At 34.2% G+C, this 72,089-nt stretch overlaps 1 pseudogene; it reads right to left on the bottom strand.

The window, feature by feature from the left end:
* Positions 1–40,182: 40,182 nt before the first annotated feature.
* LOC149543827 (transportin-1 pseudogene) lies at positions 40,183–53,392 on the bottom strand (annotated as a pseudogene).
* Positions 53,393–72,089: the final 18,697 nt, after the last annotated feature.

The following is a 72,089-nucleotide window of genomic DNA, read 5'->3' as shown; positions in this document are numbered from 1 at the left end:
TTTATATCCAAAATTGTTGTAATTTTGTGAATCTTTTTGAAAGAAATGTCTTTCATATGATATTTTTGTGAAAAATATTATGAGATAATCTTAATAATAGCTATGTTATTTATTTTGAGTAAGTGTTGTACTTAAATCATGGGAATATGCATCTTGTGAGGCTTACAACTAAGTGCCTAGATGACATTAAATTGATTGTCTTTGAGTTGTCTATATAGATGCATATTAGGTATGAGATAAGTATGCTTTTTGTGAGACCAACAACTGAGAGCTTAGATGTCATCATGTTGATTATCTTTGGGTTTTTTGTGTAAATGCATACTAGGTATTTTAATAACTAAGAGCTTAGATGAAAAATGTTAATCATCTTTGGGTTATTCAAAATATCGGTCATCCTTTACCTTTGATTATCAAAATGTATTTATTCTTCTTGACTAAGAGGGAGTGTTAAAGTTTTAGTCAATTCTAATGTATTTATCCTTTATATATGTGTGTTTATTATATGAGATAATTTAGTATAATAATAATATATAACTATGGTTATATATATTATTATTATTTATTATGATTATATAATAATAGTATTATAAATATGTTAGATTGTGGTGATTGATCAGGAAAGTATTGTATATACTTCATAAAAAAAAATTGGTACTATTCGCCATTCGTAGATTCACCACTAAAGTTATGTCTAATTTATGGCCGACATGTTATAACCCTAAAGAGGTTTAATACTTGTCTAAAAGGGTTTAGGGTTGGGTATTTTTCATTATGTTGTGATGCAAAATTGCTTCTTGCGGCGGTATTGAGCTGTAAGGGATTACGGATTGTAATCAAGTTGTAATCACTAGATTGTAATAATATTGGACTTGTTGTTTGGTGGACGTAGCCCAGGGATTGGGTGAACCACGTTAAATCTTGGTGCCTTGTGTTTATTTCTATGTGATCTATTATTTTCTGTTATTGGTTATATTTGCATGTAGTTTTTATTTCTGTCTGTGGTTTATCCTAACAAAATATGTTATAATATTAATTATATAAAGTAACAAATAGACATGTCCCTTATGGGGACATGTCTATTCATGACTTAAGGTTGTTAATACAAGGATAGATGCATTTGGAAAATACATACCAAAAACAATGGTAGTGTTATAACATTTGTAGTGGTCTAAGGAATTCAATAGAATGTAAGCAATTCAGGCTCAATCTGGACAAGAAACCAATTCTAGACCCCTTTGGAAAAATCACACTCAAAAAACAAGTGGGACATGGTTTGAGGCAAGGAGTAGAAGGAACGAGTGAAGGGATTGTCATCAATATTATAAAGTGAGAGTTTATGTAATAAGGCTTGCCATATAAAAAATTATATCTTGGGTTCTACATTACGGTGCCAAATAGCTGATAGATGCTTGGTCCAGCTTTTAGGCTCTAACTTGCAATTCTATTTGGTGTTGAGGTAGTCAAAAACATAATTATTGCTAGAAAGAAAATTGTAAAGGTATTTGACCCTAGTGGTATAGAGCTTTGAGCCATCAGGCCAACTAAGGAGAGGAAGTATATCTACGTAATTACCCCATTCATGGGTGATTCTGGCCTTAGCCAGGCCTCTCTCACAACAATATAGGTTCTCTTTTGGGATTAGGGGAGCTTAAATCTAGAAGAAAAATTCTCCCAAGTGGAAAAGTTCTCAACTACTATGAGGTCACTGAAGGAATGAATATTATTTATGTCCCAAGATTTGGTTGAACAACCCTATGACAAAGAAAGAGGCTTTCCTTTTCTTTCTAGGTTCCACTAGGGAGATTTCTCCCCACACAATTTTCCCTATTTATGTGATTCCAGCCCCTGCCACCCCATTGTCTCACTTTGTCCCAAGCTTTCCAGATGGCCTGAAACACTACCGACCCTTCCACCTTTATCTTCCATCTACCTCAGAGAAAATTATGAATGTGAAATCCTTTCAAAGACTTTCCATTGTGTGGTACTCCTCTTGCAATGTTGTATCTAGTTAGCACCTTCCACGGTTCATTCCCCTTTGTGGCTCTAGTAATCCATTTGGCAGCGAGAGAAATTCCTTGCAGTCTTAGGTCTTTTAGCCACATCCCTCCCACTTCTTTCCTCATGGTACACCAACTCCATTTTATTGCATGTCTTTTCTTATTACCTTTTCCATCTTACCATAATAAATTTTTTATTCTGAATGTAGTTGATTTGACTTTGATTAAAGAGTCATGTAGAGGAATAGTATATAATATATGTAGAGATTATTCCTAAGCATACTTGAACTATGTCTATTAATGATAGGTAATTATTATTCCATCTATTAAGTTTATTCAAAATCTTCTCCTTAATCCACTCCCACATTAAGTTCAGATTGGGTGAGTCTAAGAAGGGTATCCCCAAGTACCCGACTATATGATTAGGTCCCCCCATGAGAATCCAAATTTTCTATACCATGAGGGTGGTTGATCTCCCCATCCCAACATAATGGATTTGGAAATAGATAATTTGCTTCCTGAGACTCTACATAATATATCCAATTTGGATGCAAGATTGTTGATATTATCCTCTAATTGTTCTATTAAGAGAGCGGTGTAATCTACGAACTAGACATTATTGATTTCCTCTCTATTAGGCAGCATAACACCTCTAACTTTCAGAGAAATAATGCTATCTCTAAGAATATAATGTAGGTTTTCTGTTGCAATGACAAATAGTGAGGGAGCCAAAGGGCATCTGTGTCTTATAGATCTTGAAGATAGAATGAATTTTATCTCATTTCATTGAATTCTACAGTAGCATGTGCTTCTACCATAAGCACGAGTACCATTTTGACAAATTTCTTAGGGAAGCCCATCCCTTCCATCATCAATTCTATGAACTTCCATTCTATTATATCATATACTTTCTCATAGTCAATTAGGAACATTCCTTCTTGTTGCCCAGAATCCTTGGCCCACTCCACAGTTTTCCAACAAATAATTAAGTTTTCTAGAATATACCTACCTTTAACAAACCTAGCTTGTGTGTGGTTAATAACATATGGTAGGATGTCTTTAAGTTGAAGAGCCAATATTTTTGCAAGAATATTGTATGAGATATTGAGGAGAGTGATAGGTCTCCAATTTTTAATCAGGGTCTTATCACCATCCTTGGGGATGAGTTTAATCAGTCTTAAGTTAATAGAAGCTCCTAGTGAGCCTCGTTCGAAGCCTTCTTGATGCAACATAGTAAGTCTTGCCAATTCCAATCAAGGTGGATCTTGTAGAATTCCATTGGTATCACATCTAGCCCCAGGGCTTTATTATTGCTCATTTAAGTAATAGCTTGAATGATATCTTCTTTGCAAATGGCAGCATTATGTTCTCTTTTATCCTCCTCTTCTATTCTATCAGGAATTAAACTCTTGATCCTGATCCTTTCACTTTCCATATTTAGATCCTACAATTCTGATTTGAACAAGTTTATATAAAATTGAGAAAAAACCTTCACAATATCCTTGAGACTAGTGATAAGGTTGACACCCTCTCTAAGAGTGTCAATTATGTCTCTAGCTTCTTTATTTTTAAGAATTTGAAATAAATACTTAGAATATTATCTTGTTGACTTTCTATCATGTTGAAGTCTCCAACTATTATCCACGGATATTGTGGAGTATAGACATCCATTTCTAGAGGGAGACTCTTCTCATATGATCATTAGGTGCATTTATCAAGCACACTCCAAATTTATTCCCTTGATTGTCTAGTGTAACCCATACAACTCTATTTCAGGGTGATGATCCCAAATCTACTACAGGGTTCTTCCACTTAGGAATGGTTAGTATTTCAATTCCTCCTCTACATCTATCATGGTTGGTATAAAGAGATTTGGCCTCCTTCCAAATAAATTTAAGGGCAATATCAAGCTAGAAGCCACTTGCCTTGATTTCTTGAAGCATTAAGAAGTCAATGTCCTTATGAGCTCTAAGCAACCTTTTTATGATATATTTTTTGTCTAGGATTTCCAATCCCCTCACATTCCATGAGATGTATTTGGCCATTATAATTGGGGTTGAGGGGTTGGTTTGCCTTTAAGAGACCTAAATTTTTTTAGTTAGGCAGATCATCTTTTAAAACCCTGGATTGATTAGCAAGGGTGGTGGATAAAGATGGTCTACCTCTTTTTCTCTTGGTAACGTGTTCCCCCTCCTTATGTATCCTAAGTACTTCCATTACTTTTTCCTTACTCTTATTCCTATGTTTCCATCCTTGCTTTTTTGCATTGAATACAAAACTCTCAAATTTCACTTCCACGTTAATGTTAGAAGCCTCAATTATGCCTTCATTGGATTCATTCATTTATTGATCATCATTTCCATCCTCACTTGGAATTCTAATCTCATATTCCAGTTTCTTCTAGTTCTTTCCATTGGTTAGAGTTGCATTAAGGTCTGAACCAACCAGGATTGAAACCAGGTCAAAACCATTTAGTTTTTCATTTTCTTCATAAGAATCCATGATTGTGACAAGCCCATCACTCATGAGTGATTCTTTAGGCTGCCTTTTTTTTTGAGGTCTTTTGACCCAAGTGTTGAATCTGTAGGATCATCTCCTTTGAGAAGTGCTTCTAATTCTTCAATTAGCAATAGGACTGGGTAACAATTAGACTCTTTCCTAAATTTATGTCCAAAATGCTTCTTAATTCTCCAATGCAATCTATTGGGCATTCATAGTTATGTGCTTAGGTTTCTCTTGGTCCAATCCTATGGATTCCAGAGATGGGGTGGGCATCATTGGATTGAAGGGCTCCTAGATAAAGACCAAAGGGTCTTTCTCAACTAGGGATTTTAAGGCCACTTGAAGGGAATCAAGTTCCATATAAAGGTCTTCCGAGACCTTGTGCATCTCAATACTAAATGCAAGAATTTCCTTGGTAGGCTTCTTCATGTCTTTAATCACATATGTATCCTTTACCTTCTTAGTTTTAGTGTTACCAAAACTAGAAGAGGATTTAGACTTTTGCACAATAGGATAATTTTGTATGACTTGTCTATCTTTTCTACAAAGGAAGCAAGAGTTAATGCTGCCTAAGAATGAAAGTGGACACATTTTTTCCACCTTGGATAATGAAGAAGATATATTTGCATAGGTCCTTGCTAGGGTCTATGGAAATCAATACCCTTGCATCTGTGTGTGCAAGAAGGGTGGAGGAATTATCGATTTTGAGGACTTTGCCAATGGGGTCTAGCACCTAAGGAATAAGATTCCACATAATCAGGGGGACATTGCCTACCGTAATCCAACGCAATGAGGAAAGAGACATAATCTCTTCATTTATAGCCTTTGGAGACCAGGGAATGGCTTGGCAAGTGGATTTGTCGATCCTCTAGAATTGTTTATCTACTACACTCTTTTGAGATTTAGGATCCTTAAAGAAAATCAAGAAAAGGCCACTTTGAATAATCCTACAAAAGAAAATTTTGTACCCTATTTTTTTCGACCATTGATTATGTAACCAATCATTTAAGTATGATTTGGTTGGGAGTTTCGTAATGTCTTGGGTTGCTAGAAAAATGATAGTGTTCCTGAGTCTGACCATTTCACTTTCTATTGCTTTGTTGATCTAAGAATTAGGAATAAGGACATAAGAAAGAGAGGAAGAATCCTTACCTAAATCTCTTCCTCTATGACTTTCACCATCTCCTTGCCCCACTCGTACAAATTTCACTGTCTAGGATGACTAGTTCATTCTGCAATGCCTGAGCGATAGTTGTGCAAATTAATTTTGTTGGTTTGGTAACGGTACTTCCTAAGAAATACCTGATGATGAGGTGTTCATCTCTCACACCAACCTTGCAATGCATTAAATTCTCTAGGGTGGTAGATGCTTGTCGTCCTACCACCTTTTGTGGCCTACAACGTTAATATTCTATGTTATTTTATATTCTATACATATAATCATCTCTCACACAATTTTTTTGCAATTCAAACCTTTAGAGATAGTTCTTTCCCCATGGATTTTGATGAGATCAAATAAATAATTAATATTATACATTAATTTTAAAATTATTATTATTAAGCACTATTATAGATTACCCTTTCATAGGAAGCACTAGAGCCCTATAATTTATAATTAATATTATAAAGTAGTTTTTGAATTTTAATTATTATTGACTATTAATATATATTACTAGTATAAGAGTAAAAAATGAGAAAAAATGATAGTTATACATTATTATTTATAAATTTGGTATGTTCACTGATTTATTCCCCAAAAAATCAAGATTTTTTGGTCAACTTTCAAAATAAATGTGCAATTCATCAAGTGATTAATTGGCACTTAGTGATAATTAAACAACTTTTTTTGTGGGGAAACTAGCAAAAAATTTAAAACCAACATTGACTAGAAAACTTGCAACATGACATGATTGTCTATGAGATCGACAAGAGACACTAAGATGCAACTAGGAAAGTTGGGTCAAAAGTTTTACAAAGCCAAGAGTGTTACAAAGTCTAGAAGTAACATGGGAGATAGACAATTACAAACAGATTTTTTCTCTTTCTACATTGAATAATAGTGTATGGCTTTATTGATACTATTTCTTTTATAACATTGATTGATTTATTATGCCGAGAGGCGTTCTATACAATCATAGCACGGGAATATGCCAAGATTCTTTGTCAATAAAAAAGAACTGGGAGCGGTTACAAACTTCCAAATTAAATATTAAAAAAGAATTTCCCAAATAATAGCTGGCCGAAATAATAGGAAGCCAAATGGAGGCCGAAATAATAGGCCTGAAATAATAGGGCCCGAAAAAGTAGGGCTCGAAAAAGTAGGACCCAAAAAAATAGGGGCGAAATAATTTCAATATGATTTTTTTTTGTTAAATATAATTTTGCATGCACATTCATGCTTTTTTTTGCGAGGAGTGGAGAATTTGAAACAAATTCATGGAATGTGAAGAGACGTCTGTTGGGGGATATGAGAAGCCTCTTAGAAGTTATAAAACCAAGGCTCCTCATTTCATTTTCATTTTATGTTTTTGCAGGAAGGAAGAGGTGGAGGTTATTGGAGGATTAGATTGGAGTTTTTGAATAGGAGTAGATTGAAGTTTTGGAGTAACATTTTTGCAGGTGAGATTTCTATTTTTTATTTACATTTTCATTCAGATTTAGATGTAGATGTAAATTGAAATTCAAAATTAGTTATAATATTATACTTTGATTTAGATTTCAATTTTAATTAATTTCATTTAGATTTAGAATTCTATTCATAACTATTTAGGCTTGCATTTAATAGTTTAGTCTTGCATGTTTGATTTAGATTTAGATTTGTATTCAAAATCTATTTGATTTATATATTTTATAATACTTTCCATTGTTAATGGTGCTTGATGGGAGTGTTTTAGGGGTGTCTTATTTTCTATTTCTGAAATATTTTGGTCCAATATGTACTTTCCTAACCAGATCTATCCATTTTCTTTTGATTCATGCATGGAGCTTCTTGATGCTATTAGCGCATTGCTGGGACTGAATGGGAATGGATTAAAGGTAAACGACTGACTCTGGATCTAGATATGCATTTGGAATTGGCTTTGTTGTGGCTCCAATTTATAGGTTCCTTCCTGCTAGCTATTCTTTTGGTAGTTTAATCTGGTTAAGTGTTGATTGAGAGGTTCTGGCTCATTCCCATCGGTTTGTAATTTTGTCACGATGTCTAGCGTGTGGCATTATGATGGGATTCTTCATTGGAAAATGGTGTGAATAATTATGTCAATGTTGAACGACTTGTCCAATGTGATAATTGCTCTGGATATAGAGTGTGGTCATGGTGATTTTCTTAGCAATACAATTGAAAAAAAAGGGAAATCTGGTATTAACACAATGTTATAGGAAATCTCTGAGCAAAAATGCTTATAAATACATTCAAATTTCTTTTGTAACTCATAATATGAATCTCACTTTTTCTTGTGCTCCTTTAGTCTAAGAAAGATAACAGATTGGAGGAACAAAATTGCTTCTGTAACGGCAGTTGCAGGTGCAATTATTTTAGCAATTTTGGGCATTCTAACTGTTCCTGTGATGGGTACTTATGTTTTAGTTCTTAGATTATGTGATTTGGTTGTATTTAGAGTCTTTTTAATAATGTTTGAAAGTACTATTAAATATAATAATAAAGATTAATTTAATGTTAAATATAACATGCTACAACACTTATCAAAAATATCAAAAACACAATTGCTACAGCAAAATGAGAATGGAGAAAAAAAATCAATTTTTGTATTAATTCGTCTGCTTAAAATAGATTACAATTGCCATATTTTATATTGAGAAATGCCTCATATGGACTTTCACATGCTTATTTAACTACACTACAATCAAGACTAACTTTGTATTTAATCTAATTTTATCGAATGAGACTGGCCCAAGATTCCTATGTAACTGCTGTTATAACAAACATAGACAGATGTAGAACTTGTGATTAATAATTTATAACTACTTGATTCTCCCTATTTCATGCGTAAATTCATGATTCTAAAAACTCAAAGTTCAAACTGCATGTTACATTCTCTTCCTTATTCAGTGAATTGGTGCATGACTATTAGATTAAACAGTGCATGGAAGAGACAAAACACTAAAAGAAATTACTCTTTTCTTATTATTATTGTTGCTGCTATTTTTAATTTTTTTATAATTATTGTTAGTCTTGATGTTGTTTTTAATTTTATTATTACAAATATTGATTATTAATATCTCTGGGTTCATCTAGAGAATAGTACTAAATCTAGAAAAACTTAGTAATAACAGTTTGAGATAACTGCAGAAAGTTTTTATTTTCACAAATATTCTCATTCTTTTGTAAATCTGCTATTATTTTGGTAATGAATTGTAAAGTAGAAAGGAAAAACTTTCTGTAAATCTTTTTTGGTTACTGTTTCGCTTGCAATTTTCATTTTATATGAAAGTTTATTATTTTTTCAAATCTTAAAAATAAATATTTTTATATATGTAATTTTATTTTATTATTAAAATAATAAGATTTTTGAGGTTGTAAAATATTGAAGTTTAGAAATTATTTTAGATTTTACAAATAAATTTTAACATAATATTTATATTAAAGAAAGAAAAGATTATAAAATTGTTACTTAAATCAAATATAAAAATTATAAAATTTTACCTAAATTTATTAATTGTATAAAAAACTATTAAAGATAATTAAGTTCTATTAAATGTACTTGATTTTATATTATAGAAATATAAACAAAAATTATAAATTGGGACAAACTTTAGAAATGAAGTCAAATTTAAAGAGAGACAAATAACATGAGGTGATGTGTGTGTGTGTGTGTGTGTGTGAGAGAGAGAGAGAGAGGGAGACAATGAACATGAGGCGACATGATATAGAGAAAGAGTGAGATAAATAACATGATGCAATGTGTGTGTGTGTGTGTGTGTGTGTGTGTGTGTGTGTGTGTGTGTGTGAGAGAGAGAGAGAGAGAGGATAACCTTAGAGGGGGTAGAAGGAAAAGGGGAGAGGGGGAGAGATGAGCCATGGAGAGAAAAAGCATAAGAAGGGTCCAAAATAGATGGAGATGGAGATGGTGGAGAGAGAGAGAGAGAGAGAGAGAGAGAGAGAGAGAGAGAGAGAGAGAGAGAGAGAGAGAGAGAGAGAGAGAGAGAGAGAGAGAGAAGGGGAAGAGGGTGAGAGAAATGAGGTATACATACATAGAGCATTTTAGAGATATATAAACATGAAGATTGTGTGTGTGTGTGTGTGTGTGTGTGTGTGTGTGTGTGTGTGTGTGTGTGTGTGTGTGTGTGTGTGTGTGTGAGAGAGAGAGAGAGAGAGAGAGAGATCATATGAGGTGATGTGGTAGAGAGAAAGAGTGAGACAAGGGGGAGAGAGTGAGAGACATGAAGTAGACATAGATAGATGTAGTGAAAAATAAGGAGGGAGAAAGAGTGGGGCGAGGAGGGGGGGGGCGGGGGGCGGGGGGGGGAGAGAGGGAGAGAGAGAGATGATTAGAGGGGGCAGGAGATGTAGATATATAGAAGGGGAGTAGGGAGAGATGAGCTAAATAAGAAAAAGCATATATAAGGCCCAAAAGAGATGTAGACAATGATGGGGAGAGGAAGAGAACAATGTAGGGGGAGTGGGGAGAGTATACATTATTGGGGGGGTAATTATAGAATGGGACATGTGAGAGAGAGTGTGATTACAATTAACCTTAACCCTAACCCTAACTCTAAATTATAATTATAATTTAGAGTAATATTATTTATTAATTATAATTTTATCAGCTATAATATGATTAGTAACCCAAAAATTATCTTAACAACAATAATAACACAAACCCTAACTCTAACTCTAACTAGAGAATTCTAATTTTAACCCTAACCCTAACTCTATCTCTAACTTTAATTCTCCCCCTAACCCTAACCTTAACCCTTTATAATCCTAAATCTAATGCTAATTCTAACCGTAACCCTAGTTCTAATCCTAATCCTAGCCCTAACTCTTACCCTAACCCTAAATCTAATCAAGTAACTTTAACCTTAACCCTAATCTAACCCTGATCACAACTCTATCTCTAACTTTAACTCTAACTCTAACTTGAACCCTAACTCTAACTCTAATTCTAACTCTAACTCTTATATGAACACTAACACTAACACTACCTCTAATTTTAACTCTAACTCTAATTGTAATCCTAACCCTAATGGTAATCCTAACCATAACCCTAACACTAACCCTAACCCTAACCCTAATGCTAACCCTAACTATAACCCTAACACTAACTGTAACCCTAACTCTAACACTAATTCTAATCCTAACCTTAATTCTAACCCTAAATATAACCCTAACTCTAACTCTAACTCTAACTCCAACCCTTATTCGAACTCTAATTCTAACTCTATCTCTAACCCTAACCCTAACTCTTATTCTAACCCTAACACTAACCCTAACTATATTTGTAACCCTAATTCTAACCCTCACCCTAATTCTTACCCTTACCCTAACCCTAATTCTATCTCTAATCCTAACTATATTTCTAACCCTAATTCTAACCCTAACCCTAATCCCAACTCTAACTCTAATTTTAAACCTAACCCTAATGCTAACTCTAACTCTAACCCTAACTGTAACTCTAACCCTAACAAGAACCCTAATTCTAATTCAAACCCTATCCCTTACCCTAATTTTCATCCTAATGCTAACCCTAACTTTAACTCTAACCCTAACCCTAACCTTAACACTAAACCTAACCTTAATTCTAACCTTAACCCTAACCTTAACTCTAACACTAACCCTAACCCTAACTGTAACACTAACCTTGACCATAAATATTAATTTGTCCCTAACTCTAACCCTAAATCTAACTCTACCATAATTGGACTCTAACCATAACCCTAACCCTAACTTTAATCTTGGCTCAAAACTTTTCCCTAATCATAACTCTAGAACCTTAACCCTTACTCAAGCCCTAACCCTAACCCTAATGCTAACCCTGGACCTACTATAACCCTAACCATAACCATAAGTCTAACCCTAACCTTAACCATGAGCATAACTCTAACCCTAAACTTAGCCATAAACATAACTCTATCCCTAACTCTAACCCTAAATCTAACTCTACCATAACTAGACTCTAACCCTAACCCTAACCCTAACCCTAACTTTAATCCTAAATAAAACCCTAACCCTAATCCTCAACCTAACCTTAACCCTGACTCAAACCCTAACCCTATCCCTACAATAACCCTAACTCAAGTCCTATAATAACCTTAACCCTAACCCTAACCTTAACCATGAGCATAACTATAACCCTAAATCTAACACAACCATAATTGAACTCTAACCCTAACCCTAACCCTTACTTTAATCTTGACTCAAACCCTAACCTTCACTCTAACCTTAACCTTGACTCAAACCTTAACCCTACCCTTACTATAACACTAACCCTAACCATAACCATAACTCTAACCCTAACCTTAACTATGACCATAACTCTAACCCTAACCTTAACCATAAACATAACTCTAATCCAAACCTTAACCATAACCATAACTCTAACCCTAACCTTAACCATAAACATAACTCTAACCCAAACCTTAACCATAACTCTAACAATAACCATAACCGTAACTCTAACCCTAACCTTAACCATAACTCAAACCCTAACCCTAACTCTAGCCCTAACCCTAATGCTAACCCTAACCCTTATTCTATCCCTAAGGTTAACATTAATTGTAATGGTAACTTTGTCCCTAACCATATATCTATGTTTGACTATAACATTTTACATTACAATATGCCAAAAAGAAAATTACTTTTTTTAAACCATAATCTACCTCTAACTCTAACCCTAAATATAACCCTAACTGTAAATCTAACTCTACCATAATTAGACCCTAATCCTTAGTTTAACCTTCACTAAAATCGTAACCTAACCCTAACTCTAACCTTAACCCTAACTCAAAACTCTAACTCTAACCTTAACCCTTACTTTAATCTAGATGAAAACCATAGCCCTAACCCTAACCTTAACCCCAACTCAAACCCTTACCCTAACCTTAACCCTGATGTAACTCTATATACAACCCTAACTCTAAATATAAACCTAACCTTAACCATCACCCTAAAACTAACCCTTTCTCTACCCCTTTCTAACTCTAACCGTGAATCTAATTTTAACCCTAACCCTAAGCCTAATTTTAACCCTAATTATAACCCTAATTTAAACTCTAACTCTAGCCCTTATTCGAGCTCCAATTCTAACTCTACCTCTAACTCAAACCCTAACCCTAAGTATATGTTTAACCTAAACCCTTATTCTTACCCTCGCCCCTTCCTTAACCCTAACCCTAACTCTAATTCTAACCCTAACTATATTTGTAACCCAAATTCTAACCCTAATCCTAACATTAACTCTAACTCTAATTCTAAACCTAACCTTAACTATAACCCTAACAAGATTCATAATCCTAAAATTAACCCTAGCCCTAACCCTAATGCTAATCCTGACTCTAATTGTAACTCTATTCCTAACCGTAACTCTAACCCTATCCATAACTCAAACCCTAACAATAGCCCCAACCCTAACACTAACCCTAACCCTAACTATAACTCTACTCTTCAATATAACATTTTACGTAACAATATGCTTAAAATAAAACTGAATTAAAGTGATGCAAATAAACACCATATATAGAATTAAAAAATAAAATATTCAAGAATAATTTTATAGTAAGTTTACACTATTACATTTTTACAGTAAGTTTATACAATTGTATTTAAAAAGAAATAAATAATTCAGCACTTAACTTAAAAAAATAGAAAAAAATTTAAAAATACTTTTCCTATTGCGCCGCGATTGCCACTAGCTTATATATACCTCTATATATATTACGCCGAGAGTAATCATTCTCGAGGCGCCTATTTTCATTTTCATAAATCCCAACTGTGATTAAAATAACCTTGGGATTAAATGAAAATAGGCGCCTCGAGAACGATTACTCTCGGCGTAATATATATAGAGGTATATATAAGCTAGTATAAATTTCAAATATTTAAACAGTTGCAATATGAAAAAATAGAAGATTGCAACAATTTTTTCTTATTTATTTTTTGTGATAATCTAAAAGATCAGGGTAAGAAAGTTTTACCTTATTTATTTTGGAGAAAACAAAGAATGAGTACAATAATCATTATAATCAATTTTGACATAAATTTTGACAATTAATAAAATTACTCAAAATTAAATTAAATAGTTTGTGCAACTAAGTCTCTAAGTTCAAATATATAAAATTGTTTGGGTATATGCATGTGCATGTATCAATTCACAAATTTGTATATCAAGCCAACTTTATATATAATTGTTTATTGATTATATATGATAAAAGGAACTTGAGAGAATTTTAGAAAAGGAATTCTCCTAATTATCAGTTGATAAGAGTAAGCCTTAAGGGGATTAATAATTAATGGTTTATAATGCACAACACTTACTGAAGGTTTGAAAATATGGTTACAAGCAAAGTGGGCTTTACCTTGGACAAAACTTCATGGTTAAGTGTGCTTGAGTTTGACTAGTACTAAGATGCATAACCTTTCAAGAAGTCTACGTGTTTCACCTCTGCAAGCATCACTTATATGAAATCAAATGCAATGACTACTAACTTTTCCATTCATTCTTATGAGAGAAGGGTTCTTGTGAACCACTACTCGTGAAACTTGTGTAAAAAACTAGACAAATGAATCATGATAGTAACATTACAATTTGACTTATGGTGGAAAATATCTCCTACTTATAAATTGATGTGCTTAAGAGGCTTTCTAATGATGGTTCATTAGACACAACACTTGTTGAAGGTTTGAAAATGTGGTTGCAAGCAAAGTGATCTTAGCCTTGGAGGAAACTCTGTGGTAATGTGTGCTCAAGCTAGAGTAGCATTGGGATGAGTAATCACATGGGAAGTACTCATGCTTCACCTCTATGAGAATCACCTAATGTAATGAGTGTTTTAAGTATTTCATTCAGTCTCATAAGAGATGGGTTCTTGTGAACCCATTACTCATAAGACTTGGGTCAACGAGTTTGACTCAAAAATTGCATAGATAAATATTGATAACAATAAAACAATTGGACTTGTGGAAAATGTCTTCTATTTATCAATTGATGATCTTAAGCATCTTCCTAATGAATGGTTTGTAAGGTAGAACATTGCACTTGTTGAAGGTTTTGCACACAGGGTTGCAAGAAAGTGGGTTTATGTAATGTCCCCCTTTTGGGGTCGATTGGGATTGATACTTATGCAGTCAATTGTAATGTATATGTCTTAAGAATATGTCCATAATAATAATTCCAACTACCCAATCATATTATTATTTGGTTTATGTATGGATGGTATAGATGTTATCCAAGTTGCCTAGAAACCAACTATTGACTTGCTCAGTCTAAGTTTGCATCCCAAATGCTTATGGATCATTGACCCTCACCTTTTATTGGGATATAATCTATCATCTTGGATTTATGTATGCCCCTCCTTGGTAACACCACACTCCTAAAACTATATTCAATGCTTATGCCCAACCTTATTACTATTCCAACCCATGACGGAAGCAGTGGACATTAACCAAGTTTCTTAGATACCACTATTAATAGATTCCCTCAGAGTTTACAGGTCCAAGTCTATATCACAAAGGCTTACGAAATATTGACCCCTACCTTATCTTGGGACAAAGATCCATTGTTTGGGATTTACATTGGCAACACTTTAATCTTCCCTTCCTAGCCAAATAGCAGTAGGATTGTAATGCAAATATATATTTCTAATTTTGCTATTATAATTGATATTACAATCTCATAATTGTAAATGATATGAATGCTACAATATTTAAACTTATTGATATATGATCAATATTCATATATAAATATGTATATCATATTGATATAATATATTTTAGAATGATAGAAGATTATTTATTTCCTTCTCCTCAGTTTGACGAAAGCCCATTGTATTTATATTCTCTTTTATAATTATAATCCATTTGAAAAGTCACAACCTTTCATAAATATAATTTATGTTAAAAGTCACAAGCTTTTATAATTGCAATCCTATCAAAAAGTCATATCTTGTCATCATTGTTGTCTTTTGAAAAATTTACTTCCTTATTAATTTAAAGGAGTTAGGTCTCTTTATTATATATCTCTTGACTTTTCACTAAGTTTAGTTAATTTATATTACTCTATATTATATAATTTATTTATATTTGTCATTATTTATTATTAAATTCTATTTAGAAGGGTAACACACTTCTACAATATTATCTCGTGTATTTCATTTTATTTATTTATCCATTCATTATTATTTTATTATTTAGTTATTTTTAATCTTATTTATTGATAATAGATCATGTATGTTATTATTGATATTATAATATAATATAAATTATTATTATTTCTTATTTTTAATATTTTAATATCATTATTTATTTAGTAATATTGTACTATCTAATTTGTGAACCTAACACTAGTACTTTTGGGCTCAATTTGCGATAGTAGTGTAATTTGTGCTCATTTTCATGTTTTTTTTGCAATTGTCCTCAACATTGTCACAATACTGACATTGACTTTGCAATTGATATGGTTGTGTGGAAATAAACAAAAAAAAAAAGACATAAATCATCCCTCATTTTTTTTGATTGTGAAGACTTTCACATGAAAGAGGTGGAGAGCTCTGAATGAGAGTGGAGAGTTGTGAAGGTTGTTGTGCCCTTGTGATCGGTGCATTTCATTGTTTTACCCTTGTGATCTCTATATTTCATTGTCATGACCTTGCAGCTCTGTGATTTCATTGCCATGTTGTGCCCTTGTACAACATAAATCATTCTCCATTTGTTTTGATTATGGAGAGATGCACGTGAAAGAGGTGGAGAGCTCTGAATGAGGGTGGAGAGATGTGAACATTGTCATGCCCTTGTAATTGGTGCATTTCATTGTTGTTCCCTTGTGATCTCTTCATTTTGTTGTCGTGTCCTTGCAGCCTTGCGATTTCATTGTCATTTTGTGTCCTTGTGATCTACATGCCTTTGCTCTAAATTTTCTTCAAGGGCGAGAAGAGGTACACATGTAAAAGTTATTTTCTTTTCCTTCTAAACATTTATGTCTTTATATTTCCTTCTAAACATGTATCTCTTTATATATTAAGAGAGATATTTTTAAAGGTGCTTATTACATATTAGCTCACAACAAAAAAAACTAATCCAACTGCATACATATTCCAGAATCCAAATAATAAAACAATAAAACCACGAAAAATGGGCAAAGGTTGCAAGAAATTTTACAAAAATATATCATAGTAGATATTTTTAGAAAGAAACAAGTCATAACCTAGTCCTTATATACAGAGAGATCTTTTTGAAGATGCTTATTACATATTAGCACAATAGAGAAATTGATCTAGCTACATACATATTCCAGAAATCAAATAATAAAACAATAGAACTCATTCAACCCCTGCTAAGTGTTGAGATAATAGGTGTTGCACACATTGCATAATATTGCTATATTGTATTATTTTATTTTTATTATGTAATGTTGCACCGAGATGGACGTGCAATATGTAAAGATTCCCATGGGATATACTTGATGAGTTGTATTATAACAGTGTGATGATATTTCATGTAATTATTTAATATTGGGGAAAAGAATTAAATGTCTAATATTAAGTATGATTAGTGGGTTAGGTAGCACATGGTTTATGTAATACCACTTGGTGGTTTTGTAGGACTTGCTACTATATAAGTAGCCACAAGGGTAGTTGTTGTGACAAGGAGAAGAAAAAAGGCAAGAGTTGAGTGGGACAAGGCTTGATAGGTTAGCCAAGGGTGCATTGTGAAGGTTGGAAGCATGGCATGGGATGTGTGGATTCATGTGCTTGTTCACATAGTTTGTTTGGTTGTGGCTATGGCTTTGAAGGCTTCCACGGTTGTATTGCAATGGTATTTTTGCTTAATAATATATGATGATGAATATTTTTGGAGGCTAAGTTTTTTCCTCAATAAGGGTTTCCCAAGGTATATCTTGTGTCACAATTTTGTGGGTATGTTGTCTATTCTCTTGCATGTGGATTTTAATTCCGTGTTTATTTCAAATCTATTATGGGTTATGTGGAAATAGTTATATTCTTTATTGCAAGTTTTCTTACAAGTGTTATCAGAGCTATGATTGTGTTGTTGTAACCTTAAATTGAATCCATGGGAATTCATAAGAGGATAAAAGAAAAGGTAAGATGTATGAGTGAGTTATTGCAGATCTGAGGGTTTTGGGTTTGTTGTTATGATAGGATGTTGAAATATTTTGCGCATGTTCCTTGGATTAGGAATCGTTTATGAGTTTGATCTTCTTGTGAGAGGCTTACATCTATGATTAGTTATATGGTATGGTTTGGGTGTTGTTGTGGCTTCTTGTTGGGGTTTTATGGAGGAGATCATACTTACACAGTTTACATCTAGAGGTGTGTGTAGAAGGACATGATACAGATTATGATTTGCATAGTTTTTCTTTGGTCTTGGTTATCTTCCTAGATATTTGGTCTCGCTTACATTGGATTTGAGATTGGTTGGAGGTTGTGATCACCAATTTGTGCTCATGTATGTCATGTGAGAGATGACATGGTTATTATTTTATCTCTTTCCTCTATTGGTTGTGGAGAACTTAGAAAACTGTTAAAGATTTGTTATGAGAGTTGTTCTTGCAGGTTATCAGTTTATGTATTGTGGATGTCCTTGATACTACATGGATTCACTTCTTTGAGATGTTGAGAGTGGATTGATTATAGATTTGACATTATCTTTTGCAGTGGGAGCTTCTTGGTATATATGTGGCAAGTATTGCTCTTGATGCTTGTGATTGCAAGTTACAAATTGGATATGTTGATGATGTGAGATTCACTTGGTATATCTTTGGAGGTATGGATAGTTGGATGGGTTGGCACTTGCTATGGGTTTTATTTCAGCTATGGACATTTGACAACTATGGATACATGTGATTATCTTTGGATCAAATTTTTTGTGCTTGACATTTTAATTGGTACAAGATTTTATGATCTTCTAATGTGACAGATTGGGCAGCTTTCTCTTTGGATGGCTTCTATGTATGTCCAATGGTAGTGGCATAATAGGAGGTGAGATCATTCATGTTTGAGATGCTGGATACTTTGATTTTGTTGTGGGTACCAGGATAGAGCATTTTGTGTACTTTGGTCCATGATGGTGGATGTGTTGGGAGGGATTGTTCCTTTGTTCATTTATGTGGCTATGAATTGACCCTATGCAATGTATACAATAAGTGGGAGATTGTTGAGATAATGGGTGTTGCACACATTACATAATATTGTTATATTGTATTATTTTATTTTTATTATGCAATGTTGCACCTAGATGGATGTGCAACATGTAAAGATTCCCATGGGATATACTTGATGAGTTGTATTGTAACATTGTAATAATATTTCATGTAATTATTTAATATTGGAGAAAAGAATTAAATATCCAATATTAAATGTGGGGTTAGTAGGTTAGGTAGGACATGGTTTATGTAATACTAATTAGTGGTTTTGTGAGACTTGCTACTATATAAGCAGCCACAAGGGTAGTTGTTGTGACAAGGAGAAGAAAAAAGGCAAGAGTTCAGCGAGACAAGGCTTGACAAGTTAGCCAAGGGAGCAATTGTGAAAGTTGGAAGCATGGCATGGGATGTGTGTATTCATGCTTGTTCACATAGTTTTCTTGATTGTGGCTATGGCTTTGAAGGCTTCCATGGTTGTATTGCAATGGTATTTTTGCTAAATAATACATGGTGATGGATACTTTTGGAGGCTAGGTTTTTCCCTTAGTGGGGGTTTTCTAGGGTATATCTTGTATCACAATTTTGTGGGTATGTTTTTTATTCTCTTGCATGTGGATTTTAATTTTGTGTTTATTTCAGATCTATTGTGGGTTATGTGGAAACAGTTATATTTTTTATTGCAAGTTTTCTTACACTAAGTGACTTAGCTCAAGGTCCTACACAAAAATAATGCATACCACGAAAAATTGGAAGAGTTCGCAAGAAATTTTACAAAAACATATCATAGAAGATATTTTTAGAAAGAAACAAGTCATAACCTAGTTAAATTGGTCCAATTGTTGATTAGTTGTGTTGATTACAAATTCATGTAGAATTGTCATTAGATTAGGTACAATAAAATGAAAAATCAGGTGTTCTTAGCTAGCAGGATCAAATACAATTTTTCAAAGTTATAAAATTTCATATGCAAATGCATCACTTGCATGTCAGGCATGATGTCCATTCCCCAAATTATAACGAATGGTTGGATATACGCTAGCCCAACAATTGAAGCCAAGGATGTAACCATGCATGTATTGGCACACTCTCCCTATGAGGATCCCAAGTATCTATTATTGTTGTTAATTTGGGCATCCTATATTATCCAGAATATTATGAAGTACTGAATTTGGGCATCCTATATTATCCAGAATATTATGAAGTACTGAATCTGTTAGTAACTTTTCCCATGTCTCCTGAAAATGTAGCACAGATTTAGGGTCCCTTGCCTCCCAGGAATTTATAGCATTTATTCTCACTGCTAGAAGAATAACTTCAGTGAAGAGTTGAGTGAAAGGAGTTGAAGAAGCAAGTTTTGCTTCTGTGTAAATGCCATAATCACAAGGCTCATTCCCTTGCAAAAGTTGCAACACAAGCTACAACACAAATCTATATGTAAGAAAAATGGAGAGATCTTATGAAGTTTTTCAAACAAGTGAAACTTCATCAAATAGTAGAGAGTTAAAAAGAGAAATAAGAGAAAATTAGATTACAAAATTGCCTAATCTACTTCAGGGATAAATATTATATATTGTCAATATTTGATAGGACAATTGAAAAATGACTAGTGGAAGAGAACTTTGCATCTGATTTAAATACATTAGCAATAAATATTGTGAAACAATGATATCATTATTCTTGTCCAAGGACTAATGTCTTTATTTTTGTACCTAGTTTCTACATTGATCTATAAATATATATGATCAATAAATATTTTTATTGCATTGGTGTTCTATTATCGAAATAATTCAGAAATGAAAATTGTTGATTTAAAGAAATAGGAAATAGGAAGGATAAATATTATAGATTGTAAATATTTAATATTATTATATTGGGCAATTGACAAACTACTAGTGTGATAGTTTTTTTTTTTTTGTTGTTTTTTTTTTTTTTGACCTTGAGTGATATATCATTAGAATAATAGAGTGTTATAAGAAATGAAAAAAGATTTAGATCATACTAAATAGAATAATAAAGAGTTGAAGGAAAGAAAAAAGGTTTTGATTCACACTTAATGAAAAAAGAAAAATAGATCACTAATGATGATGGGAATCTATCATTACACTTCATTATCAATTATCATGACAATATAGAGCTAAAAGAGACAATAAAGAATTTTGAATCATATTTGATAATCTATCATCAAATAATAAAAAGTGAAAAAACACCTTAAAAGAATTTCGAATAAAGAAAAAAATATGTAATCCAAGAATAAGTTGCAACACAAATCACGAGGCTCATTTTCTTGTAAAACATTAATTTTGTTGAAAAATTGTAAACTCTTAGGAAATGCATTCTTTTTTTCTATTACCATTGATGGGCTTCCCTTGAACAAAATCAGAATGAAGAGGCATAAATACACCAAATTTTTCTTTCAAAACTATATGTGTAGATATAAACATTAAGTACAACATGTCCAATATTTTTGTTGATATACACATTAATTACACTAAATTTTTCTTTCAAAACCATATGTGGAGACGTAAACATTAAGTACAATATGTCCAATATTTTTGTAGATATACACATTAATTACCCTAATTTTTTTTTCAAAACCATATGTGTAGATATAAACATTAAGTACAATATGTCCAATATTTTTGCATATATGCACATTACTTACACCAATTTTCTCTTTCAAAACCATATGTGCAGATATAAACATTAAGTACAACATGTCCAATATTTTTGTAGATATACACATTAATTACATCAATTTTTTCTTTCAAAACCATATGTGCAGATATAAACATTAAGTACAATGTGTCCAATATTTTTGTAGATATACACAACTAAATAAGTGCACAAGAATAAGTTATTCCTGTGAAGAAGGATCATGTCAGATAATACAAGGGAATTTGATCAAAATAGGGAGAAAATCACTAGATTATTCTCTAGCTTTCAAAAAGAAGGCAATCACAAATGTTATTGTTCTTGCAAGAGTTGTAATGGCTTAAAGACAAGAAGAATCAAAATCAAAATAGCTAAGAGACATTATACAGAGCATGGTCACACTAAAGGCGGGTTTGATTATTATCCATTGATAAGTTGGATTTTATATTATTTTCGCAATTAATATACATATGAACCATAGAACAGGGGTTTGATTATCATCATTTTTATATAGGTTAATCTCCCTAGGGTAGTACATGATATGGATCAACACATCTTGGAAGAACATGGAGGTATGAATATGGAGGAACATGGAGGTGTGAAGATTGAAGGAGAAGATCATGATCCCATTGAAGATGACAATCATGCACCAGAAAACACATTTGAAGATGATGGTACGAATGCATTGATCCATGACATATTTGGTATAGGTGTTGTTTTTTTTATGATGATGATTATTATTATGATGAGGATGACATTGAGGCCGTCTATGATATACCTCTACTTGAGAAGACAAACACGGCCCTTTACAAAGGATCCCAATCAAATCTTCTCTTTATTATATTGTTGTTGGTGAATTTGAAGGCTATGAATGGGTTATCCAACATTATAATGTCACGTATGCTAAGTTTTGTGACATATGTCATTATAGTATATAAAAGGTGAAATATGTACCATTAAGATTATTTATACTAATGACATTTTTTTTTTTTGTAGATTGATAGGTGACTATTTTTTACCACCATCAAATTTCCTCCCTCACTCATACTGATAATTATGTGCCACTATGAAACATATTGGAATGGAGTATCAATCAATAGATGTTTGTCCTGAAGATCATGTAATTTATCATAAAGAACACAAAAATGCAACAAAATGCCCTAAATACTATACGAGTAGATATCAAGATGATCAAGTGACAAAAAAGGTGTCTTGCAAGGTTCTTTGTTACATCCTCATTGTTCCACGTCTTAAATGAGTATTCAAGAGCAATAGCTTGGCACAATTTAAGGATTACCATGCACACTATAGAAGTTGAGATGACATTATTTGAATGCCTGCGGATGGTTTAGCATTTATGGGCATAGAGGAAAAGTGGCCACACTTTAAAGAACCTTGAAATATCATACTTTCTTTGGCAACTGATGGTGTCAATCCATTTGAAGAGATGAGATCTATTTACTCGGTGTGGCCTATTTTTGTTATAAAAAATAACCTTCCTCCATGGATATCAATAAAAAGGGAGCACATTATGTTGACAATGATTGTTTCAAGTATTTTATTATTTTATTAATACCTACATGTAATTATAAGCCTTGGAGTGAAATGACCACAATAATTAATTGATGTTACTCATTCAACTAGGTAAATACCAAGTGAAAGATATGAATGTATATATTGTGTCTCTTATTGACAAGTTGTTGGTGTTATGGAATGGTTTCACTATGTATGATATATCTAGACCAATTGGACAAAAACAATTTCAACTCCATCTAATGCTTGTGTGGACAATTCATGATGCCCCAAGGTTGACACATTTCTATGGTATGTTATCTTGAAATCTAGTTGTACGCAATAATACTAATTCCAAAAATGAACATATTTAATCGAATTGTATTGTTATCTTGTAGATCTTAAAATAAAGGGAAAATTTGCATGACCAATGTGTGGTCCAAATATGAAATCTCGTCATCCCAAAATTTTAAGAATAGGCACTTCCTCCACATAAAACATAAGTATCGAAGTGTCAAAAAACATATTTTCAATGGGAAAGAAGAGACTACATCAAAGCCAAGAAGAATGAAACCTCACCTATAGAAGTTGGAATATAATAGAATTTGAGGTCTTCAAGGCATCAATACTTACCACCTTCTAAAGAGACTAAAATGTTATCCCATAGAATTTAGTAGGCTTCCCTACTATGAGTAGCTACAAATTGTGCATTTGTTTGACACCATGCATATTAAAAAGAATGTAATAGAGACACTGTGGAAAATATTGGATGGAAGGCGTGACATTCATGATTCTAATCATGCAATGAAAAATATCATTGAATCGAATAGAAATGGAGACTGGATTAATGCAAGTGTCCTTCCTTGGTTATTAACGGAGCAGAAAAGTAATGTCATAAAAGAAGTCATACAAAAAAATTAATTTCCTACAGGATTTATTGTGAATATAAGAAATCTCATATCAAAGAAAAGTGAATTTGGCCTAGGGCTGAAAATGCAAGATTGGCATACCTTCATCAAGGTAAGTCGCTGTCTTTTATATTTACAATATATTTGTAAAACTGCATTCAATTTTTATTATATTACGTTAGAAAAGAATGAAATTATCGCTTGAAAATAGTTGCAGTATGTGTTACCCCTATCGCTCCCAAAAAGTTTCGACAATAATATCAAATAAGTGATATATGATCTTGGAAAATACATGAGGCAAGCAATGATATTTTTTCAATATATCAAACAAGTAATATATTGTAAAGTCTTTTATTTATATGTTTTGTGTCTTGAATCCCTTGTAGGTGGTTGTCATCTAAAGAAATCCATAAACAAGATATAAAATATTGGAAGAAAAGAATTTGTCTACTAATGTGTGAAATGAAAAAAGTGTTTACTTCAACTTTTTTCAATACACAAGAACACTATCTCATACACCTAGTTGAGGAGATTGAATTGTGTGGAGTTGTACAAACTAGGTCAATGTAGATGGTTGAACACTTGAAATTTTTGAAGGGTTTGGTTTGACAAAGAGCACATCCCAAGGTTTCTATGATTGAGGGATTTATGGTATACTAGATGATGTGTACATTACTCAATATCTTCCTAATCCTGCAGCAAAGACCCACATAGATTGCATTTGGGATCTCGACTCCATTAAAAATATTGAAGGGGATTACTTGGTGGCGAATGGTAGATTTAAGAAAGTGAAAGTTAATAAATTATGAGATGTTATTGTAGTTAATTAATTCTTAATCTTCAAAAAAAATCTGTAGTAAGTCATCTATTTACTTTTGTACAGCTGCTAAAGAGTGGGATGCAATACATTGTTCATTGTAAACAATCAAGATTGGATGACAGTATGGATTAAAAGATGTCAACATTCTAGTCATAGATTAAAATGGGAATCTGTGTCTTCATTAGTTAAACAAGCTCATTATAATAAAGATCCCAATAGTACACAAAAGGAAATAGATTTAGCATATGGTTTAAGAGATCTTTGGGTACTTATAAGTTTGTTTATCAACCATATGTTTTTGAATTCATGATGCAATAATTTATACATGTTTGACATTATTGTAGGTGAAACACCACAAGTCTATGTTATGCAATGGTTATAAATTTTGCCTCGAAGATTTAGATGACACAAAGAGAACTTGTGATTCTAGGATAAGTATAGTCTTTCAGGTAACCAATATTTCATCTAAAAATGGCTTACATCCTCAAGAATCTCAAAATTGATACTATGGGATTTTGGTTAATATACTTGATTGTGACTTTAATTCCTTCAAATTAGTTCTCTTTGTTGTCAAATAGTATAGACTATGACTCAATCAAAATGATCCTGATAGAACTGTTATTGAGCATGAGAATGGATTTCCAATGATTAATACAAGGTTTTTTGAGCTAGTTGGGGATGAGCCCTATGTTCTTCTAAGCCAATGTGAGCAAGTATTTTACTCAGAGGTTCCAAATAAACTGAGTTGGTCATTTATTTTTAGACATGATCCAAGGGGAAGGCCAATAAAGTATAATACGATGGAAGAAGAAGATACTAAGGAAGAGGAAGAAGTGGATCATGATTGAGAGTTAGTCAATGATGCTCCTAATGCAAATGATGCTACAACTAATCATGATGATGATGATGATGAGGAGGAGGAGGAGGAGGATGATGATGATGGTAGTGATGATGTCGACGATGATGAGGATGACTAGGATAGTGATGGTGATGATGTCAATGATGACGATGATCCTAATGATGAGATGGATGAAGAATAATTTCAATGACCGAGGGGTGTTTGATTAGCTAACAAGGTAAAGAGTGCTACAATGTTCTTTAAAATCTTTAAAGTCTCAACTTTTTAAAATTTAACCCTTTCATTTATTATACAGAGGACTTTCCTTTGCAAAGGATAGCGAGTGCATGTCCACGAGTGAGAAGAAATATTGATGATGACATGGATATGCCTCTGCAACAATATAGAGAAGGAAAAAAAAAATGATTCATGTGAACTTATGTAACTTATTTGATAATGAGTGATGTTTATGTCTAGATGTTTTATTTATGTTCTATTGAATGTTCATGTGAATATTCTAATGAATCTTATGTCTTAATGTTAATGTGAATGTTCTAATGAAACTTATGTGTTAATGAATGTTATCATGTGATAATTCATGAATGTTATCAATGTATTAATAAAATGAATGAATTTTATATTTTAATAAGGAATTTAGATGTTGGGGGTCGGGGGGTCAAATGAGCTTCCACCTTCACATAGTTGGCCCTAATTTTGAATCTGATTTGTGTTGATCATATATTGTGATGATATTATGATTGATAAGTGAAGGTCTGATTTTGAATCTTTTGAATGTGATTTCTGGTGTAAGGTCCCTCCTCGCATGTACTTATTAAATATAAATTTCTCGGTTAAATCTGTTATAGGAGATTGGAATGGATATAAAGTAATATTTTATGTTGTAGATGTTCGAATGAAAATTGAGATCAATTGATACGTTCATGTTTTAAATACTCCATGATTCGAGAACTACTATATCACCTTGATTGTTTAAACATTAATTTTTACTAATGATGGTATGAGGTGTTTCACACTATGATGATGATGTTGACCTTGATACCTTGATGATTAGGTTATATGCATTCAGAGAGTTCAATATGCCTTATTGATGATGTTAATGATGTTTGGGTATATGCATGCCTAATGATGATTATTCTAGTGTTTTAATTTGAATTAATGGATAGGTTAGGTTATATTAATTATGCAATTACTGATGATTAAATGTGAGCAGAAATGAGATAAACAGTTATTTATATAAAATATTGATGTTTTGATTTATGTGATTATCCAGATAAGTTTTAAATATATGCCTGTGATTTTTCTTCAGCTGTTAATGTGTGAAATGAGTGTGCAGGATAATTAGCCGAGAAATCTAATAAAGAATCAAAACTCAGCCCTATGTATAGTTTGTGAAAATCAAGGTTGAGTCTAATGAAAGATGCAAACTCCATTGTTTTGTATTTTATTTGTATCATAAATTGAATGTGTATATCATTCTATAATCGTAAAGTGTTTAATGTTTTGTAACAGTGATTATATAGTGTCACTTGACAATCGTAATCTATATATGTATATCAGCATGATAATTAGGGTTATCCAAGTAATCTAATAATATTAGATAGACTAGGTTAGTAACCTAAGACTAACTAGTTGGTAATCAAGATAAATTACCCTAATCAAAGTTTAGTGGTAAGATTGCATTCTTAGAGTTTTTTAGAAAGTTCAAATATTTCAAGCAAATTTAATAGGTCCTTAAATAGTTCTAGAGGCCAAAAATTATGAAAACTAAGTTCATGGGAGGTATATGTATGGATTGGGGGCATTTTCTACCCCTCTAGCACCTTTCGTTGACTTTTGTGACCACCCAAATATTTCATTTTTATTTTAGTGCGAGAATTGGAACTTCACCATGAGTTTGACAAGTTTATACTCCACCTTAAAGTTTACCTTAATGATAAGGTCATGTTAGAAGACTCTAGAAGCCCTTAGTCAAGTGGAGAGTTATTGCAATTTGTAGGTGGTTGAGTTAGGAGCCTATTTATTTGTAGATTTGAGAGTGGAAAAGTGTTCACCCAATCTCTACATTTAAAGAGTAAAGCCAAGATTGAAGGAGGAAGAATGATAGCTCTTCTCAAATTTCAGTTTTCCATAACCATTTGTGAAGGTAGGAATACATCAAGTTCGTGTCTTCATGCTATCTTTTTCATTGCTTAAATAGATTTATGCATGTGTGTGTGTGTATTTGTATGTATGGTGAAATATGTAAGGGATGAGATTTTGATGGGTTTCTTAATTGGTTTCTTTCTATGTTTTACATTTTGATTTATGAGGAAAACTATAAATGGTTGTGTTGGCATTACTCACCCTCGAATAAGGCAGAAGTGGCCATATACAGGAGGAGGGCTTCAGTTGGACTTTAGGCAGTGTAGAGTCTCTCCTTAAGAGGAGGAGAGGGAGAGAGTAGGGTGATATGGGCCCCTACTTGTCAATACAAACCATGTTTGTGTATTGTAAATTGAGACGTGAAAGAACAAAATTTCTTATGATTATAGCCTCATAAAAGACATCTATTATGGTGTTGTGATCCACTTCTCCTGCTCTGAAAAAATCCACCTTCTCCCTAGTCTAGTTCGTTAATGAACTTGTTATGTAAACCTGGAATGGGAGTATTTGGTTGTATGTGTTCTTGTGTTAAATTTGTTTGTCTCCTAGTCAGTTTTGGTTTCTCCATGGTTACCTTGATTTGATTTACAGATTTCATAGTGGCTACCTTGATATGGAGTCAAGCATCAATTCAGAGTTGTTGTTTCAATTCAAATGTATGGGAGACTTCTCCTTGGGATAATGATCATGTTGTAAAAAGCTATCGTTAACCTTATTTCTAAAATGATTATGATCTTGAATTTTCTTCCTTGGTTCTTTCCCAAGGGAGTCTTTGAATCAAGTGTTGAATAAAATGAATAAGAAGTGGCTAGCCCATGTGTGTTAAAAAGAAAGTGATGTCTTTTCTTCCCTATGGTATTCTTATGATTCAAATTTGTATTTGTATGAATTATGGTAATTAGGTACAATGATGTTACTTAAGTTTTTCAATTTAATCTTGAACATGGATTAGAGGAAATGCAAGTCATATGATTGGTGTATCACTTTGTATTTTCGTAATTGTTGAAAAGAGAAATATTCCTATGTTAAATGAATAAACATAACATCAAACTCTATGCTATAATTGAACTTGAAAAAAATATCCCCTTGCCATATAAATTAAATTGTATTGAAAATCTTACACTTTGAAAAGAAGGACCCTTGAGAAAAAAAATATACATCCCTTAGAGTAAAAATGCTATCTACCCTTTGTATGGGAAAATTTAAATTCCCTTTATAACAAAGCATATTGCCTAAAAGTTTCATTTAATTAAAATCCATGTTATTTATTTAATTAATAGTTTAATTATACAATGCATTGCATAAAATAAACAAATAAAAAGAAATAGACTAAATTAATCTAATTCTACCCTTATCCTATGTAAACCACTTAACAAACTTTACACCATTACCTTATTAAATAAACAAGCAACCTTTTTTTCCTAAACTGGCAAATGTCTTGGGAAATGGCCAGCAAATCAATACAAAAAAAAAAAAAAGGAAAACTAAGCAATTAAATGATGGCCTTTTATCCCCACCCCATCCCCTTGCACTTCTCCCAACATGTCAACTCCTCCCATCATTTCACCTCCATTGTTTGAATATAATCATCCTTGGCAGGTGTGCAATGTGGGAGAAGGCCTTGCTAGCCTAGTTCAACACTTTAACTATTTGGGGCAATGCACCAAGGCTTAGGGAGATGACATAGGGGATGGTAGGGGTCTTGGAAAGTGGCCAAGTGGCATGGGGTAGATGGGTAAGGTTAGGGGTAGTTAAAGATTGGGGTTTAGTATGGGGTTAGTTGTTAGTAAGGGTTAGATGTTAAGTTAGAGATGTTAGATGTTAGGTTAGAGATGTTAGATGTTAAGCTAGTTGTGTTAGGTGTTAAGTTTTTTTTTTTTTTGTATTAGTAAGTAATTTTAGGATTTTGTTTGTTAGTTTTAATTTGTATTAATATTTTAGTTAGTTAGTAATTATTTTAATTAAAAAGGTGTTAGGATTAGTATTTTAGTTAGTAGTTAGTATTACAGTTAGTGGTTGTTCTTAAAGGTTAGTAGATATTTTTCTTGAATAAAGAAAGAATGTTAGATCTTAATTTCTTTACTTATTATAAGGTTGAGTTTTCATGTTTGAAATATATTGTATTTGTTGATGAAGTTTTATGGTTAGATTTGTAGGTGTATAGTTAAAATATCTTTTATAGTAGAATATTATTGTTTGAAATATCTATTGTTCTATATTTTGAATATTCTACAAATACTTTAGAAGTAATATTAAGTATTTAATTATAGGTATTAATTAGTTTGAATGGCTATATCAGGATTTAAAGGTGTGATGGATTTAAAGTTGCCTAGATAGCTTGGTAGGATGGTTTGGTTTTTGTTAGAAGATAAATTGGTTGTCATAAATAGTTTAATGATGAAAATCTAATGTTCTTGGTAGTTCTAATTGGTTATACCCGTAATTGGAATCAAGCATTATCAAGAGATAGAGTAACCTTTGAAGTGTAGAATTAGTTCCTCTACTAGATTGAACTAGTATAATGTACTAAGGCATTGAATTATAACTATTGTAACTAATGTTAGTGACCCAATAAAATGATATGCAATGCAATATAGTTAAGTAAGGTGATTTAAGCTATTAATTAGTGCTAAATCTGAATGTGGCAATGTTGAAGTGTAATTCCATCCTCATGACAAGAAGTGAAGCATGCAAACCTAACCTTACTGAATTCTACCCAACTGTTGGAATATTCAAATATGGAAAGGATATTGATGAGGGGGGGCGGGGGGGGTGGGGTGAATCAGAAGTATTACACTTTATCCAATAAAACTGTTATCTAAAAGTAAATTGCATGCATGTAAATACATCATGAAAATATGAAACTAAGACATGCATCATCAACACATAACATTGGAATTTGGTAACCCAAAAACCCTCTAGAAATGAGAAGGTAAAACTGGGGTGGGGATGATACCCACAAAAATTCACTGTAGTAATATTATTCAACCACTTATGATGGTTTGCCCTATTAAAGGCTTTACACTGTGTCAATAGTGACCTGGTTAAAGGATTTACAAACACTTAACATGAAGTGTCACCCTCTTAAAGGATTTAATCACCTTTTGATAAGGATCTACAAATAGCTGTTAAGCCAACCTATCTACATAGGATTTCCTTTCTAATACAATGGTAAGAGAGTATTAGGTATTATAAACCTAATAGTTTGCAATCCTTGATTGTTGAATGCAGGCACTTTTTCTGGCTCTCTCTCTGATTTCAATCCTCTGAGATCTAATTTCTGTTCATCTCCTTTGCTTTGTTCTGATCAACTAAATATTGAATTGTTGTTCTTACTCTCTGTGTCTTCTTTAACTGAATTCTATTATGTTTTTCCCGTAACACTATTCTCCTTCTCTCATCATCATTACAGTGAATCTTTTGTCTTCCTTTAAAAAAACTTCAAAGACTTAGGGTTAGATATGGATCTATGATCCACATTGGATCTCAATTTCCTGCTCAATACTTCCCTTTTTGCTGATTGGTTGCATGCCTTTCCAATTTTCCAATTGGCTGCATGCAGATTGCATAGGAAATGTAAAAGATTCATTCTTATCTCTAGATATTTCGAGATTTACCTTATGTCAGCTACAAAAATGGTTTACATCATAGTTTGTGCAATTACAAACTCTTATGCTGATATCCTAAGTTACTCGGCTCCTGAAGCATTACTGATGCTCGGCACATGCTATTTCTTGGATAGCTCAGCACCCAGACAAAATTGTATCACTCGACACCTTATGTTACTCGACACTTGAATAACTTAGCACTTGATATCACTCGGCACTTGATATCACTTGGCACTTGATATCACTCAGCACATACTCTTTTCTCGGCATGTATAGTGAAAAATGGTTAAGTGTATTGACACTCAACTGTCAAAATTATTCTTTAAACCAACAATCTCCCCCTTTGACATGAGTGGCAAAAACACTTAACTAAGATCCTGTGATCGTGGCATTATTTCATGTATCCTCTTATTTGCTTCAAAAATTTTAGAAACAAATAACAATATACCTTATGACTCCCTATGAGTTGATTATGCCTTGTACACTCAGTGACTTCTGTCCTGTTTCTGCATTCTAACTAATATGTTATATCAAAATTTGTCAAAAATTCTCTATCTCCCCCTTTCATCATACTTACCATTTCATTATGTACTTAACTCCCCCATACTTAATCTCTACTTAACACTCACTCCATACTTATTCTCCCCCTTTTTGACACTTATGTCAAGGGTTTTATAAGGAAATGCCATACTTGGCCAAAAATGTACTATTTACTTCAAGGAGTACCTTCAAAGTTGCATCCCAATTTGCTAGTGCAACATCCAATGACTTATGTTGGGTGGCAATCTCTACTACTAGGTGTACAAGTCCATCAGATGTAGAAAGATTGGGGTCTTTCTTGAGGACTGTCTCTACATTCATCTGCTCCTTGTGAACTATTTCCAAATGAGGAGTGATAGAGGATTGAATTTGCATCAATTTAGCTTTTGTGGTTGCTTCCTCTACTGCTAAGATAGCTAACTCTCTTTGTGTGTGAAGCGAATGGGAAAAATGCTTCTCACTCTGAGCTAGATTTGTAGGGAGTTGCATGCTAGAAATCTTCAAATTTTTCTCCAAGCTCAATAACTTCTAGCTAGTGTCCTGTGTGAATGTGGAAAAGTCACACAACTTTTTGTATAGGGAAAATATATTTCCAAGTACAGTTTTGACTGTTTCAATTTTCTTAGCCAGCTCTACTTGTGATAGTGCTATATCACCAGATATTTTCTTGTTTACCTTGCCTTGGAATTTTCTTTTTGACCATTCCAGTAGTTTGGCATTTGTTTCCTGGTCTTCACTAGTCACCTGGTCAACTATATCAAATAGTTGCTCTACAATTGGCCTTGACTCATCTAGAGACTGTAAGTAGAAAGCTTCTGTGAATATGTCTTTGATTTCATTCAAGGTAAGCTTGTGCTTGTGTTCTCTTCTTAGTGCTTCTTGTCTTCTTCTTCTGTCCAATGCACTCTAAATTTCATTGATCTTCTCTTCAGTGAGAGTGTTGCATTCATAATACAGAATCTTTATTTCTTCATCAAGCTCAGGAATTCCATAGTGAAGTTTCCTAACTACCTTTGATGAGCTCAAGCCTGGTGTCCTGATTTGTAATTGTAACCTATTGGTGCTCGGCTGCTGAAGAGTCTGTGTTGGAGTACCAGATTTGGGTAATGCAACCAATGTTTGTATTACAAACTCCTCCTTCTTGCTTGTCTCGTCTTTTTCTTCAGCTTGTATATCCTTTTGATGATCACTAGGTGGGGTTGAACTTGCTAGCTATTCAGATGTTTCTTTAATTTCCCTTCCTGTTGTACTCGGCATCTGAAGTGTGTCAATGACTACACTTGGTGGAGGTGGTGGAGGAAGGAATAGAATACCAGTAGGTTGTATGATAAAAGGTGGTTCTTGTGTTTTCACCTTGACTGCCTTTGTTTTGACTACTGGATTCTACAATTCATCAACACTGACCAATATAGGATTTGAACATAATTTTGCTACTAGTGTTGATTGGTCAAGGATTTCTAAATCCTCTGCAGTTAATGGATTGATGTTTGGACTTGAAGTGTCTGTAACATCCTCGATTTTGATAATCTCTGTAGGTGTGATGGTGGCATGAGGAGGACTAGGAGGGGATACCTATGTGTGCACAGCTGTATCTTTCTCTTCCTCTTTCTCCTCTGTATGTCCCTTTTCATCTTCCTTTTCTTCTTCAACCTGCTTCTCCACTTTTTCCTTTTCTTTTTCTTTGATTCCTGATGCCTTCATCTCCTTTATCTTGACACTTACTTTTGCCTTATATTCTTCATTATACACATCTTCTATTTTCTTGTAAACTATCTTCCACAATCTTGTGGATTTTGTAACTACCTCCTCAACTTTGTTCTGTAAAATGTTGAAAGCTCTATGTTTGGGAGTGAATCTATTGTTATGCCTCTTGACTGTATTTGTTACTTGATCCTTAGTCAAATCAGGCAACAATCTAGCTAATGTTGATTCCCTTAACTCCCTTTCCATTTGTAAACAAAAATATCATTTATCCTCTACAATTTTGTACAATTCTTTAGGCATTGATTCATCTAATTCTAGAGGTGTGTGCTTATACTCAGCCATCATAGCATACACCGATTCCTCTAATTTATTTTTTTCTTCTTTGGTGAGCTTAGAAAAAGTTAGGTTCTTTAAACCTTTCAAATCATCATTCTTGATCTTTGAACATAATTTATCAATAGTAGTCTGAGGTTTGTGCTTGTCCTCTGACTCAGTCTTCTCCTCATCTGTTTGAGGTTGGGCAACAAATTTTCTTTTCTTCTTTGGCTTGGTAGTATTCTTCTTTGAATTTTTCTTCTTCTCTCTTGCCTCCTCTTGGGCTTTTTGTGTTGCGGCCCCTGTAGTAGGTCTCTTTGGTGCTGGAGCAGCTACTTTCTTTCCCTTGGGTTGAGGAGCAGGAGGAGTTGTGGCCTTTCTTTTTGTGACCTTGGTTTCAACTTGTGCTTCCTTGGCTTCTTCTTCCTCAACACTTTCCTCTTTATCTTCTCCTAACCCTTGAGTTAGACCTTGTGGTTCATCTCCCTCATCTTCAATGTCTTCTTCTTTCTCTTCTGTTGTTCCTTCTTCTTCAACACCATTTTTTTTTTTGATTCGCCTTACCAATTTTTCTTTCTTCTTTACTGTTGAGGTAGTTTTCGAATCTGTTATCACCCTTGATTTTACAACATCATAGGTTCCAAAGGCTTTTGCATTCTTATCAACTTCTTCTACAAGGAGGGCTATTATTGCTGCAGAGGCTTGATCAATGTCGAGTTCATAGCCTAGTGGCCTAAGCCATCTTACTTTAGGTATGACTACTTGTATATAGGTATAATCAATATCTACAAGAAAACAAATGTCTTTTTCATATTTGTCAGTCAATGAGACTGGAATCCTCATTCTTTGTTTCATGGACTGTTTGAAGTCCTCAAAGTAACTAGTCATTTGGGCATCAAAATTATCACCCATCTGTTCAATATATCCATTGATTTGTTCAACAATTGTTTTGTCTGGAATCCATCTCACCTTACCCACAGAAGGGAATTCTTTCATCAGATAGAAAAAAATGCACACCAAAACTGGTCCAAATTTGCACAGAGCTCCCTTGCTCTTCCTTATAGCTCCCAGATTCTCATTAATCTGTTGAAACATGAGCTCTGCTAGATCATATTTATGATCCTTTTTAATCAATTTGTATGCAACATCAACTGCTATACAAGGCACATTGTTTAACCTGCTTGACTGATAGAATTTGTGTGAGATGATTCTCACAGCAAAATCCAGTAGGGGTTCTGTGATTGTATCAATAGTCATTCCCCTATTATTCCATTTAGCACCCATTTTTCTCTCTATTACTTCCCTTTTGTCACTATGCAGGGTCTTTGGCCGATCTAGGGTTGGAATACCAATAACCCTATGAATAGTTCTCTTGGTGAATTTCACTAGCCCTGTTTCTAACCAAAAGGCTCCATTATGTATTCTGCTCAAAACTATGCGTACCCATTCAACTTTGAAAACAATCAGAAATTCTATTGTTTTGGTCAATCATTTTCTCCCGACTATTGAGAACTCATCTTTCAGTATCTTGTTCTCACATAGCTTGTCATATGCATTGTAAATTTCTAAATCTCCTATGGCTCCAATTTTGCAGTTATAGCATCTACGAACATCTTGGACCATAACAACTTTATCAGGAATAAATGATAATGCACCTGCGGGATCATTCTTAAATGCAACTTATGGAATGGGCTTGAATTTTGGTTGTTTAACTTCATTACTAACCAACTGTATCTCATGACTCTCTTTGCTCTTAGTGGTTCCAGACCCAGATGCCATTGTTTGCCAAACTAGGGTTTACAGTTTAAACAAGTTTATAAACACTACGTAGCTCGGCACTTAAGTAAAATACCTCAAATCGATGAGACTCATGTTGAATCACTATGAAAATTTTCACAAATGGCTTCTAAGATGGCCTTGATCTTCTGCACTCTTCTCGTCTTTGCTTTGTGTTTGAATGGTAAGAAATGATCAAAAATTGAACTATGTGCTCTTCAAAATAGAGTAATTAATGCTTAGTGTACTGACAACTGTCTACTCGGCACCTGAAGAATTTTGACATGACTCGGCACTCATTGTGTTTCACTTCGCTCGGCTCCCATTGATATTTCATAGCTCGGCATCATCAATCAACTTGATCGCTGTTAGCAACTCGGCACCTGAAGACAATTTTGGCAGATTTTGCAAGACTCTTAATTTTGACTTAGCATCTTTGCTCAGGCTGATTTCTTCTTTGCAGTTCTTCTATGTTTTTGGACTGATGTATGACGTAACTTAGTTTATCAATCCCACACACCCATTCTTGCTTAATTTGATGAAGTGTGATCACTTGACCTATTAGGTGAAGTGATCTCTGCACTTGATGTGCTACACTCATCTTTCTTCTTCCATGTCTTATTCATCTCACTTCTAATGTGTTCAACATCTATCTTTGCCTTTCCATTGTCGAACTTAGAACTTGGTGCCTTTGACCTTGTTGTGCAATTCCTGTTGATATGACCAGTTTTTAAGCAATTGAAACATGTGGTTTGACTCAACCATCTTTTATAGTTTCCCCTAAAATGTGTTCTTATGCAATTTTGGGGTATATGTCCATATTCTTGACAATAGTGACAACTGTACCTGGTGTTGTAATCCCAAAATTCATGGTTTGATGTCTTTGTTGGTTGATTTGATGTCCACATAGGCTTTGATCTGCATTCAAAAGCTCTATGTCCATATTTCTTGCAATTATGACAGCAACCTTCAAATCTTGATGTCTTAATAGTCTTGGTTCTACATTCATATGCTTGATGACCTTGCTTCTTGCACTTATGACAATAGTTTACATTCTTAGGCTTATCATGTTGATTGGCATTCTTGCTTCTACATACATTAGATGTATGTCCTTTCTTTCCACAGAAATGACATGTAAGTTTGACATTTTTACCTTTGTCACTTCTTTGTTTAGCACTCTTTGATGATTCTCCAACTTCAGTGTTGTTGTATCCAAGTCCTGATGTATCATGGGTTGATCTTAGGGATTTCAGTAATTTCTCAAAATACTTGATGGCTTCATTGGGTTTGTTGAAGTTTTCTAAAATTTCCTTTTCTCTTCTTAAGTCATTCTGCAATTGTTCATTCTACATCTTTAGTGTAGAGATCTCAATGTCTTTCACATTAAGTTAATGATGAAGGTTCATCATTTGGGCAAGTGTATCCATCTGCATGTTTGAGATCCTTGTTAATTCAGTACATTTTTCTTCAAGTCTATTCGCAAGATTCCTTTTGTCATTTTCCATCATGACTTTATCTTCAATTGCTCTTTTCTTTTGTTCAGTGATTTCACATAACATTATGTCCTATGATTCATGTTCCATCTTGAGAGATCTTATCTCATCTGTTTGAACTTTGTTTTTCTCCATCAGTTCTGCAATTGTTGCATCAAACTCTTTAGTATCTCCATTGGAAAATATATTTGTGGTATCAATCTCCTTGTAGTTTATCTCATTTTCGGCTATGGCTAAATCCTTCCTTCTTTTCAATGAGTTTCTCAACTTATCTCTAGATTCCTCCAAGCTATGCAGAGCAAGTTGCACATCTATCACCTGATTTTTAATGATCTTTCCAAGTTTGAAAACTTCCATCTTTAGATCTTTTCCTCCAAGCTGTTAGGTTTTTTCTTATGAGAACCTAATCTGCTTTGATACCAATTGTTGAAATATTCAAATATGGAAAGGATACTGATGAGAGGGGGGGGTGAATCAGAAGTATTACACTTTATCCAATAAAACTTTTATCTGAAAGTAAATTGTATGCATGTAAATATATCATGAAAATATGAAACTAAGACATGCATCATCAACACATAACACTAGAATTTGGTAACCCAGAAACCCTCCAGAAATAAGAAGGTAAAACTAGGGTGGGGATGATACCCACAAAAATTCACTGTAGTAATATTGTTCAACCACTTCTGATGGTCTGCCTTGTTAAAGGCTTTACACTATGTCAATAGTGACCTAGTTAAAGGATTTACAAACACTTAACATGAAGTGTCACCCTGTTAAAGGATTTAATCACCTTTTGATAAGGATCTACAAATAGTTGTTAAGCCAACCTATCTACATAGGATTTCCTTTCTAATACAATGGTAAGAGAGTATTAGGTATTATAAACCTAATAGTTTGCAATCCTTGATTGCTAAATGCAGGCACTTATTCTAGCTCTCTCTCTAATTTCGGTCCTCTTAGATCTAATTTATGTTCATCTCCTTTGCTTTGTTTTGATCAACTGAATATTGAATTGCTACTCTTACTCTCTATTTCTTCTTTCACTGAATTCCATTATGTTTTTCCCTTAACACTATTCTCCTTCTCTCATCATCATTATAGTGAATCTTTTGTCTTCCTTTAAAAAGACTTTGAAGACTTAGGGTTAGATATGGATCTACGATCCACATTGAATTTCAATTTCCTGCTCAATACTTTCCTTTTTGCTGATTGGTTGCATACCTTTCCAATTTTCCAATTGGCTGCATGCAGATTGCATAGGAAATGTAAAAGATTCATTCTTATCTCTAGATCTTTCGAGATTTACCTAATGTCAGCTACAAAAATGGTTTACATCATAGTTTGTGCAATTACAAACTCTTATGTTGATATCTTGAGTTACTCGGCTCCTGAAGCATTACTGATGCTCGCCACATGGTGTTTCCTGGATAGCTCAACACCAGACAAAATTGTATCACTTGGCACCTTATGTTACTCGGCACTTGAATAACTCACCACTTGATATCACTCGGCACTTGATATCACTTGGCACTTGATATCACTTGGCATTTGATATCACTCGGCACTTGATATCACTCGGCACTTGATATCACTCGGCACCTACTCTTTGCTCGGCATGTATAGTGAAAAATGGTTAAGTGTATTGACACTCAGCTATCAAAATTATTCTTTAAACCAACAATACTATATCATTTTCAACTTAAAATCTTGGAACCCAAATGCTTCTTAGATATGATGTCACACTTTAACTAGAATTTAACCAAACAAATAGGTGTTCCAGTAGCACTAGAACCTAAGGATTTGAAATGGTACAGTACATATGAGGTGTCAACTCTACATCTTTATGACATGTATTTGAGACTCACTTTAATCCTTTGTCAACCTTCCATAACCTAATCAATGTGGCGTGTATTAACATAGTGGATTATTAATCTTTTAATAAAAAAATTGTTGGTGCATTTTTTCCCCCATTATTTTGGGCATGACATATGGGGATTATAAATGTATATTTGCATATGCATATGTGGGGCCACAGATCACAGTACAAAAAATGGCTAGATCAAATGTTGTTGTTGTGTGAAGGGCTCTCATGGTCAAGATCTCTCCCACTTAAGGTTGGAAAAGTGGCCAAATGCCTCAAAATAAAACAAATTTATGCTTACAGTGCTGATTTGCTTTCCCTTACAAGGTAACCCACAATCTACTTATTTTGAGAAGGTTCATGTTCTTGTTTTAAATAGCTTTGAAAGACATCGTATGACATACTCCATGAGATGATACAAATGGTCTTATTTTTCTAGTGATATAGAATGTTCTTGTTTACATTATATATGGCCCTTCCAGTTTAGGATATATAGAATGGATTGAATTGCTTTAAGATCCGTGCAGTTTACATATAGCTAGAACTAATTTCTCTTGCCTTATCAATTTACCTATTGTTTACAACAATTTAGTCATGGTTTTCCTTTGATTGATTTATAAAAAACTGTGACTCATTTAGTGACGTGTTTGGTATTCGTAGGGTCCCAGCTTTGGCATTGGATACACAGCCGATTATTTGGTTAAATTCAAATAAGTTGTTGAACTTCTGCTGCAACGACGACCTACAAAAATTTTACATTGTAAGATTCAAGTAAGATTTAACTTCTTTAGTTCTTTTACTATTGCAAATGTATCACATATTTTTTATGGCAAACAATCCTTGTGCCATTGTTATGTACGCAATTCCAAAACAAATGAAAAATTGTTTAAGCAAAAAATGGTAAAGGTTTTTCATGTGATTCAAGAGTAATCCCTAGAGAAATATAAAAAATGAACAAACATGAGGCCTAATCTAATGATAAATGCAACAAAAACAAATATTAAGACAAAGTCATAAAGGAAGTCTACATCCTATGATTGCAAATATAACATGACATAGTCAATAGTTCTAATATGGTATTGAAATATAGGGCATAAGAATTAAACCTACATATAAGATAGACACCAGATAAATAAATTATAGTCTCTTCACTTTCAATGAGCTACATAAGGCAAAGGTAAGAGTTCCACAGTCCAAGGGCAATTTTCTAGAGTTAAAGTACTATTTTCTAAAAGTGATTTATTCGACTCCTCAAAATTAGAGAGGACTGGAATAAGACATTATATAGCTCATTGCAATGGATGATAGCTCATGTTGAGGCTTTACAACAATTTTCCCAATAACCCAACAAGAATTATTTGCAACAGAAACAATTTTCTTCACTTTTGCTAGTTGCAGTTTTGTGGCAGCATTTAGGAAATCAGCCAGATTGGTTGCAAATGCACTGCACAGACTTTTACAAAGTTACTGAGTAGTGTAATGGCACTTTGAAAAAAATTGGTAACCTAATCTCCACAAAAATGTAAAAGAAGATTTCTAAAATCACAACTTATAACTAGACTTTCAATTCCACTTCCAAGGCCTTCAACAAGCTTGGAGAGCAAGTCCAGTGAGAAAAAAATAAACTCCTTATCATATGGATCACCTGCCTTTATAGGATCAACCTTTGCAATTTTTTAGATTTATCAACTTGATAGATCTCACAGATATAGGTTCAACATAATGATTAAACCTAAGACTCAATGCCTATGTTATTGTTGCGAAACATTCAAGCAAAGGAAAAAAATCCCTATCTGAATTTGAGTGTTGTTATTTGGCAATTAGTGGAGCTATCAAAATATCAAGATATTTTTCCTAGTTGATTCCCTCCCTCCACCCACAACATCTTCAATTGTACCAATCACATCATATACAATACAAAGATTTGGCCTTTGATATTTAGCAAAGGCACACAAAAAGTGTTGTAAAATAAGCTCCAGATGTGTTGCCAACTCTCTTGTTGCCTCCTCTTCATGGGTAGAAAAGGAAGAGCAAGAAACCTCCTAAACTCTCTTTTTGTTTTCTAAAATTCATCTAACACGACTAGTAAGTACCTTAGCAAACCATTCATGTCCTTCTAGATGACCTAAAACCTGAACAATTTATTTATTATACTGAAAAAGAGTCCAACATGTGATGCTTCACTCCAAAGGATACTTGTCATCAAGAAGAGGCACAAGAAAATAAACCATCAAGTTTTGCAGCACTACATTTTCTCAAATTCCATGAATTGATGATATCTTCTTCCTCTTCTCTATCATAAGTTCCATATGCCCCTTGTGCTTGTGAATAAAAAAATCTACATACACCATGTTTTACAATAGAACCACAATCAAGTGTGATAGAAGCTCCCTCAATATTTGTGAATGAAGATGAGCTTCACAAAATGCATCTGGACCATAATTCACATGACTTGAGAGCCACTTCTTCATCAACATCCCAATTTTCTTGCAACGTATATACAATTACATTTCTCATCTGGGGCTGCAAGAAATTAGGTCGAGCCTTAAGGAGCTGAACCAATGCAACACATACCAATTTCCTCACTTCAATAGCCAGATCATGAGAAAGATTAAATAGCCCTTGAAGATACTTATTCATAGATAATAGCAATGTTTTAGGCATAAGCTCAATATACTAGTTCATAGAGCTAAGTGCCAATTTCTTGAGAGAAACATATGGTGACTAAAAAAAACTAAAATAATCTAGGCAAAAAAAATATTGATAGGTCACTCCTGAAAGCCTAGTACACCAACATCCAGTCCCTCTTGTATATCTTCATTGATCTTTGATAATGTATCAAGAGCACCTTCCATCAAATTGAAATCATTGCTATCAAAGCATTCAACCAATTCCTGCAATAATTTCAACCAACCATGTACTTATCCTTGTTGGACTATAACACTAACAACAATTCCCATTGTTGAATGAAGGTCTGTCTGGCGCCCTCAAACAAGAAAGAAACTCTAACTGGATGTATTGTTGATAAGGAGTGATCAATGTAAATCTGGTCTTCAATTTTTTTTCCAGGAGGAGCCTTGTTGCTTGCCTGTAATATCCCCTATCTTGTTCTATAAGATTTTGGACTGATTTCTTTAAATTCTATTGAAGGAGACTTCTTGTTAACTGACACTTCACTTAGATCAAAAATTTGGAATTTGCATGGCTCATATTGATGACATTACCTACGTAAGATTGATAATTGATATTCAAATCAGCAAGCATGAATTTCATCAATTGGATATAATGGAGTATCTCCTCCTATTTTTATATGATTATAATGTCCTTCTTTGTGACCTCTTTATATTTTATCCTATATTATGTGCTTTGTAATTTTTATAGTGAAATTGTTGATTGTAGATATACAAATTTTCAAACTCCCGTATACAATTCACTTGTTTTGTTAATTATGTTACTTAGTGTCGTGTTTCATCATAGTTCTCATCTTAGATATGGATGTATAATCTTAGCACAATAATCTAAGTTTTTATCTGATATATTGTAATGTTTCTACTCAAAAGTTATCCAGATTTAATTCTGATTTTAGAGCCATGATATTCCATAAGTATGTTATTGGTTGCATTTCTTATTCAATCTCATTACAATTTATTTTTTTCCCTTATTGAGTTATATTTCTAATTTTCTTTGTCTCCCATAAGTTCTCTTTATTCTTGTTAGTTTCGTTCCCTAATGACTTCATGGTTGTAATGCCTAATACTATCCTAGACATATGAAAGTTATCTCAAGTTTCAAATAGCTCATTCTACTACTCACTATTTAATCTTGCTTATATAATATATCATTTTATTACTTCCAATTTCTACTTTATCCCTTAATGTACACATTCGTACCCTATTTGTCTTTTGAATTTTACTTTAACATGTATGATCATCTTTATAATAATAAAAAAATTGATAATACAACAATTTGTCACAATTGCAACGACTAGTCCGACAGGCAGTCATCATTTGAATGGCATTGTCATTGCATGACATTGCAACTATGACTGAAACTACCAATGGATGGTTGTCACTCTAATGGTGTTTCCATCAAACGTCATCGTCATTGTGACAAACCTTCCAGCAAATGCCTATCGGGCCTGCAGCAACGCAATCAAAACTGCGACAACTATCTAAAAATGCAGGTCATTGTAGTTGCAACGGTAAACCATCAAACATATGACGGCATGAAGAGGAAGTGTTCGCTTGTATTTTTCCAAATTTTGATGGCTTTGTCCATTGCCATTGCAACGAACACCCTTGCCGTCACAATTTGCAAAAGAAAAAGTTTGATGCTCATCCGACAGGGGCCAATTTTTGTTACTGTCACTTGGGTGACAAATGGTTGTCACAATTCAAGCCCAAATGTAGTAGTGTAACCTTGTGCATGATAATCTTTTGATTTGTTGTTATGTAGTTCGTTCATCTAAGGTTTTATTGTATGCTTTCTTGGTGAAATGAATTTATTGAAATTGATTATGACTTGGGAACAATTAAATATTATGGTTATTTAAATATTAAATGATAAAACATTTAAGTGTAAATGATTAATTAAATACCTTTATTTAATTAAAATGACTTGATTAGATTAAAAGTCCAGCTATGGAATTGAATATTTAATTAATTATTAAATCAAAAACCCAAATTTAGTTGATCAAATAATATGAATTGATTTCTAAATCAAGTTGCATATTATATTTGGCTAAATTATTTAATTATGATTATTCCATAAAATTATACTTAAAATATTAATTTTATATTATGTTTTAATTATGTTTTTTAAGTGCACGTTAATTAAATAAATATTAATAGTTGATTCTAAGTTAAGTGACTTACTTATAGATTAATTTATTATATTATTTTGATTTTTTAATTTGAGTTGTAATTTTAGAAAACCTAATAGGTTTTTCTAGATGAAGGGTTTTGGATTATTATTGTCATTACGCTATCAAGTTGAAGAAATGGTTTGTGGTGCACAATTAAAGACATCTTTTCAAAAGCTTAAATTTTGACCTTGCATTAGGGCTTTGGTTGTCATTTCAATTCGATTGTGATTTTAGGTAGAGTTTAGAAAACCATGTAGATTCCCTATTCGATAATATTGCCTACTTTGTGCTTGAAATTATTTTCTTTCCATTTGTTCAAATTTTTTTGGTAGCTTTATTTTTCCATGTTTATGTAGAAACATTAGAAAACAAAACCCTAATAGGAAACTCTCATGGGAAAAGATTTCACTTTGGGAAAAAAATACATACTAGTTTTTTTATAGAAAAATTAAATATTTCATTGTTCTTATGTGAATAGGAAAAAGCTATTTAAATTTTGGTTGGATGGAATATCTCATTCTACCATATTATTATAGGATAAGCTTTAAAAATATATATTTATAAAAATATTTTAAAAACATTTTACATTTAAATGTAAAAAGTGGGACGGGGGTCCCAAAAGCCACCCCACGAGAGCAAATATTGGCATTGTTAGAAAGTAAAGTACAACAAGTCCCTAATAGGAATGATCCCACAAGATAATGTACTAATATAAAAGTTCCTTGGGAAAGGATAGATCGTGCTACGAGTCAATTAAATATAGTCAGTACATATGAGTCCCTGTTAGGTGAGTTTGAGTCCATGTTAGAAGATTCCAACCCTATTAGAAGTTATGCAAATCTTGTTAGAAGTTGGAAGGAGGACAACTCATTAACCCACTATCCAAATAGTCTCATAAACAATCTTCACTACATAATCTTCTAGATAAGCTTATCTAGAATTTCTAAAGTGATTAAACAACAACTCCTTTGCCAATATAGTTCCTTTGAAGCTTACAACATTCCAATCATCATCAATATCTACTCTGATCAAAAAACATTTGCATTGAAGTTTGTACAACAATCTCACTAATCAAAACCACACTTTTATAGCAAGGAAATAACCTTTCCTTTATACCAAGCCCTAAAGAATAAGTTTTGAATCTTCTTGGAGGCTTTTCCAATTTACAATAATAATATAGGTCAATCTTAAGATATTACAATACATGTTCCATTAGGATTTTACACTTTTCAAGCTTACCAATTAATTGTTGACTCATAATCTTCATAATTTTTTAAATGATGATCTTCTGATTATTCCCTCCCAACCAAGGCAAATTTTTCATGTCTTCAACCCGTATCTTAGTCCTCTTAAGCCAATTCCATCCCTATGAGGAGATAAAATCAAAATAACAATACCCACTTTTCAGAAATGTTGTCTAAAAGCTACCTTTACTAAAATATTCATGACTCAAACTAGTATTCATATTTCCATGCATGCTCATAGTTGTAGCATCTCGACATACTTATGAACATATCCTCAAGTGTGCATAAGTTGATCTATAATCCTTGAACCACATGAAATACTTCTTCCTCTGCAACTCTGTCAATCTTCACAGAATAAAAAGTATGTTGACATCAATGGAAAACATTGTCATGAATGCAACACATAAGCTCTAAAATACATGCTTATCTTTGATCAAAAGATATTCACATTGAAGTTCACACAACAATCTCACTACTCAAAACCACAATTTACCACAAAGAAAGAACCTTTCCTTTATACCAATTCCTAAAGAATAAGTATACCTTGTCCAATATAAAACAATAATAAAGGACAATCTTAAGATATTAAAATACACATTACATTATAATTTTACACTTTTCAATATTACCAACAAACTATCATCTCACAGTCTTCATAAATTTTCACACAATGATCTTCTGATTATGCCTTCTTAACCGAGGCATCTTTGTCATGTCTTCAACCTTTGTCTTAGTCTACTTAATCCAATTCCATCCCCGTGAGGAGATAGAATCAAAACAAAAGCACCTAGTTTTCAAAAATGTTGTCTAAAAGCCACCTTCACTAAAATCTTCATAACTCAAACCAATTTTCATATTTTTATACGTGCTCATAGTTGTAACATCTCGACATACTGATGAAAAAATCCTCAAGTGTGAGTAAGCTGATCTTCAATCTCAATCTATAATTATTTGTTACTTCTACATACTCTACTTCTGTTGTACTCTATGAAATGCAATCTTATTTCTTACTTAGCGAAGAATCCAATTTTCTTTCCAAGAAGAGTGCTCCACCACTAGTGTTTTTTTGTCATCTATACTTCTTGCCTAATAAAGATCAATGTGCACACATAATATAAAATCATATAATATGTAATACCATAAACTATAATCAAGTGTGTGTTTCAAACATTTGAAAAATCTTTTTACTACTGCATAATGTGTCTTGTTAGGATCTTTTTGAAATCTTATCATAATTCCAATTACATTAGCTATATCAGGTCTAGTATGTGTCAAATATTGTAATCCATGAATCATAGATCTATACTTTTTCTGTTCAACGATAAGGGATTCATCTTTGCTAGACTATTTACAACCAGTTACAGTAGGTGTTCCAACAGGTTTACAATTTTCCAATCCAAATCTTTTCAAAAAATCTCTACAATACATATCTTGTGATATGAAAATTCCATCTTTTTTCTATACAATATGCAATCCCAAGTATTTCATCTCTTCAATCATACTCATGTCAAATTCCTTCTTTATTTCTTCTAAAAATATCTTACTTGCTTCATCATTACCTACAAATGTAATATCTTCCTCAAATACTTCAACAATCATTAATCCATTGTCATTCATTCTCAAATACAAGTTACTATCAACATTACCTTTCAAAAATTTCAAACTTGTCAAATGTTTATCCAATCTAGCATACCAGGCTCTAGGTGTTTGTTTTAGTCCATACAATACCTTTTTCAATCTACAACCCATATTTTTTTATCTGTCAAACGAAAACCATCAAGTTATTTAATCTATACCTCTTATTCAAGTTCTCCATTTAGAAAATATGATTTTACATCCATTTGATTAACTACCAATTTCTTGTTAGCTGCATATGCCAAACACATGCTTATTGTTTCTAATCTAGAAAAAAATACAAATGTTTCTTCAAAATCAACTCCTTGTTGTGAGTAACTATTGGGCATTCGTTTTGCACAAGGTCAATGGCAGGAATCCATAGTGTAATTCCTCTCTTGAAAAGCAAATCTTTTTAAGGATCCGCTCCAAGGTTCAGTGTTTGTCTTGCAACATACCAAAATCCACTCAATAGAAGATAAATGTGAATGTTCACGAGGAGGCCTTTGCTAGTTTCAAAAACTCTTTTACTTTGGAATCAAGTAAAATCTATTCGCTGTCTCAAAAATATCACACCAAAAGAATAATATTTTTTGTATTTTCTATTTTTCAATGAATGCAACTCTAACAATGTAGCTACTATGAGGTCCTATTCTAACAAGGGGGATTAGCAAAGAAAATAACGAAACTGAAAGAAAATAACATGAAATCAAATAACTTGAAAGTGAAATTCCTAAACGGACATAAGCTACAAAACACAACACGCTGCGAGTTAAACCTTTGAAGAAATTGGTAGGAAACCAATGAAAATAGGAGCAGCGCTTCCTAGAATCCACTGATGCAATTGTCGGTGAGAATCTTTAACAAATCGAATGATGTTTCACTCTTCATCAAATCACAAGGCCACGGAAAGTGCGCTCATGCGAGACAAAAAGCTATGTAGACACAATCAGGTGATTTCTTCTCAAGCTCGTTAAGTCAACGGAATTCATATATCTGTAGCAAACACTAGAACTAAAAGATCGCACAACTAGAAACAACGCAATAAACCTTTGGCTCAATCACAATCTCATGAATAAAATCCATAAAACAATGACACATTCAAGCAAGAATAACTACACTTCAAATGCTAGCACCAAAAGCATAACTTTATTGCATAATAATGGCAGCCATTTTTACATTTTACAATGGGGTATTTATAAGAAATCGTCTCCTCAATTTGTGTTGAGAGTGAGAGATATCTTAATGCAATAAAATGCTTTAAAAAAAATTAAAACGAACTAAATATATACAAATTGACCATCTAACTGGTGCTTAGAGGGACTCCATCCATATTTTATTCATTAATTGGATACATGAGCCCTTTACATGTCAAAAACGGAGAAAACATGAGAGAGAAAGTAGGAGGAAGTCATCAATCGAAGTAGAAGTGCATGGAGACACCAAAAATAGAAGTTGGCCCTTCACTAGGCATGTGTCGAAGTTAACTTGCCATCAGAATGCACTCTCGATGCATGGAAAGTGCTATTTTTGGAACTGGCAGTTAATTGTCAGTGCACCTCTAAATTGTGGAGCTACATGAAAATATGGAGCTACGTACCTGTGGACCTGCAGAGCTGGGGACCTACGTACCTGCAGACCTGCGTACCTATGGAGCTCAATTTGCCAAAAAATCAAAGTTCTCAATTTTGAAAACGGTTTCTGGGTTTTTCTCAAATGAGGTTTTAGATCACTTTTTGTATATGCTTCATGTCCTTTTTTGATGATTTACACCCTATTTATAGCCAATTACTTTCATCAACTTACACTTCCTCTGCTTCTTCAATCGAAAATCTCAAGGCACCTACGTTGAATCTTGTCCCTAATAGCTACATAAGATGAGGAATTTGATTTGCTTTATGCATTGAACCTCTGTATCTTTGACCTTTGTCTTCTCTCCACCTGTCCAATCCTTCCCGGCGAGAAACCAAGTGATCCAGATTATCCAAGATGATCAAATGTTTGCAACTTTTTCATATTTTTCACAAATTTTCTAAGCATTTTTAAATGACCTTTTTGGAGGTCTTTTGCTCAAAATTTCAAGTCGAAACCTTTGTCGGTCCCTAAAATTGGGCAGTCGAAGGCTCACTATTTTAGAGACTAAAATTAGATCTTCAGTTCTTCTTTCCAACGGTGTGAGCAGTTCTGCATTCTGAGGCCCAAGTCAAAAGTTGTGATCTTGACAAGTTGAGGATGCAATTTTTACCTACAAAAGAAGCAAACATTAGTCCATAGAGTTAACAATGCATAGAAAAAACACTAGCTACTCAAACAAAACTAGAGGTGAATCTTGAAATTTGGCTTAGTTTGAAATCCTGAAGCCCTAAAATTTGGCTAAGTCTAGATTTCTAAAGCCCTGAAATTTCCTAAAATCTTTACCTTATCTCCGGGAGGTCTGAAACCTATCTCAAAAGATTCGCCGCATATATTAAAATATATCTTAAGTATGAATTAAATATATGTCAACTTATACTTAAAAAATATATTTTAAACCCCCTTATGACTACTCGGACAATACTAAAGGTGAAAAGGCGGCTTGGCAAGCACGCACGATGCCAAGGGAGCGCGCAACACGAACACGCACGAGGCACCTTGATCATGTGTGCACGCACATGTACGAAATGCATTAGAGTGTGTGCGCGTGAGGCGCGAACCCGTGACAAAGTGCGCATGCGAGGCGGTGCACATGCACTCGGGTGCGCGGCGCAAGCGTCGCGTGAGCATGTGGGCACTCGAGCGGGTGCACGGCGCTTTTTTCCAACTCTCTTTTTTTTTTTTTTTCTCCTCTTTTCTTTTCTTTTTTCTTTTTTTTTTTTTTGTTTTTTTGTTGTTTTGATTTTCAAATTTTTTTAATTTTTTGTGTTTTTCAATTTTATTTTTTTTTTTTTTAATTTTTTTGTGTTTTTTCAATTTTTTGATTTTTTTGTTGACTTGTCTTTGTACTCAAAAAAATAAAGTTTGGACAATCTTGGTTCAAATTCGGGGCACAAATCACACAAAATTAGAAGTTGTGGTAACTCTTTATGGCCATGATTAATCCACAAACAAGTTCTCTTACCTTTAGCATCATATTCAAATTGAAAATCATCAAACTGAGAGGGATAATGGAAAGATATCACCTGATCCAACAAGTCCCCCACCATAGGGGTACACTCACACATTGTAATTTCTCCTTCTGGTGGTCTTATCTCATGGTACACCACTTCACGCGCATATGGAAACACTTTAGGTTTCACCCCAGGCTCCCTTCAACTAGAAAAATCCATTACCAGCCTCCCTTTTGAATTACAGGATTCATTACCATCATCAACCAAGATGTTTTCTACCTCATATCCCAAAGAAGTTTGTTCAAAATCATATTTTCCCTCCATTGCGATCTCCCAAGCTAACAAGAAATTGGGGCAACTTTCTTCTGAATGGAACCCAAATCGATGGATTCTACATGACTCAGTTATTGCATGGTTTGATATATGTGTAGAATACCCACAAATAGACATTTCCTCAGTCAAACTTGAGACCAAATTGAACACTCTATCCATCTCTTCTAATGAAAAATCTTGTTTTGAGGGAGATATCTTATCTTTATCCAATGGGGAATCAATATCACAGTAGGAAGAACTGGTATCTTCTTCTTGATGACTTTGTGATTCAAAAATCTCACCAACCTCGAGATCTTCTGCATTTCCATCACCTTTTGCAACTTCATGGAGTTTTGGAACTTCAAAATTTATCGTGTCCTCAAGATCTCTTGGCATATCCACACTTATTGCGACATCAACACTTGGAAGAATTTCTTCATTGAATGGGAATGCAAACTCCTCTTGACCATCTTCACCATTTAGTCCTCCTGTAGATTCATCATATGATTCAAACATCATTGCACTAAACTACAAAGGTTGTTTCTCCATGATTTGGGGAGGCTGATCTGAAACATTATTGCGCCCATACCCATTTTTACTTGGACTCATTCTTGTAATACGATTATTCTCATTGTTGATGTTGTTGTAAAGGCCAAAATTTCCACTCTGATTTTGAGAATAATTGTTTGGGATAGCAAGTTGTCTTGGATGATTGTCTAGGTCTCTTGAAGAATTCAACTTTATTCTCACAAGTTCATTGGATAAAAGAGACATTGTCTCCTTCATTGCCTTAAGCTCTCTAGCCACATTATTTTCTACTTCAATGGATGCAACTGCCTTTTGCTCAAAGAAAGCAGTCTTTTGAGACTCATATCCGAAATATGTAATTGTTGGCATTAGAGCAGCAATAACCTGACTTGTGAATGTAACAGCCTCTTTGAAGACCTTTTCAATGGTATCAATGTCTCTAGGTGGGAGCCTTCTTAGAAAAATAGAAGTTAATGAATCCATTGTTCCAAAATAGATCTGGATAGCAACCTCCTGTGGTACAGTGTATGGAAACTCCATTTTTCGATACATCCTATAGAAGTGATGATTAAACTATGAAATAGTCTCATGGGGATCCCTCTTAATCGAGATGAACTGATGATATAGAAGAGCTGGGTCAACATAGATCTTGAATTGCTCTAGAAAGTTGCTCTCAAAAGAGTTTCAATCCCTTATTGATGCTGGTGGCAGATTGAGGTACCAACTGAATGCCATTTCCCCCAAAGTGTAAGGAAAAAGGCGGCATACCATGTCCATATGTTGAATCTAGTTTCGATTACAAATCTCCTTAAAAAAATTAAGATGATCCTCTGTTGTTCGTGATTCTCCATAGATGAACCGTGGGTGAAACTTTTCAAGATTTGGGCAAGTCATGCAATGGACTAGTTAGATTCAAAGGTGAACTCTAGGTATTGAAGAAAGACATGGTGCATAATGATGAAAATGTGTGAAGTGAAATGTAAAGCGAACGATGATGATGAAATGTGTAATGTGAATGGGTGGAGTTCTTGGAATCCCTTTATCATTGTGATGCTTATGAAAGTGACAGATTTGTAGGAACTTGTGTTTATTCTGGAAAAGTGCACCTCTAGAGAAACACACTTTCTCAAAATAGTGCACCACAAAATTTTGCAGATCTGCGGAGCTGCGGATCTGCAGACCTGCGGATTTGTGGATCTACGAAACTGCAGATCTGCAGACTTGCAGATTTACAGATCTGCGAAGCTGCGGAGCTACGGATCTGCAGACCTATGGATCTGCGAACCTAAATTTTTGAAAATCTCAAAAAAATTCTGAACTTGTGCGAAGTGCAGATTATTGCAAGAGTGCAAAACTTTTGAAACTTTATCAAATCTTTCTTGTTTCCAAGAGTAGGTTCTTTGTTTTTAAGCCCTCCTTCTCGCGCCACTTCTGTTGGGTGTTCGTTTTGCACGAGGTCAACGGTAGGAATCCATAGTGTAATTCCTCTCTTGAAAAGAAAATTTTTTTAAGGATCCACTCCAAGGTTTAGTGTTTGTCTTGCGACGTACCAAAATTTTCTCATTAGAAGATAAATGTGAATGTTCACGAGGAGGCCATTGCTGGTTCCAAAAACTCTTTTACTTTGGAATCAAGTAAAATTTGTTCGCTGTCTCAAAAATATCACACCAAAAGAACAATATTTTTTGTATTTTCTATTTTTCAATGAATGCAACTCTAACAATGCAGCTACTATGAGGTCCTATTCTAACAAGGGGGGTTAGCAAAGCAAATAACAAAACTGAAAGCAAATAACATGAAATCAAATAACTTGAAAGTGAAATTCCTAAACGGACATAAGCTACAGAACACAACACACTGCGAGTTAAACCTTTGAAGAAATCAATAAGAAACCAATGAAAATAGGAGCAGTGCTTCCTAGAATCCACTGATGTAATCGTCGGTGAGAATTTTTAACAAATCGAATGATGTTTCACTCTTCATCAAATCGCAAGGCCACGAAAAGTGCGCTCATGTGAGACAAAAAGCTATGTAGACACAATTGGGTGATTTCTTCTCAAGCTCGTTACGTCAATGAAATTCATATATCTGTAGCAAACACCAGAACTAAAAGATCGCACAACCAAAAACAATGCAATAAACCATTGGCTCAATCAAAATCTCATGAATAAAATCCACAAAACAATGACACATTTAGGCAAGAATAACTACACTCCAAATGCTAGCACCAAAAGCATAACTTTATTGCATAATAACGGCGGCCCATTTTTACATTTTACAATGGAGTATTTATAAGAAATCATCTCCTCAATTTGTGTTGAGAGTGAGAGATATCTTAATGCAATAAAATGCTTTTAAAAAAATAAATAACAAACTAAATATATACAAATTGACCATCTAACTGGTGCTTAGAGGGACTCCATCCATATTTTATTCATTAATTGGATGCATGAGCCCTTTACATGTCAAAAATAGAGAAAAAATGAGAGAGAAAGTAGGAGGAACCCATCAGTCGAAGTAGAAGTGCATGGAGACACCAAAAATAGAAGTTGGCCCATCACTAGGCATGTGTCGGAGTTAAATCGCCATCAGAACGCACTCTCGATGCATGGAAAGTGTTATTTTTGGAACTGGTAGTTAATTTTCAGTGCACCTTTGAATTGCAGAGCTACATGAAAATGTGGAGCTGCGTACCTGCGGACCTACGGAGCTGCATACCTACGGAGCTCAATTTGCCAAAAAATCAAAGTTCTCAATTTTGAAAACGGTTTCTGGGTTTTTCTCAAATGAGGTTTTAGATCACTTTTTGTATACGCTCCATGCCCTTTTTTGATGATTTACAGCCTCTTTATATCCAATTACTTTCATCAACTTGCACTTCCTCTGCTTCTTCAATCAAAAATCTCAAGGCACCTGCATTGAATCTTGTCCCTAATAGCTGCATAAGATGATGAATTTGATTTGCTTTATACGTCGAACCTCTGTATCTTTGACCTTTGCCTTCTCTCCACCTGTCCAATCCTTCCCGACAAGAAACCAAGTGATCCAGATTATCTAAGACAATCAAATGTTTGCAACTTTTTCATATTTTTTCACAAATTTGCTAGGCATTTTTAAATGACCTTTTTGGAGGTCTTTTGCTCAAAATTTCAAGTTGGAACCTTTGTCAGTCCCTAAAATTGGGCAGCCGAAGGCTCACTATTTTAGGGACTAAAATTAGATATTCAGTTCTTCTTTCCAATGGTGTGAGCGGTTCTGCATTTCGAGGCCCAAGTCAAAAGTTGTGATCTCGACAAGTTGAGGATGCAATTTTTACCTAAAAAAGAAGCAAACATTAGTCCGTAGAGTTAACAATGCATAGCAAAAACACTAGCTACTCAAACAAAAATGGAGGTGAATCTTAAAATTTGGCTAATTCTAAAATCCTAAAGCCCTAAAATTTGGCTAAGTCTGGATTCCTGAAGCCCTGGAATTTGGCAAAGTCTGGATTTCTAAAGCCCTAAAATTTCCTAGAATCTTTACCTTATCTCCGGGAGGTCTGAAACCTATATCAAAAGATTTGTCTCATATATTAAAATATATCTTAAGTATAAGGAATTAAATATACGTCAACTTATACTTGCATCACGCGAGTGCACGGCGCACGGCACGAGCGTCGTGGGCGCGGGTGCGCGAAGCTTTTTTTCAACTCTTTTTTTTTTTTTTTCTCTCCTCTTTTCTTTTCTTTTTTTTTTTTATTTTTTTATTGTTTTGGTTTTCAAATTTTTAAAATTTTTTGTGTTTTTCAATTTTTTATTTTTTATTTTTATTTTTTTGTATTTTTTCAATTTTTTGATTTTTTTGTGATTTTTGGACTCAACTTTCAAACAAAAATTCTTCTCCTAACTCAAATTGTGAATCCGAGAGTTGAAAAAAGTAGGGGGTCCCCATTCCTCACTAGGAATGGGGTGTGTGTTGTGGACACCACAACAGTAACTTTTCCAAATCAATCTTGCTTTGTTTTGCACAACTTCACCTTGTTCTTTCATTTTGTTTATACATAGCTATTTAGTTCCAACAAAATTCTTATCTTTAGGTCTAGGAACCAATTCCCAAGTCTTTTTCTTTTCAATTTTCTCTAATTCTTCTTTCATATCTTTAAAACAATAATAATCCTTACAAGCTTCATTAACATTCTTAGGCTCAACTTGAGAAATCAAACACAATTCTTCACTTACCTTGTTCTTTTTCATAACTCCTTTGTTCACACTACCAATTATTTTTCCAATAGGGTGATTCTTTGCCACATTTTTGTTAGGTGTTACATATTCAATTTTGATTTCTTCTTTAGGCTTAGATCTAGGTTCTTCTCTCTCTATTTGTCCTTGAAATTCAATCTACAAATCAATGTCAGTTTCATAAACCAATTCCCTCTCAGCATTCTTATTGTTTGTCCTCTTATTATTCTCTTCATTAGAATCATAGTCAAGTATTTTGTCCTGAATTCTAAACTTTTCATCAACTCTGATATTAGCACTATCAAAAATAGTCTTTGATATTTGATTAAAACATTTGAATGATTTTATTTTCAATGAATAACCAAGAAACATTTATTCTTCACTTCTTTAATCAAACTTTCCAATATCATCATCTCTTTTAGTATAGCATTTACTTCCAAATATTCTAAAGTACTTCACAGAAGGTGCATGACCAAACCAAAATTCATAAGCTATCTTACCAATGCCTTGTATAATTTGTACTCTATTCATAGTGTCTACTAGTTGTGCTCATTGTTTCTCTCTAAAATACATGTGATACATTTTTCTCAAAATTCATTTCTTTTGTTGCCTCTGTTACTAGTTTGTTCCTTCTTTCTGCAACTCCATTTTGTTGTGGTGTCTTAGGGGTTGAAAGCTATCTGTTTATGTCATTATCTTCAAAAAAGTTGTTAAAATCATTTGAAATCAATTCTCCTGCTCTATCAAATCTCAAGCATTTAATTTTTAGACCAAATTAATTCTCAACTATACACTTTAATATCTTGAATTTCTCAAAAGCTTCAAATTTATCTCTAAGAAATGCAATCCACTTCATTCTAGTGAAATTGTCATTACGAAGCATGAAATATCTTTCACCATAGAATACTCTTTTTCTTGTAGGATGACTTTGATCTATGTGTACAATCTCCAGTTTCACTAAAGTAGTAAATGTATTGCTTGCAAATGAACTTTCCTTCTTCTTGGTTAATATACAGTCTATGCACATCATGTTAGTAGCTTTCACAATTTTAGTCAAATCTGTAACTATAAATATAGTAATGACCTTCATAATGTTATCAAACTTGATATGACAAAATCTCTTATGCTATAACCAACTTTCATCCACTTTACCAACTAAACATGTCATTTCAGATTAGTTCAACTAAAATACATTACCTCTTGTCATTAATTCATGCTCTTTGTATTTTTTCATCCTGATGATTAAATCATAGAGTGTGGTCTGAAACATTGATGCAAAAATAGAAACACAATCAAATCTAGAAGCACTCTAAGAATTCTATGGATTGTGGAAATCAGCTCTCTACTACCAATCAATTTACCATCTTTATCCTTGATGATGCAAGTCTTCTCTATGAACTGCAACTGATATCCCTTGTCAACAAGTTGTCCAACACTGAAAAGCTTATGTTTCAAACCATTCACAAAGTAAACATATTCAATGTTAGTCTTTCCATCATGTGTAATAGATCCTTTGTCTTTTATGTGACATGTTGTGGTGTTTCCAACTTTAAGTACTCTTCCATCATAACTATTGAATTCAATAAATTTGTTCATATCTTCAGTTGTATGATGGGAAAAACTACTATCTATAATCCAATCTAACTTTTTCTTTTCAATTTGTGATACTAATGCTTTTTCTCCTCTTATTTTCTTTTTAAGGGCTTTCTTCTTTAATAGCAACAAATCCATCCTCATCATCATTATCTTCTAAGAAATTTATCTTCTTAAAATCAACTTCACCATCATAATCAACATAGAAACAATCCTTAGATACTTTTGATTTGTAAAACTTTCAAGGCTTATAGATATTTACTCTCTTAGGATATTTAGAAGAATAATGACCAAATTCTTTACATGCCCAACAAACAAGAATTTTGTTACATTTAAGTTCTCTCTTCATAAGTATAGTATTGTCTTTCTCAATCTTCTTGTCTTCTTCATCTTTTACTTGGCTTCTCTTTGCATGATCTCCATTTGTACTTTCACTTCTTGTTAATGTAGGTCTATCTCTTTGTATGTTGAAAGTTGTCTCTACTCTAGGCAACTCTCCATTATGTTTCATCCACATTTCAGATGTTTGTAATCTCGCAAGAAGAGGCTCTCTTGTAAAATTAGGTGTGTAGTGAATAACTTGTTTAATAATTTTTTCTCTATGATGATAAGAAAGTGTTAAGGTCTTCAATATTTTTTGCACAAATTCATCTTCTATATTTTTACCTCCACAATTTAAATTCCTATAAAAATCTCTTATATTCTAGCAAAATAACCTCTTATAGTTTCATCTTCCCACATCTTAATATCTTGAAATAAATATACCCAAATATTCTTTTTATAGCAAGCCAAATCTCATTACAAGTCTGAAAGTTTTTACCTATCCATATTCTACCTGAGGAAGTGTTGTCACTAATGCTTCTTTACTAAGCATATTCTGCACATATAGATCTTTATGATCTTCTTTACAAGAGTAAAGTTTTTCTTCTTCAATTATATCTTTCTTTTTCATTCTAACCAACCAAAATTTTGGATCCATGCATAGCAGATGTGTCTTCATCTTTTCTTTCTAACTATCATAATTAACTCCATCAAAATTCAGGCTTTCTTTTCTAAAATGCGCCATGGATCTCCTCAAGTTGTTAAATTTTTCTTTCAAGGACCTGATGCTTTAATACCTATTGTTCGAAATTAAAGTCAACCATGCACAATAATGCCAAATATGCTAACTAGGGAAACCCTTGATCAAAGGGAAAACTACGATGAGAATAATATCCACAAGACGATTTACTAATATAATAGTTCCTTGTGAAAGGATAGACCTTATTAGGAGTCAATGAAATAAAATCAAGACATATGAATCCCTATTAGGAGACTTTGAATTGGTGTTAGGAGATTCCAATCGTGTTAGGAGTTGAAAGGGGGACGATTGAACCCACTATCCAAATGGCCTAAAAAATAGTCTTCACCAAACATTCTTCCATATCAGAATATCCAATATTTATAAATTGACTAAACAAAAAATCATTTCTCAATATATTTCCTTTGAATCTCATAGCACATCAATCCTCATCAATCTCTTCTTTGATCAAATTATATTTGCATTGAAGTTCACACAATGTTCTCACTGATCAATACCACACTTTACCACAAGGAAATAACATTTCCTTTATAACAAGTCCTAAAAAATAAGTATTGAGTTGTCCTTGAGGATTTCCCAATTCACAATAATAATATAGGACAATCTTAAGATATTAAAATACACGTTACATTATGATTTCACACTTTTCAAGATTACCAAAAAAATGTTAGCTCACAATCTTTATAACTTTTCACACAATAATCTTATGATTATTCCCTCTTAACCAAGGCATATCTGTCATTTCTTCATGATGTAGGGGCATATGAGGTTCCTAAATATTCTAGCATTTTTGATGGAAGACTAGAGGTTCACGTCCATCTCTGTGGTATTTCAAATTTGGAGGCTTGACTAAATGAGCTTGGAGGAAAATCTTGGTGCTTGGTCGAAGAAGAAGGGTGGATGTTCGGTCATTACTAGGTGTAGTGTTGACCAAGGTGCCTGATCGCTAAAGGAACTTGGCATAGTTTCTAGTGCTCAATATATACTGTTGCTCGACATGTACTATGTTGCTCAGTGATGCTTGTGGTGGTTGTTGAAGCTCAGCAGTAAGGTTTGCAGGATGGAGTTCGTGTAGATTAGATCAGTTGACTTGGTGCATTTTATGCATGTAGCATGTGATCATGACGTGGATCAATCTAGGAGTGTGTGAGGACCTATTTATGGTCTTTTTTATCTCTCCTATGTGCATTTAATCAGTATTGTAAACTAGGGGCTTGTCCTAAGTATTTTCATGTGGTTATCGTGGGTTAACATTTTGTATCTAATGTTTGTTGTGAGCCAACTTGTGGCTTAAATATGTATTTAATGTAAGGGTTTATTTAATATGTAACTTGCTAGGTCAGCTTGTGGATTAGTTGGTATAAGTAGGGGGTTTGGGAGGAGTCTTGATTCATTCATTCAGGGGAGTGGATCATGAGATAATCATCCATCTTGAAGAAGAGGATGTGGCAGAAGAGTGAAGTTTGAGAAGAGCTAGTAGATGCGGCTGAAGAAATGAGGAGATTGCTTGTTGGGCTTGCGAGCACAAGTTTAGATCTCATTTGGGGTTTCTTCCAAAATTTTGTTGTGTTACAAATCTAGACTAGCTAGGGTTTGAGTTGGATCTTAAGGGATCTTGTAGAACTATTACTTTTTTTATATTTGGTTGTAACTAGAAAGGCCTTATAGCCCGACACATTTCATATAATTAGTTATTTTATGGATAAAGAGTTGTGTTTTGTATCAAATATAATATCTTGTGGTGTATTTTTGTTGTGTGGTTAATTTTTGGGGGCTAGGACATCTCCTTTAAGGATTCTCCTTCCTTGCACTGCATCAAGTGGTAGCAGAGCACAATTGTTCATGAGCACGTAGATAGATTTTTGAAGTTGAGGTAGTTTGCACTAGGACCTTGAGTTGGGAGAAGTTGAGCTGAGAAGATATTTATCTGGTTGTGAATTTTTCTTTCTAGATTCCTAGGTTGTGAGGTGGAAGATCGTGGTTCTGACTTACAATTGCAGAGGATTTGTCGATGGATTGATAGCTGCGAAGATGGAAGGTTGATCTTGTTGGAGCATGATTGCAAAGAGTTTGTGTGATTTGTATTACATAATTGTGTGATGCAAAATGAAAGGGTGATGGACCTTTTACACAAGATAGGTTATTCAAATTGGCTTACAAACCTACAACTTCCTAAAGTGCTCAAATGGATTTAAAGAGACTCAACCCAACCAAGGTTACTCTAAACACAAATCAGTGGTGGATTTGAGTTATTTGATGTAAATAAGGATAGATTAAAGTTATTTAAAGGTTTCTTGACCTATCTTCCCCTCATAAAGGAAAAAAGACTCAAAATTAGCCTAATGAGACCTAGAAATCAGCATTTAGTACCTTTTATCTTCAAACACAAAACTTTCCCAAAAAACATGGAAAACCAAAACTATATTCATATACCCTTTTGGCCATTCTATAACATACCTTAAGATTAGGTATTGGTCTTTTGAAATAAATAAGAGTATTCGGCCTATACCCCTGCAAATACACTCAAAAGTTGGTGATTTTACCAAGCAACTACCATTTAAACATATCCCCAAGGTGTTAGGATTAAACCACGGAAAGAAATAACAATTACATGCAAATATAACCAATAACAAAAAATAATAGATCACACAGAAAAGAACAAAAGACACCAAGATTTAACGTGGTTCACCCAATCCCTAGGCTACGTCCACCAAACAGCAAGTCTGATATTATTATAATTCAGTGATTATAACCTGATTACAATCTGTAATCCCTTACAGTTCAATACCACTGCAAGAACCAATTTTGCATCACAACTTAATGAAAATACCTAACCCTAAGCCCTTTTATACAAGTATTTTATGTCATTTTAGGGTTACAACATGTTGGCCATATGTCGACTACAACATCGGCCATGGCCCAAAAAAAATTTTGAACCCCAGAGAATTTATGAAGTATGTACAGTACTTTCATGATCAGTCACCACAAACTAACAATCTCCCACTTGGGGACTGATCAAGCTCCACACTAGACAACAATCTCCCACTTAGAGACTAATCCTGGAGCAATACCGCTACCACATGGGGCTCCCACTAGATCAAACCACCTTGGACTCCACTATTCTTTTATTCATGTTCAGTTTAGAAAACCAACTGAAGCTGAAGAGGAGTTCAGCTTCTCCCTTGTTACTACCTTTGTCAACATATATGTTGGATTGTCATTTGTATGTACCTTCTCTAGCTTTAACTGTCCATCTTCCAAAACTTACTGAATGAAATGGTATTACAACTATATGTGTTTGGTCTTAGAATGCAGAGTTGAATTCTTTGCAAGATGAATGGCATTTTGACTATCTGTGAACAAATAATTATCCTTCTAAGGATGTCCCAATTCTTCCAAGAAGAACTAAAGTCATATCATCTCCTTGGTTGCCTCTATAGTAGCAACATACTCTACCTCTATAGTGGATAGAGCATTAATCTTCTTTAACCTAGAAACCCAGCTCATGGTTGCCCCACCAACAGTAAAGACATAACCTGTAGTAGTCTGCCTGGTATCAATATCCCTTGCCAAATATGGGTCAACATAGCCTCGTAAATCAGTAGTAGAGCCCCCTCAATGTGCCTCTCAAATATCTCAAAATCCATTTGACTGTATTCCAATGCTCAATTCCTAGATAACTCATATACCTGCTAACAACTCCCACTGCATGTGCAATATCTAGCCTGGTACATACCATAGCATACATCAAACTTCCTATAGCTGAAGCATAGGATACCTTGGACATCTTATCCTCCTTTTCTTATGTCTTAGGAAACATCTCCTTAGTCAACTTCAAATGACCAGGTAAAGGTGTGCTGACAGCTTTAGCATTCTCCACAGAGAAACGTTGCAACACCTTCTCCACATAATCAGCCTGAGATAGCGTCAATATTTTGTTCTTCCTATCTCCACAAATATTCATACCAAGGATTTGTTTTGCTGCCCCCAAATCTTTCATAGCAAATGCATGTGCTAACTGGCATTTCAGCCCCTTAATATGATCCATGTTAGACCCAGCTACATGCATATCATCAACATATAAACATAAAATAATGTAGCTATCATAATCCAACCTCTTAAAATAAACATAATAATCTAAATGACACCTATTATATCCATGCTCATGCATAAAATTGTCAAATTTTAGATACCATTGTCGAGGTGCTTGCTTCAAGCCATATAAACTTTTCTTCAATTTGCACACTAAGTTCTCCTTACCTTTGACCTCAAAACCTTGTGGTTGAGCCATATATATTTCTTCATCCAAATCACCATGAAGGAAGGTTGTTTTAACATCTAGCTACTCTAAATACAAACCTTCAGTAGCCACAAGACTTAAAATAGTACGGATAGAAGTCATTTTAACAATAGGAAAAAATATCTCATCAAAATCAATTCTCTTTTTCTGTGAAAATCCTTTCACAACTAACTTGGCTTTAAAAAATTTCTTACCTCCATCCTCTTCTTTTAACCTATAAACCCACTTATTTTGTAAAGCTCTTTTACTTGCAGGCAATTTGCATAAATTCCATGTCTTATTCTTCAACAAAGAGTCCATTTCGTCTTTCATTGCAAACTCCCATTGAATCTTAGTATCCACCTGCATAGCTTCATCATAACTTTTAGGTTCACCAGCATTAGTAAGTAAAATAGAATACAAAGAGGGAGGGAATCTGTCTAGAGGTCTAATGTGCCTTATTGACTGTCTAACATTCACCAGTGTGTGTGGTATTCATTGTTGTGGTTGTTGCACATCATGAGGAATGGCTGGAACATCAGCTTTTGGAGTATCATCTAGCACTACATAATCATCTTTTTTCTTCTCATATTGCTGCAATAGATCTTTGTACAACACTTTCTCATTGAATATGACATCCCTACTTCTTAAGATTTTATGATTTTCAAAATCCCAAAGCCTATAACCAAATTCATTAATGCTATATCCAAAAAATACACATTTCTTTGACTTAGCTTCCAGCTTGGTTCTATTTTCAGAATCTATATGAGAAAAATCTTCACAACCGAAGGTCTTGAGAAAAGAATAACTCACCTTCTTACCAGTCCATGCTCCTTCTAGAATACTACAACCTAAAGGAATAGAGGGACCTCTATTAATCAAATATACAACAGTATTGACAGCGTCCACCCACATGTGTAAGGGCAACCTAGCATGCAACCTCATTCTCCTTGTGCACTTCATTATAGTCCTATTCATGCATTCAGCCACTCCATTTTCGTATGGAGTCCTTGGAACAGTTTTCTATCTATGAATACCATTACTGGAGCAATAATCTTCAAATTCATGACTGCAATACTCACCACTATTATTTGATCTGAGACATTTTAATTTCTTACCAGTCTCATTTTCAACCACGCATTTCCATTTCTTAAAAGTTTGAAATACATCAAATTTTTGTCTAAGGAAATAAATCCATACTTTTCTAGTTGCATCATCAATAAATGTAACATAATAATGAGTGCCACCAAGGGAAGATACCTGAGCCAATCCCCATACATCGGTATGCACGAGCTCTAATTTCTCCTTTTTATTTTCCTTTCCAGTCTTCACAAAACTTACTCTCTTTTGTTTTCCATACACGCAACTTTTACAGAAATCCATATTAACACATTTCAAACTTGATAAAATTTTCTTTGAATGAAGTACTTTAATACCTTTCTCACTCATGTGCCCAAGTTTGTTTTGCCACAGTGTTGTATTAGAATCTATAGCAGCTATTTGTTCTCCCTGCTCAACTGCAACAATTATTCCTAAACATTCATTTTTATCTAAAACAATTGAAGTAGAAGGAACAATATGACCTGTACAAAGATATAAGGTGCCTACTTTCACACCTTTTGTTACTACAAGGGAACTTTTTGAAACCTTCCAATTTTTATCATTAAAAATAACTACACAACCCTCATCACCGAGTTGCCCTGCTGAAATTAAATTCCTACTTAGCCTTCGAACATGTCTTACCTCATGTAGTAGCCAATGACTCTCATTCTACAACTTAATCTTAATTTTTCCCTTTCCAATAATCCTATAGGGTTCATTATCCCCCAAATAAACAAGCCCAAAATCCCCTTGGACATAATCAATGAAATAACCTCTATGAGGTTTAGCATGAAATGAAGCACCAGAATCTAAAACCCATGAATCATCAACACTTTCTAAAGACAGAAGCAAAGCATCCTCTTCAGATTTGTTACTTACCACATTTGCCTCCTTGTCTCCATCTTGTGTATCTCCTCCATTTTTCTTTCAATTTCAACAATCTTTCTTTTTATGACCTAGTGTTCCACAGTACCAACAGCTATTCATACCTCTCGATTGAGACTTCCTCTCCTTTGACTTTCCTCTTGATTTCCCATGATTTCTAGAATTATTTCCTCTCTTAGTCGTTCTGCCTCTGCTTTGTGGATTCAAAGCACTTCCTGATGTAGATCCACCTGAGGATTTCTTACAATTTTTCTCACTTAAAACAACACCAATCACATCTTCACATTTTAGGGTACTAGATTCAATAACAGAATTACTCACAGCCATTCCAGCTTTTAGGCAAAGAACACAAAATCAAGAGAGCCCTAATTTTTTCATCAAAATTGATACCCACAGAAGATAACTGACTAGTAATACTATTAAACTCATTTAAATGATCTACAATAGATCCACCTTCTGCCATTTTCATATTAAATAAATGCTTCATGAGAAATACCTTGTTTGAAGTGGAGGGCTTTTCATACAGTTTCGCTAGGGTTTTCATCAACTCTTTTGTTGTCTTTTCTTGTGTAATATTAAATGCCACCGATGATGCCAGGCATAATCGAATGCTTCCAAGTGTCTTTCTATCCAAAATGTCTCATTCATCATTTGACATAGATCCCTTATTCTTGGCTTTGTCTTCTAACAACTTCCATAAGTCCTTCTGATAAAGATAGTCTTCCATTTGCATCTTCCATAACTAGAAGTTCTACCCAATAAACTTGTAACCCTCATCTTCCATCGCTCCCACTCAACTGTGAGACTCCCACTCAACCGTGAGACTTTCCTACAAAGGATAACTGAAAAAACAACCTCGCTCTGATACCACTTGTTAGGATTAAACCACGGATAGAAATAAAAATTACATGCAAATATAACCAATAACAAAAAATAATAGATCACACAGAAAAGAAAACAAGACACCAAGATTTAACGCGGTTCACCAAATCCCTGGGCTATGTCCACCAAACAACAAGTCTGATATTATTACGATCCAGTATTATGACCTAATTACAATCTATAATCCCTTACAGCTTGATACCGCTGCAAGAACTAATTTTGCATCACAACTTAATGAAAATACCTAACCCTCAGCCCTTTTATACAAGTATTTTTAGGGTTACAACATGTCGGCCATATGTTGGCTACAATGTCGGCCATGGCCCCAAAAAAATTTACGTGCACTGCCCCGAATCCCAAAGAATTTATGAAGTATGTACAGTACTTTCTTGATCAGTCATCACAAACTAACACAAGATCTCAAATCTTGGATAGTATCAAAAAATATTCCAAAACCCCTAAATATAAAAGGATTTTGACTCAAAACACGTAGAACACCAAAAGCCCCAATTTGGTTGCTTCAAACCCTTGTTTTGAGGGTTTCTCCAATCTCACTCTTCTAAACCTTTTCCAAGATCAATTGGTGATTGATTCACCATTAAATCCACATATAAAACTATTCCAATTATAAAAATACCATGTCATTTAGCCCAAACTCTTGCTACTACACTTGTGCCATCATTTTCAAAGGGAACGCTCCTAGTTCGAGCCTATGATCACACTTTCCAATCAATTTTTTGTATGTATCAAGTTAGATTCATATGATACAAAGTTAGTATACATCATTCCATGGATTTTAGGCCTTTGAGTCCATGGGATGGCTATTAGTTACCAAGAAAGCTTCAAAACAATGAAACAAAAACTCAGAAATTCAAACTACGTTGTTGATCATGAAAGTGTAGTCATGGAAAATGATGCTCAAACCCTCTAAAACATGTAATAAAGCCTTCAAAGATCCTATTGAAACCTCGCACAACTATTCTAGGTTAGATCTCAAAGAAAAACAAGAAATATTAATATAAAACAATGAATTTTTTGATCCAAAACATGAATTTTATTAAATCTTTGTGTTGTTTGTATACTCTAGGCTTTTCTTGCCCTTGCAATGGAGTCTCAAAAATAAATAAAGATCAAAGCTTAACTTCCCCAACCTCTTCTGACTAGTTTGAGGGATTGGTTAAATGTTTTGACCATCAATACTCAATTTCCCTCCTAAATGGCTACTAGTTGTTATGTATTCAACATTTGAACTTTTAAATTATGAAAATGAACTAAAACTTATTAAACTTGCTCACTAAGGTGTTTCCAACACTTAGGAGACTTATTTAAACTTATTTAAAACCATACTAACCTCCTAACTCCCCCTAGACACATTGGGACACTAATGGTCCAAATTACATTTATTTAATTCTCTCGAGGATATTATTTCATTCAAATCCCTTCCATGGTGTTTAAACCATTATAGGAGCCAATACATCATAGTTGATATGACTTTCATCATTTAGGATCCATTTGACCTCCTTGGACCTCTGATAGCCATTAGATGTCTTCCATTCCTTCATGTTCTCCATGGTTTTCTTGTTGTTTCAAATAGTTTGATTGTTCCTAAGTGCCACTACTTGCAACCTACCACCTCACACGAAAAACCAAAAACAAATCACAAGTCTAGGAACGCAATGGTACTTTTTCACAAGGTGTGTGGGAATGATTTGTTGTAGAGGGTTTACAAAGATCTTGGAAGATGCCTCTGAGAAGATTGGACCTTGGGATGCTTGCACATCTTTGTAATGTGGTGGAGATGAGGATAGATGAGGCATTTTCTCAGGTGGACATTGCTTTTTCTCAATGAGTTGAGGAAAAGAATAAGGAAATTGTGTGTTACTAAAGCTAGACTCTACCAATCTGGAAGCAAGTTGTCTGGTCAATTAGAAGACTTGTTCAAAAATGAAGATGGCATGACAAGTTTGAGGTGGAGGTTGGTTTTTTTGATCAGTTTGTGGAGTCTAATGTGAAGCTTGTAGAGGAACTTCTGGCTATTGTTGAAGATATTCCTAACCTTGTTGATGTTGGGATGGAGATTGGTTTTCATGATCAGTTGGTTGAGTTTGACATGGAAATTGCAGATCACTTGGTTGTGGATGATCAAGGTGTTAGAGATGAGTTACATGTTGTAGAGCTTCTTATTGTGAGCAATGAGATTGCTGGTGTTGGAAGTTTTGCATGTGTTGAAGAGGAATTGCATATTGCTACTAATGTGGATTAAGTTGTGGATCTACATGTTGGTGTTATGGATGTGGAGTTTGATGCTCTAGTGGATTGTGGTTATAAGTTGCATGTGGATTGGTTAGTGGTGATACAAATGATTCTGGTGTTTGGATGGATGTTGCAAGTGTGGGTGGTTTGCAGATTTATTCTTTTATTTGTATGGATTGGCAAGCCTTGGATGAAGATATATTGGAAGCCTTATACTCATGAACGAACAAAGTGTGGGAAACACTTTTCTTTGTACCCTGGGAGTCTTATGTAGGTTCCTATGAGGTTCCTAAAGATTCTAACATTTTTAGTGGAAAATTGGAGGTGCTCAGCCATCTCTATGGTATTTCTCAGTTGGAGGCTTGACTGAATGGGCTTGGTGGAGAAGCTTGGTGCTCAGTCGTAGTGGTGCTTGGTCGCTAAAGGAATTTGGCATAGTTTATGATGCTCGATGTATATGGCATAAACATGTATTCATGAAAATTTAATGTAGAATGCAAATATATTGACAATGAACTAGACTAAACCCAAGAAATCGTTATCAAAATGTAAATTCTACGAGCGTCTCATGTTTCCCTAACTACAACTGCTAAGAAAGCTCTCAGACCAACATCTCAATGCTAGCTCTAGAATGGGAGTATGCTTAGAATGTAGATCTACAAGAATGCATGCAAGATCTATGACTATAATGCAGATTATATGAAGATAACAACCCTTAAAATGCTATTACAATGGACTTACAAGAAGCTAACATGTAATAAGAAATGCTAAATGACATAAAAACAATGCTAAGATGCTATGAATTTTCTAGAATGATAATGCTAAATTGATAAGTCAGAGTGTGCCTATAGTGCAAATGCCTAAAACTTGGGTCCTTTGGCTCTTGGATTTCCCTCCTATTTATAGGATTTTGGAAGGGGTTGGGGTAAGAACCAGGATTTTCACCTTTGAGTGGTGGATGAAAGCGAAATTGAAATTATCTCATAAGAGACTAGGAGGAAGAATCCAACAAACTTGGTTTTGAGAATAAATAGGGATATTTCTAATTCTTTTAAATGAAAAAGGGAGATTTTCTCTTTTGTGAGGATAATTGATTTAATAAATGTTTATTTATTTCCAATACTTTTTCTTTTTCTTCCTCCCTTCTTGAATTTTATTTTATGAATTTGAATTGTTTTTCTCTTCTTTTAAAGTTGATTTAAGTCTTGTCAATTTGATAGATAATTAATGACCTGATGTGATTTTGATTGGAAAGTCTGTTGTGTTCTTCTGGTTTTCTCCTTAATTTGCATTGATTGATTGGAATTGTGTAATTCAAGCCTTTGCCAATTTTTGGGTATCTACAAATGCCCCTCTATGAGCTAATATGTGACACATATTAGTTCAAAGACTATCTTGATTTTCTTATTTTAGGTCAAGTTCTGATGATTGAATGATGCCTAATTGATGATGTTTTGATGTTTCAAGTTTGATATGATGTCTAATTGTTGATGTCTTGATGTCTGATTGTCAATGGTTTAATATCTTGATTGTCGTTGATTTTGTTGATTAGTGTTGTGATGTTTTTAATTGGATACCCTAGTTTTGGTTGATTTGATGTTTGAAGTTTTGGCTGGGGTAGAACATTTTTTATTTTTCAAAAAAATTTAATGCCCCCGTTTGAATGCCTCAGTTTGATACAGATATACTACCCCCCCAGAAATTAAATAGGAAAAAAAATGGAATTGCAAAAATTAAGTAGGTTCCAATTTTATTTCTGAAATGGTGGATACTTGACAGATAAAAATGGTCAAGTTGATTTAGTGCAATACTCAATTCGTGAAGGGGAGAAAAATGAGTCCAATGTTGGGAAAATAGGGTAAAAAGGCGATATAAATGCCCCTGAGGGGGGTTAAATAGGGCAAAAGGCCTTGTACCCTTGTCATTTTCACTCTCTCATTTGACATTTGGCATTTTGGAGCTCTGAGCTAGGAAGGATGGTTGTCCCTTTATGAGAGCACAGATTTGAGAGGGGTTGTTTGTACGAGTGTCTGTCCCTCGATAAGTCATCAAGATCCCCCATGTTTAAGATTTTTTCATTTGTACTTGTGTTTTTGGAATTTTGCATGAATTTTTATGATAAATGTGGTAGTTTGAGTCTTTTAGCGCATTTACCTTTTCTTTTAGCACTTTTGAAATCTTTTAGTGCATTCATAAGATAAAACAACGCATTCAAAAACCTATTTTTTAGGAAAATTAGCACATATAGGGAAAATGTAGCACATTAAGTTGTTTTAGTAGCGCATATGCACATTTTAGTGAATTTGACTGGTCTTATAGTGCATTATCTGATATTTTAATGCTTTTGTGTAGAATAGCACTTCCACCCTATAAAATAGTGCATACGATCATTTTAATAGCACGTAGACATGTTATAGCACATATGATGTGGAAAAAAACACTTTTGAATGTTAAAGTAGTGCGTCAATCTTGTATAGTGCATATGATTGATTAGGTAGCGTGTATGTCTTAGAAAATAGCACAAATGATCATTGAAGAGCAAAAATGAGTAAACAATAGGAATCAAGTATTCATGAAGTGATGTTGTAGGATCAGTCTGATGATAGATAGGTAAAGAGTGATGCCCCAACATAGGATGCAAAGTAGGGAAAACAAAAGAGTCTGACTCAAGATAGAGAAAGACAAGTAACAGGCCCAAGATAGAACTGGTAGCTAGGAAGCTAGATATAAATATGAGACTAATGTGTGATGATCACTTTGTGACAAAAACTAACGTTTTTGTTTGTCTAATGAAAAATAGGTATGTGGGAAAAAGCTCATGGTACGAGGACTATATACATGGCCTTTAGAGGCAATAGGTTGATTTTTGGGTGCAAACCACCACGTGATAGACAGATGTGGGTTTACTCATTTACTATAGATGCCCCAGTTTTGAGTGAACAGGGAGCTATTGACAACTATGTCCAAGCGGTGGCACTCAAACCACAACACATTTCATTTGCCGATGGTGGAGATGATAGAGACTCCTAAGGATGTATACCAGATATTTGGGATCCCAATAGTAATAGATTTGGTGTACTATGATCAGGCTGCTGATGGTACTACTTTTTGAGACTTGTTTGGCGATGACAGCATTGGTGGTGACAACGTATCATGGTTTTAGATGTTGCAGCATGAGGCATCATTGGTAGTTTTGGAAAGTTTGATAAGAGGATTTTTGTTGCCAGACCGATGAGGGAAAGGATGTCCAATTGGATGGGGTCGATTGATACAAGATATGATTGATCAGCCACGGAGATTTGCATGGGGCGGTTACATTTTGGCCCATTTATATCATGATTTACATTGGGTTGTGTATTTGGGAGCCTCGTCACTATCTGTACGGGTGATTCTGTTACAGCTATGGACATGGGAACATTTTCCTATTACATGGCCAATGTGTGTGTGAGAGCAACCGCGGGGTATGCCATACATGTATACTTATTCTAGTGTGATCATGTAGCCCCATTTGGGCAAGACCGAGTATTGGCGGCAAATTTTGGATAACATTGATGAGGTAGTGTGGAGACCTTATACGTTTACAAAGCCATGGGCTAAGGATGATGATGAGATGGTATATTTCTTTGATCCTAGGTAATTTTTGGGTCGGGTACCTGCACTGATAGAGTAGTTTTGTTTTAGGCAGGTGGTGAGACAGTTCAGTCGATAGCAGGGCATGCTAAATGGGCTAACACATTATGCTCGGGTGCAGTCAAAGGGAGTGTTGTGGGGGCTAACTTTGGAGTATGAGGCTTGTTTGGAGGCCTTTTTGCAGATGATAGATACACCACAGCCATGGGCATTGTAGGATGTGGTGGCAGATGCAAGGATGGAGGGGGATTATGCATAGTGGTTTCGGGAGCATCCCTTCCGTAGATACATAGATCTGGCCGAGCCTATTTTGGGGATCGATGAGCCATTGAGTGGGGGAGAGGATGATGATGAGGGTGGTCTAGGGAGAGGAAAAGGGAGACAAAGGGCCAGATTCAGAGTGAGAGGTGTGGTTAGAGCACGGGGGAGGTGAGCTCAAGGTCGAGTAGCTGTGGTACTACCATAGAGGGGTGTGGCACAAGGTCCAATGCAGGGACCGGTAGGTGCAGGGAGGGTTGGAGGGATCTGAGGCCATGGTGGTGTGAGGGTGAGAGGAGGGATGGTTGGTGGGGTGGGAGTTGGGCAACAAGACAAAGGTGTTGAGCAGGGTAGGGAAAAGAAAATGAGGGCCAAGTTTCCTAAGGAGGTGCAGTTTGTCTGGCGATAAAGGCCATGGGTGCAGGCAACTATTGGGGATCAACATGATGTCCAACCACAAGGCCCGTAGGTACCACCAGATGCACAGCCACCACTAGAGAGGCTAGGGGGATCGACTGATTTGGAGGCTAGGTTGAGTACCATAGAGGCTCGTATGGGTGAGGTGTTGAGTACATTATAGGCATTTCTGGCCACAGTAACACCGAGGCCACCACCACCACCACCAAGGACAAATGGAGCATTGACTAGTTAGCCAGTCGATGTTGCACCAATGACAAATGTGACAGGACAGGCGCCCTGATAGGATACGAGTGCCCCTAGCAAGCAAGGACCGTCAGATCAGGCACCTACACATGGATGAGATGACATTATGTGTTGCGACCTATTCCTCATTATATATGATTATTCTTTTGATGTTCATTTGATACTCATGTTGATGTACTTGGTTGATCCTTGGATGTTCATGTGGATAGATGTTGTAATTTATTGGCATTCATGTTAGTTGACCTGTTGGATGTTGTCATTGTTGCAGTGTATCTGATATTCATGTGGATTTATTGTCTGATTGTTATTTTTTCTTTATGAGATAGACAAGCTTATTGATGTTTAGATGTGTGTTACTTGTTATATCATGGACTCATGTATACATGTGATGGTTTGATCTGACGGATATGGTAGTAGTAGATGTTGATGTAGATATATGTGAATGATTTATGTAGCATTACATATGGATAATGATTAAAATAAATGACATAGTAATAATGATGTAATGAAAAGGTGATGTGATCATATGAGTGTAATGATATGAAATAAAATATGGTAAAATGAAATTGGA

The sequence above is a fragment of the Cupressus sempervirens genome, chromosome 8 (genome assembly GCF_028749045.1).
Source record: "Cupressus sempervirens isolate cs-2001-9-10 chromosome 8, ASM2874904v1, whole genome shotgun sequence".
NCBI lineage: Eukaryota > Viridiplantae > Streptophyta > Pinopsida > Cupressales > Cupressaceae > Cupressus > Cupressus sempervirens.
This window is presented reverse-complemented; position numbering and strand designations above follow the sequence as displayed.